Here is a 72,089-nt window from a genome sequence, read left to right as displayed (position 1 = left end):
AGAACAATTATGTATGAGCATAATCAGAGTAGATATCAGCTTCTGACTGGACTTAACCAAATTCACCTCTCTTACCCTCTAGTTAATGAGCATTCAGCTGGTTAAATGCTAAGGAATACTATCAGAAATCCCACGACTGTAGGCAAAGAAGGATAATAGCAAAAACTTCCACTTGCTGTCAAGGGAACTATATGACTGTGTCCAATTCCTAACAATGGAACTCAGGAAAATAATTTTAAAAAATTCTGGAAAAATTTATATAGTTGTAAATAATATGAAAACTAAACTGCTTGATGACTCAGACATAAATATATTTTGTACTACCACATAGATTTTAAAGATTGATTTTATTATAATAAACTGAAATATGAAGTACATACAGAGTGTGTGTGTGTGTGTGTGTGTGTGTGTGTAAGTATGTGTGTGTGTATGTATGTGTATATATATATGTGTGTGTGTGTGTGTATGTATGTATGTGTGTGTGTATATATATATGTATGTGATGTGTGGTGAGGTTTATGCCTGGTGAGGCTTAGCTGGGCATCTCTTCAAAGACTCTCCAGCTCCAGCGGAGTTCCTTCCCAGCCTTTGGCGAAGCAGCTCAGCGGGGCAGTGGTCGGCCTCGGTGGCGGGGGGGAAATTTGCATCGCGGGAGCTGCCAAGCGCCCGGGTCTGCAGCAAAGGCGCTTGGCAGCTCCCACGATGCAAAGTGCCACACCGCCCCTGATGCCGCTGCCTGCCCGCTGCCTCGGCCTGCGGCCGCTGCTTCTCCAGGCTCTGCTGCTGGAAGTCCCGGATCGCCTCTGGGGGAAGGCTGAGTGAGAAGCGGAGTGAAGCTTTTCCGCGGCCTCCTGGCGCTGTGCAGAGGCTCTTGCAGGAGCACATGCCAGCGGCCGGCGGCCCGGAGCGGCCCCGGCTGCAAGACAAGGCAGCACTTAAAGCAGCTGCCGCCACCACCCCTCCTTCACCCGCGGGGCGTTCCTGCCACCGTGGGCCGCTCTGCCGTGCGGCAGCTGCTTCTGCAAGGAGGTGCTGGACCAGGAACTGGAGATGCCGGCGGATTGCTTGGAAGCCACGCTGCAGGCCTCATTGGAAGGGCAAATGTAAGGAATGGCATCAAGGTAGTAAACAAAAATATAAACAAAAGATGGAGAACCATCTAGCATACAACAACCTGAAGCAGGTGTGGCAGGGACTGTAGCACCTAACCACCTATAAGGGCAATATGATGAAGACAGTCAACTCTGGTGTCCCGTTGGTGGAGGAGTTGAACACCTTCTTTGCCCGCTATGAGGTCAAGAGATCTGACTCTGTAGCTCCAGTCCACAGGCCCTCCAAGTCCCAGCCACTCACCCTGCATGAAAACCAAGTGAGAACTGTATTGAAGGCCGTGAATTCCAATAAAGCTGCAGGTCCAGATGGGGTGTTGGGGAAAGTGGTAAAAATGTTTGTGACCAACTATCAGAGTTCCTAACAATGATTAACAAGGATAATATCTCCCTGCAAACAGCCAGTGTTCCATCCTGTTTGAAAGCAGCCACTATCATTCTAGCCCCGAAGATAACAGCAATAAACAGCCTGAATGACTACAGACCCATTGCACTGACATCTGTAGTGATGAAGTGCTTTAAGACTGGTTCTTCAACATCTCAGGTCATGCCTTCCATCAAACTTCAACCAACATCAGTTTCCCTACAGAGGAAATAGATCGATAGGTGATGTCATTGCTACTGCTCTACATTCTGTAGTGAGAAATCTAAAGAAACCTGGGAACTACGTCAGAATGCTCTTCATAGACTACAGCTCAGCCTTCAACACCATTCTGCTGGGCATCCACACTGAAATGTTGACTGACTTGAATTTTCCCTCTCTCATGTGCGATTGGATTAAAGACTTTCTTTTCTCCAGAATTTTTTTATTTTTTGTTCTCTTACATAGCATTTTAAGTATACATTCACATAATTATTCTTCTTCTTTACATTTATCATTCTTATACATTTATTATTTCGTTTAATTGGTTATAATATACAGTTTGGGTTGCTTTATTTACCATCCCTTCCTCCTATTGCAACACTACCTTATTTTCCCTTTTTTTTCTCCCTCCCTCCTTCTCTACTTCCTTCTTCCTCTCCTTCCTTCTTCTCTTACATTTCTCCCACTCCTCCTCTTCCTCTTCCCCTTCCTATCCTCTCTCCTTCTCTTCCTCTCCCTTCCATCCTCCTCTCCTCTTTCTTCTTTCCCCCATATTCCTTTTATTTTCTCCTCCTTTCTCTCTTTTTTATTATTGAAGGTGTCTCTTTCAGATCTCAATTTATGTTTCTTTGGGATGATATTTCTGCAAACCCAAATATAATTTGATATCATTTCTTATTCCCTTACCTTAACTAATCTATCCTAACTATATTTCCCCTCCCCTTTTATATCTCGCTTTTGGATATACATTTATATATTTAATATTTTCTTTTCTGTTTTCCCCTTCTTCACCAACCCTTTTCCATTTAACAGTGCCTCATCTGGATTCTATAACTTCTCCCTACTTTCTAGTTTCCTTTCTCTAGACAATCATAAAATCTTTCCCATGTCTTGAAGTACTCGATTCCTCTTTATCCTTTATTTTCATTGAAATTAAAGACTTTCTGAGGGACCGTCACAAACAGTGAGGGCTTGGTCTTTCATATCCTCCTCCATGAAGCTCAGCACTGGCTCTCCTCAGGGCTGTGTGCTCAATCCCTACCTGTACTCATTGTACACACATGACTGCATATCTTCTGATTCATCTAATATGACAATAAAGTTTGCAGATGATACCACTGTGCTGGGTCTTATTACAGGAAGAGATGAAACAGCATGTAGGGAACAAGTCTGGAAGTTATCTACATGGTGCTCAGAAAACAACTTGTATCTAAATACCAGCAAGACAAAGAAGATGGTGCTGGACTTCCGGAAGCAGAAAGAGGAACCTGCCCCACTCTGCATCAAGGGTAGCTGTGTGGAGAGGGTCTCCTCTTTCAAATTCCTGGGAGTGCACCTTAGCCAAGATCTCACCTGGAAAAATAACACATCCCAGGTGGTCAGGAAGGCTGAAAAGAGACTCCATTTCCTTACGGTCTTGTGGGAAAACCAGACTTCCTTTTACCGCACTATGATAGAAAGCATCTTCACATATTCCGTTATGGTGTGGCTTGCTGCCTTGACAGCCATAGAGAGAAAGGCATTACAGAGGGTGATGAGCACAGCACAAAAAATTATGGGCTGCCCCCTGGGTGAAATCGCCAGGACCCGCCGCCTCAACAGAGTGAGGAAAATCCTCAGGCATGATTCACATCCTGGTCAGCACTTCTTTACTCTCCTACCATCGGGCAGGAGATATAGCAGCAGGAGATATAGCCAGCCGAATGAATAGGCTGAAAAATAGCTTTTATCCTTGCCATCAGACTTCTGAACGCAACATAACACTACAATCAGGTTCAATATGATAGACTTGCAGGACCAGCGCAATGTGCAACATGTTTATACCGGTATAATATAATGTTATATACAAATGGATGTATGTGGGAATGTGTGCTAGTTATTACTTACTTGGAACTAGGGATTTCTTTTATTTATTTATTGAGTTATTGAGATGAATTTTGTGTTTTGGGGGGGGGATGCACCAAGGGAAGCTCATTTAATTTCACTGTATACATGTTGTCATTGACAATAAAGGTTTGGTTTGATTTGATTGATTTTCTGAGTAGGTGTGATATGTGGATCCACTCATTAGAGTAGAATCATGTACGAAACATACCACAGAGTTTGTTATGCGAACAGGGGTTTAAAAATCCTAGCTTAACTTTATGCATAAATGCAATCAATGCATGGAAGTGCAGGAAAAGGAAATCCCTATTTTTTGTGTTACATGTTCTGCCATAAATGCCCTACTTAGACATAAGTGATTTGAAGACATAAGTCAAAGATTGTCAAATTATTTGTATTATCAAATCAAATTAAACCTTTATTATGATAATAGACCAGTATATTTTGTGTATTATGAATCTGAAGATTGACATTTAGAATATTATGGACTGTAATAGTACTAAATAAAAGCTTATTGTGCCTTTGAAGGGATGAGTAACAAAGAAAAGCATGCAAGCACTGGGGATGTAATGCAAGATGATGATGGACTAAAAACAATGTTGGCAAAGTTGGAAAAAAAGTATAAGAAAGGTCAGTAAATTGGATAAGATTCATCTAGGGGACCAATGAGTTCATATTGTATGAACATACATAACATTGTTATGGCAAGTTTTTGTACATGTGGACAGTTAGGGATCAAATCCAACTCAATGGCACCTCACTAAGCTAGACATACATTGGAATTTCTCCAACAAAAATACACCTGCAACTGTCAATTCCCAAGTTTAGAAGTTGTTGGGAAAAGGACTCCCTGAAAATCAAATCCCAACCACGCCCTGAAAATTAAGGTCCAAAAGGAGAAATTTATGTCTAACAAAGTGCAGTTTATTTATTTCTTGGTTTGTACAAGGTCAATGGATCAGTGACTTAAGCCAAACTTAAACATGTTTTTAGAATTCCTTCTTCCTTTCTTTACGTAATTAATGGAAAGTCAGAAGGTATAAACATTAGTTTTAAGAAGTGGTTCTAAATATTTCACATTTTGTGTAAACCTGAAGTTGCCCTGGGACACTGTCTCCAGTAACTGATAGTAGAATCAGATTCAAAGTCATTTCCTCTTATTAATGACAATCTCTTCTCTCACATCTCCTTTTAAACATTTAAGATTTACGTATTTGCATTCTCTCTAAATACTCTTGAGACAGAGAGAGTAAGCAGATCATCAGAATCATTACATGAGGGGAAAGGTTCTGCTCATTATAATCATTTTCTAAATAAAATGTTTTTAATCCTTGGTTAAAATGAGCAAGTTAACTGCATATGAATGATCTTCCTTCCAGCTGTGAACCAAGTAGATGCTACTTTTTTACAGAACTCAAGGGTTAGCATAATTATGCTGGAGAGACTCTGGGTCACATCCACCAATTAACTCTGTTAATGTAACCAACATGTCTAAATGAGGCTTCTGGGCAGCCAAAACATTCTCTCCATCTGATTCATGTCCCAGAAATAATGAATTGGTGGCTTGTTACAATGTCTCATTTCCCTTTTGTACTTATCATCATTAAAATAAACAGCCTATTCAGATCCATCTTTGTAAAGAAAAAACATGTAATAAAAAAACATAGATGAAGACAGCCAGATATTAATTTGTCATAGAGCTTTCTAAACCTGTTTAATTCAATTGATTTCAATGGGCTGGTATATCTCACACAAGCTGTAAAAGCTACTAAACTGCTACTTATTCTTTTGTGAATATTAATTTATGCCTAAGATCAAAGAATAATATCAATGCATATCTTAGAATTACCTTTCTCATCAGTTATCTCTTGTGGGAGAAGCCTACAGTTTCTATAATGTTACTCTGTGATAAAGCTGTCTAGTGTCTATATAATGGAATTCTACTGAAATAAGTGAGATGATAAGCCAACCTTCCCAGAACATTGATCATTAAACACCTGATGCTAACATTCTCATCCACTATGAAGACAGGCATGCATGATATATGCTACCCAAGCTCTTCTAAGCAGTGTATTTATTTAGAAATAATATAAATCAAAATGAAATTTAAGTATAATAAACTTGGTATAATAAACATGGTTTGATACCCTTAAGTATAATAAATGTGATTTGGTACACTCTTCAAGTTAAAAGCTTACCGTATATACTCGAGTATAGGCCGACCCGAATATAAGCCGAGGCACCTAATTTTACCACAAAAAACTGGAAAAGTTATTGACTCAAGTATAAGCCTAGGGTGGGAAATGCAGCAGCTACCGGTAAATTTCAAAAATAAAAATAGATACCAATAATGTTTTTGAATATTTATTTCAAAGAAAAACAGTAAACTAGCAGTGTATTCAATGAAATACTTCACTCACCTCATGATGCTGATGTCCCGCTGTGATGATGATGTCCCGTGCAGCCGCGGGAGCGATGTCCCGCCTCCTATGACACACGGCACAGTGATTCCTATCATTGGATCACTGTACCAGAGGAGGTGGGACATCGCTATGTGGCTGCTTGCCATAACAAGGAGGAGGTGGGACATCGTTGCAGAGCGGCAGGAGGGGGAGGAAGGGGAATCGTAAGACAGCCCTGCATTACATTAGAACGTGAGGAGGGGGGATGGTGCGGTGCGCGCTGCGTGGCAAACTGACACAAAGGGAGGGGAAACTCACAGGGGCACTGGGCCATTCACGAGTGTCACCCAGCGGCATGGCCCCGCCCCTTTTTCTCCTCCATTTCGGGCAAATTTTTCACTGACTTGAGTATAAGCCGAGGCGGCTTTTTTCAGCCCAAAAAGTGGGCTGAAAAACTAGGCTTATACTCGAGTATATACAGTAGATCTAATGTATCCACTCAGTTCTGTAGTCAAGAGCTGAGTATAATGAACGTAATATAACAGATTTTCCTGCCTTGAATACTGAAAAGGCATATTCCCCCCTCCCATACTTTACATGGAATCAGATGGTATGTCTGGAATACTGTTTAGCAAATGTGAAACTGCAATTTTTGCACCATATACAAGTATTATCCATAATTTGACTTTATTTACTTTATAAAAGCATAGGTAGCAACAAAGAGGATATCTAAATCACTATAGTTAAATGTTGTTAGATGTTTTGTTGCAACAGCTTATCTTAAGGTATTTTTCTCTTTCATCCTTTCTTGTATCTTATTGTTGCTCAAATAACACTTTCAGGAATACAAAATAGCCTAGCCTTGTTTAAAGTTTGTTTTTGTTTTTGTACTGTAAGTGAATAATCATAGATACTGATATAGCCTTTCTAAAATAATTCATGTTAAGATGGTGTAGAGCAGGACTGTGCTGGCCACACCCCCACCCAGTTTAGCAAAGGAGGGAGGGAAACTCCTAATACATCACATGACACCACTGTAACGTTTGACACCCCTGGTGTAGAGAGCAGAGCCATGAATGGATTGCCTTCTTAGTTTGATTGGTACTAACCTGAATTAAAACTGTATTTGATTGGTCTGAAGTCATCCATCACCATGGCATAAGGTATCACCAGTATGCTCATGAGTCCTAATTATATATCTAAGCCTGTGGCAAATTAAGCAAAGCTGACAGCATCTAATCCTGGTGCTTGGGAGTCTGTGAAGGTCTGAATCCTGATAAGACTCAGTAGCTTTGAGTTTGGAACTCTGTTGGTTCTATGATTATGCCATCTTTGGGGCTGGATAGGGCTGTATTTCCCCAAACAGATCTGATGTGCAATCTAGAGGCTCTCCTTGACTCACAACTCCTACTCAACAACAGGGAGAAGCCACGGCTAGAAGAGCTTTTGCTATAACTTCAAATTGAACCAGATCAGGGAGTTCACTCACAGTCATTCATGCCCTAGTCACCTCTGGTTGAACTAGTGAAATATGCTCTACATGGGGCTTCCCTTGAAAACTATCCAGAAACTTCAGATGGTGCAAATGCAGTGGCATAGGTAGCTTATGTGTTTCTAAAACAACACACATTACCCCTTTGCTTTAATACAAACATTAGTTACCAGACAGTTTCTGTGTCAAGTTCAAAATGCTGTTTTTAACCTTTAAAGCCTTACATGACATGGAGTCAGGTTATCTGAGGGACTGCCTCTCTCCATTTATATCTGAGTTAGATCAAGCAGAAAAGACATCCTACGGGTCCCATTGGCTAGGAAACTACATTTGACAGGTCCCAGGTAGCAGGCCATTCATGCTATGATGCCACTGTGTAGAACATCTTCCCTCTTGAATTGAGGATGGCCCTATCCTTGTTGATTTTTTGATGCCATCAGGCCTGAGGATCCCAGGGATCTGGTGAGGGATCCGAGGGATCTTGGTTTGTACAAGGTCAATGGATCAGTGACTTAAGCCAAACTTAAACATGTTTTTAGAATTCCTCCCTCTTTCCTTTACGTAATTAATGGAAAGTCAGAAGGTATAAACATTAGTTTAAAGAAGTGGTTCTAAATATTTCACATTTTGTGTGGTGAGATATTGAGGTGGCTCCATTGTTATTAATTTCTGCTGTTCACCTAATATTTATTCCATTTTTTAGATATGTGTTTTTAAAAAGTTTCCCTAATGTTTTTAATAATAGTAAGATCCTACAATGGTACCTTTTAACACCATCAAACATCAACATTTACCTATTCCAGAACCTTGGAAAGGAGTCGATAGGTGGATAATAATGCCAAATCTAATCTAAACATCTGGCTAACATGGTGATGAACCGTAATGTATTAATATTCTATTATACTAACAGTATATTGTAACATCAATTGTAATAGGCAGATTAGGTGCAATCCCAAAATAATTGAAACACTACTTGAACATACCAGCATTGATAAAATTACTCTAGTCAATTGCAAAAGGCAGATTTACTTGGAACATCTTACATGCTGTGACAATACCTTTAACACTATCACACAACATCTGCTCTCCAAACTCCTTGAGAAGGACTCAATAGGTGGATAAAAATGCCAAATCCAGTCTAAACATCTGGGTGTGAGACCAACCATAATATATTTGTATATATTGTTTTTAGCCTTGTATGTGGGACTCACAGTCCCATGTATTGAGAAATGGACAGTAAGATTGACAATATACAAAAATACACTTGCAAACAGTTTTATTCATTGTGCAGTTGTAGATAGTTCAGAGTAATAATGAATTTAATTAATAGGCTTATTGATTGAAATACAACAGAAATATAAGAAGAAAGAAAGAGGTACTCTAAGGAAAGCTTCCAGAATGATTGAAGATGAATATTTATGTAGGATGTTCCCAACCAACGAGAGCACTGAGAGATTTATGTACAAGCATCACACTGGAGAAGCAGAATTAAAATTATCTTTAATATCTGAAGTTACAAAATCTACTCTAGGCAGCTCAAAGGCAATCTTCTCCCTCCTTTAGAAAAGAGAGAGCTGTTAGCTCTGGGAAAGGGTCACCACTCCCTTAGGGATGTGGTATTTTTGCAAAGTTTTCTCCTGACAATATGCCTCTACCAGGAACATGTTTGAGTTTGGGTGTACGCCAGTCATTGTTCACTTTGGAATAAATTAGTTTTGTGGCATTGAGATAATGGTGGATTCTCTTTTCAAAGAACAACATATAAATGAGAAAATGATTCCATCCTTCTGAAATTATGATTAAATGCAAATGTATTAAGCATCTAAAATTAATCAATAAACTATGTAGCAATACAGAATTTAAGAGCTGATAAAACACATCTATAAAAAGCATATAGCAATAAACAGCATGGTTTTCTATTTCAATCTTAAAGGGACCTTTTTTTCCCCAAGCAGAAAATTTTGGGATCTGTAATCCAACAGAGCAGCATAGATGAAAATGGTTCATTAAATAGAAAAATGGAAAAGTATCTCTGCTGGATCAGGCTAAAGTCTATGTCATCTGTTGGCAATACACAGTCAATAGGCCATTAATGGCTCTAGACCACCCACCCCTGAGATTACACTTTTGAAATTCAATAATAAAATGTAGAAAATCAGTGTTGTGAAGTTTAAAACACTTTTCAAAAGGAGGTTCAACACATTTTCTTCTTTCAAAAAACCCCAACAACCCCATATCAAGCTCATAAAAATATAGGGCTGAAAATGAATGTCACTGCCAGACACACTGCAATTTCTGGAGTAGTTCCTGCCCTCCTCCAAAAGAAAAAAATATGGAAAAAATGCTCTGTGTTTTGCCATAGAAAGCCTGGTTGCCCATTCTTCTTGCACCCAGTGGCCAAACGGATGTCCACAAAAAAAACCAAATGCAGGTCATCTCCAGCTGTCTCAGATCCTAAAAGAACAAGCTGTCATGATTATGTGGCAGTGTTTCTACTTTCTATTGACATATGGCACAATTAATGCCTAAGTGATTATCATGCAGTATACATGTGCTTTCCCCAACATCCATTATTCATTATGTATCAATTTACTCCTGTTTATGTTAATAGTACAGACTAGAATTCAAAAAAGCTGCCTAGCATTTTGAGAACCAAATGATCAGTTCTTCAGAGAGCCAGCTGTACATTGTTTTCACTTACTATTAATTCATGCTAAAAATGCCCAATATGTGGTACTTTCTCTGAAATACAGCCTATATGAAGGTCTATTGATATTGGAATAGAGACTATATTGCAACCAATAGAGCGAGCATTACATCCATTTTCAAGAAAGTTTGAAATAATATTTTGCCGATTTGAATCCTGTAAGAAATTTATATAGTACCTTGCCAGGATGACTAATAATGTCTATTTTTAACTGAGAGTTGAAGAAAACAAAGGCTGGTTAAACAGAGGTCTTCATGAGATCATACATACATACATACATACATACATACATACATACATACATACATACATACATACATACATACACACACACACACACACACACACACAGAGAGAGAGGTGATAAAAGAATATGCAAAACAAATAGATTTATTCCTAAGCATAAATTAGGTTTTTTGCAGTATTACAGCAACCTCTATAATATTTCTGGAATTGAGGAAGGAAGGAAGGAAGGAGGGAGGGAGGGAGGGAAGGAAGGAAGGAAAGAAAACCTTAAGAGTTTGCCAAGATTAGTTTTATGCTATTGTATGCTATTTTAGGATGGTTATTTGAAATCAGGAGTGCTTATTGAGGCAATTGCTTTGAAAAAAAAGAGGATATTTTCAAATCTGAAGCAAGAGCTCCCTCTGTCTTTATTCTGCTGCCTTTTCAAATAATTCTAGGAAAACATGAAGATATAGGTTAATATTCTTTAAAATGTTAATATAAATGTCTTGCATCTAACAAAATGGTCTAAAGAGAAGCATGGTAAAGATATTACACAAAACAGCTCCATTGAACCTGGTGGGAAGTAGACATAGGCGGAAAGAGACAATTCTGAATATTTTTGAATGACAGCTGCCGGCATCCATAGCTGCTTGAAGTTGATGAGAGTTCAGAACGTTCTAGCAAAGTTAAGTTTCTAAGGGATTACATCACTATTTTGCATTATATAAAAATAATGAATATCAAGTAATTGGAGGACATGTATGTAACAAATAATGTTTGGATTTAAATATAGCAAGAACCACTGGCATCAAGTTGAGATTTTGGAAGAAGATCTTATAGGACTTAGAGTCCAACACACAAGCATCTTGAAAGACAATTTAGTGAAGTAAGTTGGACTTACCCAACTGACATTTACTCAGTTTCCTGGTTTCTTTTCCATCAAACTGGGTCACATTTGTTGATAGTTCAAAGTTATCTTCTATATCATGGGTGTCAAACTTGCGACGTTACGCCACCATCTGACATATCAAAATTTTTCTCCCCTTTGCTAAAATAGAGGTGGGTGTGGTCAGCGCATGATGCATTTGGCCCGCAGGCCACAAGTTTGACACCACTGTTCTATACAGTTTACCTAACATGTGAAATAGCAACTTTAAGAATTGTTTATTAATCCTTCAGTCTGGTAATGCTGCTGCAAATCTTGATCTCTAGTTTTCTTTCTGAAATAATGCACCAGAATATCCTTTGGTATATTTGTTAACTTTGCAAATTGCATATTTATTTTATTAACTTTTTCAATTTCTGTCTCCCTATCACTTCACCCCATTCCTGTTCTCAAATTTGATTAACAACATTGAGTGCTATTACATACTTCTGAGATATTCACAGCTAAATATTAACTGCTATCATATTTAAGTCCAAAACATTCAACCATACATACATTATATGCATCACAGTTGGCCTATTAGTTCATAGCTCCACAGAGGTATTTTTCTTTTTTGTGCATTGAAGTCCATGTTGACTCCTGGTTACTATTTGGACTACTCCCTGCAGTTTTTTCAGGAAGGTTTTTCAGGAACTGGCTTGCCATTGCCTCCTTCCCAGGGCTACAAGAGTGTGGCTGGTCCAAAATGACTTTGTGCCTAAGGCAGGGCTTGAACTTGTAGTCTTCCAGTTCATAGCACAATTCCTTAATTACTACACCAAATGGGCTCTCCACAATGGTCAAACTAAATTGCTGAAACCAATGTTTATTGTAACCAAAAGCATTTCAAATTCAACCCTAACACTTGAAAATCAAGAGATTTGATTTGGACTAGTTTGACTTACTAGTTGAAACTTCTTTTCCAGTTGGCCCAACACCACTGACCTTAATAGATGACTGTACTTCTCCATGGGCCTTGCAATAGAAAATTTACCACCACTATATAAAAAAAGCAATCACTACTGGATGCAATCAATATACCGTTGATTGATGAAAATATACCAAATATTGAAAAATGTAGAATTACAAACTGTTTCTTGGATGATTACCAGTATATTACAAGGCTATAAGAATCTATAGTGAAACAAAAGAATGTAAACTAAGCACAGGATATAAACGAAGCTGATGCTTGCCTATAAGGTTTGCTTGGAGAATTGGATGCCAAGGAATTGTCCAAAGTCAATCCAAGGTTTTAGAGTAGGTCAAGATTGTCAGTCAGTCCAAAGGAAGAATCTACATTTGAAGCTCCTGCATGTCAAATGTTTCCAGCAAAAAGAAAAGTCACAGAGCAGATTCTTATATAAATTGCAACCAGCTGTCACTAAACCAGGTTTATTCCTTTGCTTGGCGAGAAGCCTAATAGATCTTTCCTGTTTTGTTTTCCTTTCTACTCATGTGGGTTGAAGGTCTTACATCATGTTCTTCTGACTTTTACAGCTGCTCAGGTGTTGCCTGCATTATTAATCATCCTATGATTTCTCCTGAGGCTGACGTTCCACAGGTTCAGTTGGATCTTCTTTTTCAGCATCAGATTCAGACTCAGAATTTAAGGTCTGAGCCTTGGCCATAACAATTACCCTAAGCACCTGGAAACACCTTCTCCCCTTTCTTAATGGAAGATATACTAAAACACATATAAATGAAAGATTATATATGTGATTCTGGAGAAATACAAATTTAGAGGTTTTTATTATTAGAGGTTTTATTAACATTTATAGGCTGCCCTTTTCCCTGAGGGGACTCAGGGCGGCTTACATAAAATCAAGGGAGGGATATACAAACAATAACGCAGACAAAACATAGAATAAAATAATGAGCAACATTCATTCATCATTCGGGAGGGGGCAATTATCTTTGTCCCCAGGCCTGACGGGCTAGCCAGGTCTTAAGGGCTATGCGGAAAGCCTGGACGGTGGTGAGGGTACGAATCTCCACGGGGAGATCGTTCCAAAGGGTCGGAGCTACTACTGAGAAGGCTCTCCTCCTTGTAATTGCCAGCCGGCACTGGCTGGCAGATGGAACTCGGAGGAGGCCTAGTCTATGAGATCTAATTGGTCGCAGGGAGGTAATTGGCAGAAGGCGGTCTCTCAAGTACGCAGACCCACTACCATGGAGGGCTTTATGGGTGACAAGTAGCACCTTGAAGCGCACCCGGAGATTGACAGGTAGCCAGCGCAGCTCGCGGAGGATAGGTGTTATGTGGGTGAACCGAGGTGCACCCACGATCACTCGCACGGCTGCGTTCTGGACTAGCTGAAGTCGCCGGATGCTCTTCAAGGGCAGCCCCATGTAGAGCACATTGCAGTATTCCAGCCTAGAGGTCACAAGGGCCCGAGTGACTGTTGTGAGAGCCTCCCGATTCAGGTAGGGTCGCAACTGGTGCACCAGGCGAACCTGGGCAAATGCCCCCCTGGTCACAGCCGTCAAATGATGGTATTTAACAAATAGTTAAACATGTCCTCCTTTAATGTATTTGCTATAGAGATTTCCAAAAGTACATATAGCATTGATCTTCGAGTAATTCCCAGGTGACACAAACAACATATTAGAAGATTCTACTTGTTGGGTGGTGGTAAAGACAACATTATCAGATGACTGCTTCAACTAATTTTAATTTTAGTCTATTATTTATATTTTAAACTTTAATTTTCTGATCTCTGATCATAGTAAACATATTTATTGGTTTGGTTACTTCAAGAAGAAATATACCTAATGGAATAATTATTCCATTAGTTGTATTAGATATATTAATTATATTCTAAAAAACAAACTTTCAAAGGAAAGCTCCTTATAGATGAAATAACATAAAGACTGCTTATCAACTCAACTGTTCCTTTTTTATTTTTAACTGTACAATAAAAAAACTCCTTCCAATTAATCTCAGCTTCTTAAAAGCAACATGGAAGCTACCACTGACATATTTTCTTCCATGCAGTCTACTTTTGACTGCAATATATCCATAGTTCTTATGACTTGGACTTCTTTGCTTTTGAACTCAACAGACTCCAAATGTCTGCTTTTAAAGAAGGCAAGAAATGTTTGATATTTAATAGGGCTTTTTGTAGATATTTGTATTTTAAAAATTATTTGTGATTCTTTTAAACTTTATAATTTTAGGGCTGGGGAGTGATATTGAAGTCCTGAAAAAACTATATTTAAGTCCTGAAAGAATAAGATGTCAAAACAAAACAAAATAATTCCCTATAGATGGCAGTCCAGCCTCTCCAGAGAACAGGAGCTGATTCTACTGTCAGCCTGTTCTAATACGGAGAATCTGCCTTTCTATAATTTAAGACCAGTATTCCTTGGTGTCCCAATTGTCTGAATGATTGGATCACATAAAATGGACTTTATTATATCTGCTAACGTCATGGATTCAGACTACAATTTTCTGAAAATAAACTCTGACTTTAGCCATGATCTTAATACAACTTCAGAACTGTATTACATCACAAATGCCAATAATCTCTTCAAACTAAAAGATGCCCAGTAGGTGAGCCTTCTCTCTCTGGGTTACATTGGAATTAGAAAGAGTCAGTATCATAAGTTTTGGAGGAGTTGAGCTTATTGCCACATGGGATCTAGAAATAGTAGTAACATTTATATTCATATTATGATCAAGAAAGAGATTCTCAATCATTCAGGTCATTTTGTCCCAAAAGTGCTTTTCCAAAAAGCAACTGGATTTTCTTGTTTTTTTCTTTGAAAACGTTTCACTGTGAGATATGCAGTGCAATGCAGTGAGACATGTACAGATCTGTACATTGGGAAAGCAAAAAACCGCTTCATAAATGCATGGCACAACACAGGAGACTCATCACAACAAACTCATCAGGACAGGATTCAGCAGTCCATCTGCATCTGAAAGACAAAGACCACTCTTATGAAGACAACACATTCTGTACAGAGAGGACCACTGTTTGAAAGAGGGGTCAAATAGGCCATCTATGTTAAAATTGGGATGGAAACACCACCTATTTCCTATTTATAACACATCCTTTCAGCAGTCCCAAGAAGGTTCCATGCCACTCTGAATCAGAGTGGAACCTGAATCAGAATCTAAACCTCCAAGTGGCCTCAATGATTCTCTGAGAACTGATGATCGACCTTTAGAGTGATAACGACCAGATGATTGCTAAGAAATATAAACCCTTTCATTCCCCACCAGTCCATTACAGCTGAAGAAGGTTCTTGGATGAGTAGCAAAATATTTTCAAAGAAAAGAAACCAAGGAAGTCAAGTTGTCTTTTGGAAAAGCACCTTTGGGACAGGTAAATTGAACACTGTGGCAACACTTTCTTGTATAGGGGTCTGTAGTGGCCAACAGCTGTAAGCAAATGAGCAAAAATAAATTACTATAATTGACTGATATTTTCTTTCATCTATCAATTTCCATTTCATTTCTACATAATGAAGACTTTATAGAGTACGACAAATCTGTTTTCCCACTGTTTTCATAATCTTTTGTGCCTATATCTATTAGCATATTTTCAGACTATACACCTGTTTGCCACATTAAAGATTCCCTGATAATGTAATTGTAAATGCTTATCTGCACTTTCTGTCATTAAATCAATATTACTGTATATTAAGCCATTTATTACTTTGTGAATCAGATTATAGTATTTAAAGTTTAAATAAATATGAATTCAAAGGTTGCTACAGTTGTCCTATGTGATTTTATTTAGTATGTATCTCTAGAAACACAGGGATTAGATGCTCATTGCCAGTTTTCACACCAAATCATCATTTAAAAATAATGATAATTACTTCAAACTCCTAGCGTCACCCAGTTTTCATTTTAATCCATTGTAGCACATGAAAAAATGACTAGGCAAAAGTTCATGTTTGTAATAGGCAGAGAAAAATTAAGCCTGCAGCTTTTATTAAATCACATGCCAATTAGATTAATAAACCAGATAGTTTGCTTCACACATTTCTTTCTTCAGAAAATGTGTAAATCACCAACTATCTCAGGCTATGTTCCCGTCCCTGGGATTCTTTGAAAAACAGTTTTACGTTCATTAAATTACTGACTTTACTGAGTTGGCTCTAGTGGAGACGTTTATAAAGCCTATAAACAAATATATGAAAAAATAAAACTTCAATGAATTCTGCTAATCTGTGATTATATTATATTATATTATATCATACATAAATGTGCCTGATATAGAAAATAAGTTAAATGTATTTGCATGAATTAAATATAAAGCTAAAATCTCAATCAGTTAAAATAGCAAATGCCCACAATTGTTCAGATAAAAATACTTACCTAAATACTGTGGGTTTAAGATACAGATAATTATAACAGTTGGTCAGAGAAGGAAGTTATTAGGAAAAATAAGCATATCCCAAAATATACCTGTGTGCACTATTTTTCAGTAATGACAAATATCTCATTCATGTCATATCTAATGCATATTTTTCTGTTCTGTGTCTTGGGGTGAATAACAATGTTATTGACATATTTATTGCTGTTACATTGACTGGTGACTACAACAAACAAACAAAGCAGAATATTCTGTATTACATTTATAATGGTTTGGAATTTATACTTCTAGTATTTTGGAATCCTATTGCTTGGACTCAGCTGCCTGAATGGCCCCTTTCAAAAAAATGACTATTTTCAATTTCATATAATTATTAAATTAAAAAAAAAACATTTCAACACATTGTCTTTATTCAGTTAAAATCATTAACATAAGAACTTATGACAGTACAAGTATTGCACACATCAGCTCTTATTGATTTCAGTGAGGCTTAAGCAACTTGGATCACGGCCTGTGTATCCTACAATGGTTTAGTTTTTTGCTGGGTTTTTATTGTAATTCATAGAATTCCGATATTTGGGGGGCTGCCAAGTTTTCTAAAGAATGAGCTGACATAAAATTTATTGAGCAATTGCACTGATTAACAAGGCAGTTGTGTTTCTTAATTGTTGCTTTCCTATTTAAATGCATTTATTAACCAGATCTATTTTGCTCATAACTGTCTCACATATATATGCACTGAACAGTTTCAGCAGATACCCAACTATATGATTTGAAATGAAAAAGAACAGTTTTATCATTGTTTAGGAATACACGGCCACTGATGTAAAATTCCTAGCTGCCCTGAAGGAATACCACAGAATTATAATGTTGGAAAAAGCAGTTAGGCTAATTCTCCACTCAGTGAACAAATCTAAAGTGTCTCAGACAGATGGCTCTGTAGCCTTCACTTGAATGCATCAAATGAAAGGATCCCATTATCTCTCTGAATAACACCTGTCCATATGTCAGGTCTCTTATAATACATACTCAAGTAACACTAGTTATAAAAGACTAGTATTAATGGATTTTTTTAAAACTCTGGATCACATATACAATCCCATAGAAATTTTGAGAATATAGGATTCCCCCATGTACAGCCTCATCCAACTAATACCATTTTGTCAGGTTCACCTACATAGGAAGTTTAAGCTTAATAAAAAAAAGGCCCTACTTGAACAATGGTTGTGTACTGCTATTAATGATATAAAATTGTTCACTTGAAAAATTAATATAAGTGATGGTATAACACTATGGATAAAATTCTAATAAATAAGTTTGAAAAGTTTTAGTCTTGCAATTCAGATATGGATCAAGATGTGATTACGGTTTCAGACGTTTTTAGCCACTGAAGACAGCATAAATATCAGAATATTGTAAATATTAATAGTAGGTTATAAAGCTTATTTTAATCAGGTCGTAAGTAATAATGAACACTTATAATGCAACCAATATAAATTTTCCACTCAAGAAATTTCATAAGGAAGCTTTCTTTTATAAAACATGGATCAGACAGAATCAGTTCAAATGTGCATCTATAAATTCATACATAAAAAATTAATTGCACCAGATCTTTTCTCTCAGTCATGTTATTCCTTCAGTTCTATAGATCATCTCTAAAAGTAATGCCATTTCCCCTCTAAAATTATATCTGTCTGCCATGCCTTCAGCAGAATACTCATTTGTAAACAAAATGGTGATTCATTATTGAAGCTGAAGGGCATCGTTTACCTAGATGTAAATTTATCATTTTTAATGCCTCACAGCTTGATGCCTGAAAATCTCATCAAGTACTCGGAAAGCTTCCTTGACACAGATTAATGACCCAAACAATTAACTTAATAAAGGAAATGAACCAGCAAGTGCAGGTTGGAATCAGATATAGGAAATTGTGGGCCAAAAGTGATCCTTAATGCAAATAAAAATTTGAAAGAGTTATATGCAAGATGTCATTTCATTTGCTTTGTAGAAAATCACTTAGAGACTACTATGCTGATGTTTATAAATATTTTCCTTAATATATTCATATTTTGGAGGCAACCAACTCATACCTAAGGTTGCTAGAAATATTGCACAAGCCCAGCAGTTCTGCAGCATTTAAAATGGAAACATAATTTCAGTTATTATTCACCTGAGTCAGAAGTAAATTCACTCTGATACCAAACCATACAACTCCAGAACTGATTATGGGGTACCACAAAGTTCCAGCGTGGAAGGACCCCAAGAGCCAGTCCTATCCCCCCCCCAACAACCCTATAAAGTGGGTTGGGCTGAGAGACTCATTGGCCCAAAGTCATCCAGTTGGCTTTCATGGCTAAGGCAGGATTTGAACTCACAGTCTCCTGGTTTCTAGCCTGGTGTTTTAACCACTAGATATTATAATATCTTCTACCTTCAAGAGACAGAAAATTACTTTAAATTAGTAAAAATGAAGCTCACAAGTCTTTTGTTGGATAAACTTGATCATGAAATTTTAATAATAATGGGAATGAGACACATTTCTTTTCAATTTAGCAAAAATTGTTTGTTATGGTGTGGGAGGCAGCTGAAGCAAATCTAAAAAGGTTACAACTTCTTTATAGACTTAGGATAGCTAAAATATGCATTGGATTAAATAGAGCAAAACTAATGGTTGGATATAGCAACATAGGTTGATTGGATAATTTTGAGAAGATAGTAATTAAGGTGGAACTACAAAGAAATATTGACAAAGATAGTGGCTTTTAAAATAAAAAATACTATTTTAGATAGTATTTAGAGCTTCAATTTCAAACTGTCTACCATGGACCTCACCCCATTGTTAAGAGGTCCATAAAGGGGACATGCATAAGCGCACCAGCATGCCTACCATCCCTGTCTTACTGTCCCTATCTATCTGTATTTACTTCCTTTGTTCATGTTTATGTTCATACCTATACTTGTTATCTTGTACATGTTTGACAAACAAACAAACAAATATTGGTTTCTGTATTAACTCCCAGTGGCTTTCCTTCCCAGGGTTCTCATCTCCTGGTATCCCTAATCAACATCCATGTGTTTAAAAGAGCTGACAACTTATTGGGGGGGGTGAATTTGGAATGGTGTAATTTATTTGATTAATTACATTAATTAATGCCATTTTCCCCATCACTTCCAAATGATTAGGAAGAAGATGCAATCTCTATTATTTTCAATATCTTGTAAACCTGCACATCGAAGCAGCTGGAATCATTCTTCCTTTTTAAACCACTTTCTCCCCAAGACAGGTGCCTAGTATTATTGTGTTTGCAGGAATACCATATTTACACTAACTATGAAGAAGTCAAGATCTCCCCCCCCCCTGCCACATTCCAAGCAAAATCAACCTTCAAGCTAACCAAAGCCAGATTTGAAGCTGTACTGAAACAGATATTAAAATATCTGCATCATTTAAAAACTCCTGGAGCTAAGATGCTGTCAGTTGTTCCCTTATTATTACTTCCCAATAATGAAGTCTGGACATTGATTAACAGTATGCTGATGTTCAGTAAAGATACATTCATAATTGTTCTTATGCATTCTTCCACTCCTTTTGTGTTGACATTTAGAAGCCAGAAAGGGCAAATATAAAGATATAGCAGGTCTCACCAAGAGGCTATCCATTTTCAGATTATGAAAACAAGTAAATATAGACACCAAAGTTACATCTACTGAAACTATCCATTTTGGAATTCAGATTGGCATGTATATTAAGCAATGTAAGCATTTCTTTCATTCAGAAATTATTGGCCTCCAATAGACATTTAAGATATAAGACACACTAGAATTGGCAGAAATCCATTAGGCATACAGTATATTATCATTCAACAAACATTTGAACTGTCCATCATCATAAAGGATACTAAATTATAGCATAATTAGTATACAACTAGGCTATTACACTTTTTGGAAATTGAGAATCAAAGTGAAATAATGTAGAATGTCACATACTTTCATCTAGAAAGAAAATATGGATAAATACTTGGCACCTAATTGATGGCACTCAAGAGAGATTCTTCAACATATGTTTCTGCAAGCAAATATATACTTTGTCTAGTCCAATTATACTGATCTTGAGAATTTCTGATTAAATTTGATAGTGACTGTTACATTAAAAAGAATGCAATCGTTCTGAATTTTTCTTTATAAATAGTTGAAATTTGCCCATATTGTAGATCTTTTAGTGAAACTACATTGCAGAATTCTTGTATTCAGACACTAAACTGTAATTAAGTGGATGATGATATCTCTGTAATTGCTTCAGAGATACTATCACATTTTTTTCTGTCACTAAGAAAGCCAATTTTGTTGAAGTGGCCAAAAGCCATTGTAAATAATTTTCTATATATCCAGTTGCAATGATTTATGACAAATGACTTTCACACTTATTTTATTAGACCTGAAGTGGAATTGTATTTATTAGTTTTGGATACTTTAATATGAGATACTCTTGATAGATGAGTACATCTATGTGAAGATAGTATTAATCAATATGTTCTAATATAGACTTTCTCATTTTGCACTTTTAGCAAAGATGCAAATCCAATGGAGAGTATTGGATAAAAGTTTATTATATATAAGAAGTTCTTTCACTGATATTCTCCATATTGGAAAGTTCCATTCAATATTAATAAAGGACCAACAAATCTCCTCTCAACTTCTGCATGCCATAAAGATTTCCTGCAGTACCTGAGCTAACAATTTCTCGGTTGAGCAATAGTAAGGATTGAATTACAAATAACAACATTGAGGCTATATTTTTGTTTTGTTTGACTGATGAATAAGTTGGATGGGAAATGAAAGGGTATGTTGCTCATTCATACTTGGACTCATAGTTCAGATCGCTCAAATTCTTCTCTATTAAAAATATATAACTAGGGAAAATATTATGAATGGCTTAACACTTTTTAAAATTACACAAATGCTTCACATATTTGGATGTGAACTTAGAAATGATTCTCCTATAAAACATGAATTAGGGAAGAGTCCATGGTTAACTGTGTACAACATAGTTACATTTGGTCAATGACCAAATGACAATGACTGTCATTTCATTTGGCTTAATTATTATATTCAGTAGTATGTCACCAAAAGCTCATTATTAATCTACAGGTGAATACAGGTGAAACTCGGAAAATTAGAATATTGTACAAAAGTTCATTTATTTCAGTAATGCAACTTAAAAGGTAAAACTAATATAGACTCATTACATGCAAAGCAAGATAGTTCAAGCCATGATTTGTCATAATTGTGATGATTATGGTTTACAGCTCATGAAAATCCCAAATCCACAATCTCAGAAAACTAGAATATTGTGAAAAGGTGCAATATTCTAAGCTCAAAGTGTCCCACTCTAATCAGCTAATTAAGCCATAACACCTGCAAAGGGTTCCTGAGCCTTTAAATGGTCTCTCAGTCTGGTTCAGTAGAAATCACAATCATAGGAAAGACTGCTGACCTGACAGTTGTGCAGAAAACCATCATTGACACCCTCCATAAGGAGGGAAAGCCTCAAAAGGTAATTGCAAAAGAAGTTGGATGTTCCCAAAGTGCTGTATCAAAGCACATTATTAGAAAGCTATGTGGAAGGGAAACGTGTGGAAGAAAAGGTGCACAAGCAGCAGGATAAGTGCAGCCTGGAGAGGATTGTCAAGGCCATTCAAAAGTGCTGGGGACTTTCACAAGGAGTGGATTGAGGCTGGAGTCAGTGCATCAAGAGCCACCACACATAGACAGATCCTGGACATGGGCTTCAAATGTTGTATTCCTCTTGTCAAGCCGCTCCTGAACAACAAACAATGTCAGAAGCATCTTACCTGGGCTAAAGAAAAACAGACCTGGTCTGTTGCTCAGTGGTCCAAGGTCCTCTTTTCTGAGGAGAGCAACTTTTGCATCTCATTTGGAAACCAAGGACCCAGAGTATGGAGGAAGGATGGAGAGGCACACACTGCAAGATGCTTGAAGTCCAGTGTGAAGTTTCCAGAGTCTGTGTTGATTTGGGGAGCCATGTCATCTGCTGGTGGTGGTCCACTGTGCTTCATTAAGTCCAGGGTCAATGCAGCCGTCTACCACGAGATTTTGGAGCACTTCATGCTTCCTTCCGCAGAGAAGCTTTATGGGGATGCTGACTTCATTTTCCAGCAGGACTTGGCACCGGCCAACACTGCCAAAAGCACCAAAACCTGTTCAATGACTGTGGGATTACTGTGCTTGATTGGCCAGCAAACTTGCCTGATCTGAACCCCTAGAGAATCTATGGGGCATTGCCAAGAGAACAATGAGAGACATGAGACCGAACAATACAGAAGAGCTGAAGGCTGCTATTGAAGCATCCTGGTCTTCCATAACACCTCAGCAGTGGCACAGGCTGATAGCTTCCATGCCATGCCGCATTGAGGCAGTAATTGCTGCAAAAGGGGCCCAAAACAAGTACTGAGTACATATGCATGCTTATACTTTTCAGAGGTCCGATATTGTTCTATGTACAATCCTTGTTTTATTGATTGCATGTAATATTTTAATTTTCTGAGATTGTGGATTTGGGATTTTTATGAGCTGCAAGCCATAATCATTACAATTATGACAAATCACGGCTTGAACTATCTTGCTTTGCATATATTTGCATATATTAGTTTCACCTTTTAAGTTGCATTACTGAAATAAATGAACTTTTGCACGATATTCTAATTTTTCAAGTTTCACCTGTACATGTATCTTATTTTAAATTAGGAAATTATCAAACTTTCCTTGCTTTATACTAGAGCTATGTTTTCACTTTCATAAAGTGAATTTGCATAAAGCAAGACACTGAACTGGAAAAAAAGGAAAGATTATAGAAAATACATTGACAAATGTGCTTGTAAATACCAAAGATTTATGTTCTTCAAATATCTTTCATGTTGTAGGTTCTATGACTGAAATTATTTTATCCATCTTTTCTTCATATCCAACATACATGGTTATCATGACAGATAAGCAGTTAGAATGCATCACAACATTATGAATTTTTGCTCAGCTTTCAATAGCAGCTCATTCTAGGGTGAGGTTTCTTCACCAAAGTCATGATTATAGAGATCCTTTTCCTTTTAAGTATGGGGGTTACACAAAATGTTGATGCCCATTTTGATACCATGGCTATTACAGGTTCAGATATGGAAAAAAGGATATACAATTGGCATAACCACAGTAAATAAGGATAGTGAGGGAAGAAAAGTGATTTTGTAAGAAAAATATTCAACATATTCAAGTGATTTTTTTTCTGGAATAAGTCTTGACATCTTTCCAGGCTGTTTTGCACCTGTGTGCACACACACACAAAAAGAATTATTGAATGAAATAATAAATTGCCATATTGAATTTGCATAAAACAAATTTGCATAAAGTAAAGGGAACCTATATGTCATCTGAAGTCAGTCCACCTTTTCTTTACTTAAAAGACAGTTTCTCTTTGAATGGTTTTTCCTCTAGCATAACTGCAAATTTGGAAAATGTGTGGTGTTCCAAAAAGGCATGAGGAAGAGCAAATTTGGATAGGATGCTGATAACTATCTGAGGCTTGACAGGATCAGATGTGAGTTGGAGTTTAACATTTGAAATATCACAATTACTCTTCCCTTTACAGATATGTATACGACAATTTTCCACTTTTAAATGATTGCTAGTCTCCAAAGTGCTGGAACAGGCAGAAAGATCACTGTAAACAAGGAAAAACTTCTGATGAGGTTGGTTTTCTTCGTGGACTCAACATTGGAGGAAGGAATGTATTTTTGAAGTTCTCAAAGATAAGAATGATATATCATAAATAAATAAAGCAAGCAGACAAGCAATTTTTTACATGTTTCATAACATACTAAAGCACTCTCCCGTCATGCATTCATCAGGATAATATGGTTTTTAGACCTGATATTTCCTTGTTAATATTTTACTTAATATTAATATTGGAAAATGTTCCAAGTATGTTCCAGATCAGTAAGTTTCTAGCTTGAGCATAGAGGAACTAATGATACAACCAACAGATAAAGTAGTCAAAAAGCAAGTACCGGTAGTCTCACAGAAAAAGAGCAAGCAGCCTAAGATTTAAAGAGAAATTAGAGAAGAAAATTCTTAATTCATTATCTATACAACATTTCCCCTTGTGGTCAGTAGACTGTGGAGAAGTGAGACTTTTAAAACTTACTTTTAATTGGATGAAAAGTACTGTTTAGTTAGCATTATAGCTGGCAGCTACAATTAGGAACAGCTATTGGAAAATCATACTGATCATTCTTTACTATTATGAAATCCATCAGTATAATGTAAGTATTTAAGAACTGGAAATTTTAGATTGTGTTATTAAACATGACTCAGTTTAGAAAGCTACAGTTAGATTTACTGCCTGATTCAAGTTAACAGATATGGACTTATCCTAAAATAGAAAACAAAGAACCATGATTTTAAATTTCAGAAAAGCATATTCTGGTGAACTAGCCAGAACAATTGAAAGCAGAATTATTTAGAGCAGAAGGGGCCATTCTTTGGCTAGATGTGTTTAAAGCAGAGGCTGGACAGACATTTCCTAAGGATAACTTAATCTATACCTAAGGATAATTTAATCTGATATCCTTCATGGAGTAAGTAATTTGATTCATTGCATAATAACCTGTTCCAGTTCTATGATTCCATGATTATATTGAATTTGTAGAACGTTCGTGCTGGTAGATTGTGTGAAAGGAATGCATATAATCGTATGGAACCAGTTTTCTGAAAGTATCTGTATAATTTGGATAGACATTAATATAATATTTATAATATTTATAATTTTTGATAAATATCTGGAATTTAAATAAAAAATAAGAAATTAGTGTTTGAAGAAGGTGAAACTAACAGAACTGCTGCACCATCACCATTATCTAGTTTGTGAGCCTCTCACAAAGTCTTAAAACTACACAAATTACAACCAATTCTGTATATAATTCATTTGGTGTCACTCTGATTTAACAATCTATACTTGTTGGCATCATTAACTCAGTTTACATTATGCCATTTCTCTTGGCATGATCACTGACACTTTGGTTTTTTTACAGTTTTCTGCTTTTTGATGGATATCTTGGTTACTAAATATCATAATATTCTCACTTCCCCATAGTTTTTTCCATAGGCCATGCTATAATATTAATTTCCTCTTGAGGGTGCTGCTGCATTATTTTGTGCTTGTGTTTTAAAAAAAATAAAAATAAAAGCCACTGTCTGCTTCCAAGTTTACCAGACATGCATGCTTGAATGTTGGTTCACTCTGGCGAATGTAGATATTTGTTATCTGAACAAAAGACAGACATTATGCATTACTGTATAACAGCAATATACCAGTTTGGTGCCATGATTTTTCCCTTGCAAAGAATCTACTTTAAAAATATGAATATTATATAATGAATGTTAAACACACATATAGATACAGATAGACCAAATCTTCACTGTCGCATTATCAGCCATTGTGAACCTGAGACTTCCATATTTCATATAATTGTGAATATGAAGCAGTCAGGAAGATTTCAATTGTATCTTAAAGAATGCATGAGTCTGAATTTCACAGCTGCCAAAAATTTACAACTCTAGTTGAGGCAAAGGAGTGGAAAAAATAAAAATCCCCACTCCCATGTTTCTTACAAGCTTCCCAATAGAGTTCATATTTAACGCTCTTTGACATTCTGCTTTTTTGACATTAAATAATTAAGGCTATAATTGCACGACCTAGGAATAATCACTTGGCTGAACTGAATGAATAGGGCATTTTCCCTTTAAGTAAAGGGCATTTATAATTAGATAGTTAGGTACAGCTAGCTGTATAGCTAGCTAGCTGGTTAGCTAGCTATAGACAGATGCCAAAAAGGATTTAATGATAGAACATAAATTGTGCATGCCATTATTGTTTCAATAAACATTTTTTGGAGTGGCAGGGGAAGATATAGCAATTCATAGAATCTCACATTCTCTGATGTTCAGCACTTTGCTTGCTTCTGTGCACAAGAAAAATGTTTTTGTCCACAGGTTTATCCCGAATTATTTCACAAGGGGACCTATATATGTTTCTGCTGTGAAATAAAAGGGGGGGGGATCAAAGACTTTGGTGCTCCAAATGTACACAAAAGATAATGCAGGTAGTCCTCATCTTACAACCACAATTGAATCCAAAATTTGTTGCTAAGTGAGAAATTTGTTGTGAATGTTGCCCCATTTTACAACTTTTCTCACATTTGTTAACTGAATCACTGCAGTTCTTAAATTAGTAACACAGTTTTTAAGTGAATCTAGTTTCCCATTTACTTTGTCAGAAGGTTGCGAAAGGGATCACATGACTCATCATAAATGTGAGTCAGCTGTCAAGCATCCAAATGTAAATCACGTTATCCTTGAGATGCTGCAATGGTAATAAGTGTGAAAAATGGTCATGTCACTTTTTTCACTGCCTTTGTAACTTTGAACAGTCATTAAATGAACTACATGACTACTGGTATAGGGTTGGTGCACTAGATCATATACTTTTCTGAATGGCAAATATATTTGAATTACTGGATAGTAGTAATATTTGGACAAACATGATGTTTAAGAGAACGATATTTAATACTATAACACGTATTTTGTATTTATCCTGTTCCTCTGGAATTTTGGCCTTACTTCGGGAAGACTATACCAATTTAACAGATCTTACGAGAACTATTCTCTCTTTTAGACTGTTAGTGGATCTGGTTAAGCAAGATTAATGACACCTCTTGAACTTTACTAGACATCTTTCTGTCAGGAAACAAAGACTAATTTATCATCACTCATTGTTTCAAAATTATTTTTTAGTACAGTTTATACAAGAGCCGAGGTGGCGCAGTAGTTAGGGTGCAGTACTGCAGGCCACTTCAGCTGACTGCTATCTGCAGTCAAATCTCACCGGCTCAAGGTTGACTCAGCCTTCCATCCTTCCGAGGTGGGTGAAATGAGGACCCAGACTGTGGGGGCAATATGCTGACTCTGTAAACCGCTTAGAGAGGGCTGAAAGCCCTATGAAGCAGTATATAAGTCTAACTGCTATTGCTATTGCTATACCCAGCAAGCCAGCCAACTCACCTGCTTAGGTGCAGGTGCCATATCGTACCATTTATTTAAAAATTGCCCCAAATTTTTATTTCTTGAGGGCTACAATTCAGACTACTTGGATTGATAATAATGAATTATAGATCTTTCTCTCCTATTTTAGGGGAGAGAGGAGTTTTATCTCCTATTTATTTAAATGATTAAATGTAGCTTTTTTTGTTAGATAGCAGATTAAATAAGCACCGCTTCTATGTCTAAAAAAGAGCATAAAGTAAGTTTTGGAACATAAAACATTTCTGTGAACCAAAAATAGAAGTATTTTCTAAAAGATAGACAAGCTAGACATATGCTTATATGAAATGTAACAAAACAAAACTGCTTATTGTTAATCCATATTTAGAACACTTTAGTCTTGTCCAGACAAGAAGTTCATCCAGAAGAACTAGCTCTACCTTAAAAGAATCTTGCAGGTCTGAAAGATTCCCCCTTTGTAGCCCAAGAAACTATGAGACTTTGCACCTTCCATTCTTTCTGCACTCAGCTGCCTCTTATCTGACTGTTGTCCAATCTGCAGTTCTTCCTCCTGTCTTCCAAGGTCATTCCCACATATCATAATTTTCTTCAGATTTAACAGTCACACATGTAGCCTTGGGTCTTGCTACAATTATTTACACATATTTATACAAGGGAGTTCCCACACTGAGCAGAGGTTGGGTTTGATTATCTCAATGAACCTTTCCAATTATATGATTCAGTGATTCTGTCCTATGCCACATCTTTGCTATAGCATTAATGTCCCTCCTAAAGCATTTCTAGAACACTACTAGATGGATTTGTTATCCTTCAACTGCCAGAATTCTTAGTGGGGCCATTGCTGAGAAATCTAGGACTGAAAGTCCACACAACTGCAGGTGCCATGTGGATGAAAACTAGAGTTTCAATAACTGTTCTGAGCAGTGCGAGATGGAATGTCAGGCATTACTGAAAGAAAAATAAAAACTGAACGCTTTAATTCTAGCAACTTTGAATTATCTTATATTAGGCGACAAGAGTAATAAGTCATGTGGCTTCTCTCTGTCTTTGGCAGTCCTTGCAATTTCCTATCATGCTTTGTTTAGCAATACTTCTCACTTCATCTAAAAACTGAAGGTTGCTGAGAAAAATGGATGGAAATAGTCTTAAAAATTTATTTTGCTCCATTAAAAAGGAAGAGGTGATGATTTTAAAATACAGGTAATCCTCAACTTACAATTCATTTAGTGACCGTTCAAAGTAACAATGGCACTGAAAAAAGTTACTTATGACCATTTTTCACATTTATGACCATTGCAGCACCTCTACAATCATGTTATCAAAATGCAGATGATTGGCAACTGATTTATGACGGTTGCACTGTCCCAGGGTCATGTGTTCAATGTTTGTGACCTGACAAGCAAAGTCAATGGGGAAGCCAGATTCACTTAACAACCATGTTACTAACTTAACATCTGCAGTGGTTCACTTAACAACTGTGGCAAGAAAGGTCGTAAAGTGGGGCTAAACTCAATAAAACTTTCACTTAGCAACATACATTTTTGGCTGAATTTTGGTTGAAACTCGAGTACTAACTGTGTACTGTACCCAGGAATCTCATACAATGAAAAGCAATACAAAAATGAGAAGAAAGAGAAAGAAGTAAAGAAAGAGAAAGAGAGAGAGAGAGAGAAAGAAAAAGAAAGAAAGAGAAGGAAGGAAGGCAGAGATCTCCTTAATTAATTCTGTGCATTTGATACCATTGTCTTTTATGGCAGCACATGGACAAAAGGCTTGAATTACAGTTTCAGATAAGCTTCAGCTGGACTAATCAGAATGCATGACTTGAATACAAACCAGGCTACTCATTATTCTTATTGTTAGAGGGCTACATATCTTAATGGAGGGATTCTTGAAAACTTACTATTAAATATTGATATTCAACACATGCTTTCTAACAGGCAATCTATTACAAATGTTTCTATCAGTCAATGTATGATCCCTATGTACAGAGTATTAGCTTCTTTTCCTATTACTCATAGATTCAGAGGAGAGAAAGTATTCATTTAGCAGAGTAAGGCAGGATAAATGGATGTAGTGATATTTTAGTATCAAAGCAAATAAAATACAATACAAGAGAAGGCTGATGTTCTGGAAGATAAGATAGAAGCACCAGTCAGATAAAGTTTTGCAAAGTTGGATAAAAGCGACAAAAAAGGGAAGTTGAAGAAGCAAAATTCTGAGAAAAGCGCACTAATGAAAATAGAATGGAAGGAAGCAGAGGTCGAAGGAAAGAATATTGGTTTTGTCATGTCTACGATCCGTCAATAATGTATGGCCAAGAATCCTAGAATTTAGATTTTAGATTTAGATTTAGAAGGTTTATTTATATGCCGCCCTTTTCCCTGGGGGGACTCAGGGCAGCTCACAATCCAAAAGGAAAGGGGGGAAAACAGACTTTTTACATATAAGACAATACATAATTAAAACACAACATTCATACCATTCGGGCGGGTTACAATCTTAGCCCCAGGCCTGACGGGATAGCCAGAATTCTCCAGATACTCCTGAATTACTAATCTAGCAATCCTATGGCTATGGACTATAGTGTTGTCAATCAGGCAGTTTATATGGAAGTCTTATCGGACAGGCACTCACACTCCATCTCAGTGCAATGGGGATTTAGATGTAAACACAATCCCGAAGTCAAATATTCAAAAGCTGAGTTCATCTTGACGTTTTTCTATATAATGAGGATATATGGGCTGTGATCAATTAAATAGAAGACTGCATATGATACCACCAGTACTGATTAGATTATTAGCAAACCTTGTTTCCTCCATTTACACAATGTATATTCATATCCTGTTTAATTTTATGTATTTATGGCCCAGTAAATATTTTCGCTATGGTGTACCTGTTGGCAATATGGCTACTAGATAATACTAACATCATTCATGCTGCTTTACATTTTAGATTGCTAATAAAAATGAAGATAAATTAAAATTACCTATAGAAATGTGCTTCAATAGTTTCTTTTACAACGACTACATATAGTTTCAGAAATAATACAATATTTCCAGATCTCTGACTGACATGTTTCTTATGAAAATCTGGGCCTAAACAGTTTTTAAAATATTTTAAATGCAATGGGATTGCATTTACTGTAATCCCATTAATTATATGATGGGATTACATTTGACTTTCCCATCATAATAGAAATGGATTAAAGTGACAGGACAACCACATTTGACCAAATATGGATACACTGCTTTACATAATCAGATATTCCTGAAATAAGTTAGATGGGATTAAAATCAGATATTTTCCACAAAGTATAGGAATAAGGAAAGATTAGCACTCAGATCTTCATTACTATTCACACTTGCAAGTTTTAAGACCTACAGAGGACTTTTCTTCAAAGTATTAACAATGGCTAACAGTTTAGAGATTCATTATCAATTACATCACTTCAATTCTTATTTGCTTCCAAGATCTTTCAAGACCCTGTGTCAAGTCCAGTCTTTGCATCTATAATTAAAATTATGTCATGTCCTTTATTTGAAAATGTGATCTACTTATAATGAACCGCTATCACATGGGCAGGAGCTTTAATACTCAATTTCTCAAAGCTTTGAAAAATAATTAATTTTTTACTGTTTAATTTAGCCACAATTCTCTCTCACTGGCACACTTGCTAAAAGAATGGATGAGTTTATTTCCTTACCAGGCCACTAAAAGTAGAAAAATGGATTGCTCTTTCATTTATGTCATTTTAAGTACTTTTAACTTATGGGGAAAATAGATACTATGTTTGTAACCAGGTTGGCATATGTAGTTTAAGATATAGACTTTCAGGTACACTTACCCAGAATAAATCCTAGTGATTCCAATGAGATTTACTTCCAGGTAAGAATGTTGAAGATTGAGCTATCACCATAAAATATCCTAAAAGAAGAAGAAAAAGTTCTTTTGTGTACTCCTATGTCATGTTTTTCATAATGATCACATATTTCATTTTAGCTTGCGATTCTCACAAAAATACTCTTGGCTTCCATGCTTCCCTAGATTAGAAAATATTAGCAATGTATAAGGAGCAAACTAAACAGTTTATATGAAGTTCTACATAATCCACGGACACTGGTTCTAAAACAGAGATTTGTAAAAAGATAAAATATTTACAGATATTGATATAGACATTCTGCCATATTAGCAAGATGGAAAACATTGCCTCTCCAATTTTCAACCACAGGTAAAAGTTCACAAGTGAAAAGTAAGGACTCGGGAAAGCTTACTTATAGCATCTGAAGCCAAAATGTGCACATTCCATACTTATGTTCTTTCAATGAGACATTCCTGTCAGAGAGTAACAGACCACATATTAGAAGAGTTACGCCAACTGGAAGTGGACAGTGAAGATGTCTTCACACTGCAACACTGTTGGGGAGGTTGCTGATATGTGATTGGCTACATGGTCATAATGTATTGAGTATTACAAACATCATGACAGATTGTCAGCTATGTTGGTAGACTACTGAGGCAGGAAGGTTGTAAGCTATTCTCCTGCCCATTGCAGTCCAGCTTGTAAAGATAGATAATATCTCCATCTTTTGAACCCATTACACAACTAGGCAACACTTTTAAAAATTACTGATGTCTCATGATTAATAAACTTGTTTCATAAATATTCTTATAATTCTAATATATATGTTACATGTATGGTATCAAATATATCTTTGAAAGACAGAGTAGACTTACAGTGTGAAAAATCAGTCAAAATGTTTTATAAACACAAACCACTAAAACTAATTTGAGATCTGGCTGAAGTTTTTTTTTTAAAAAAACCACGATTTCCTTATCTTTTACTTTCTCAGCTATTCTTCTTAATTGTACCATTGGCCTCTGACAGCTTAATGCCTTATGCATTCCTCATTTTCTGGGCAGATCACTAATTTGTGATGATAATTAGGGACCCCTGCTATTCCATCTGAGACTTAGATCTTGAGGCTAATTAAAATGAAGTGTTGCACATATGCAAGCAGCTGATAAAATGTTGCAACCAGGCACCTGGAATCTAGGCATTTGGATGGCATCAGAAAACAAAAAGAGAGACAAAATATATTGCGGAGCAACAATATAAAAAGAACAGGCAGTAAGCCAGTCATCAATGGAAGGTTTCTATCACTGGTTTCAGACTGGGAATTCTTAACTACGCTTAATGATTGCTTTTCTGGTAATGGTTTGCCTCTGATTTTTATAAGAATATATATATCCTAGTATAGGCAGTCCTCATTTAGAAGCCACAATTGGGACCAGTGGTCATTAAGTGAAGTGGTTGCTAGATGAAACCACAACTGTGCTTCTGATCATATTTTAGCTTTTCTTTGCTTTACAGACCTGTGAATATTGATTGCAGTGTTTTTTTCATTACTGTTGTAACTGCATATGCTTGGTCTATAAGGTATGTCCTAAACACATTTACAGACAGTGGATAGGGAATTCTAATTTCCCTGAGCAATCATCTGAAGTTAACATATTTACTCTAATTTCAATTGCAGACACATTTTTATAATCAATGTCTTTTTAAAAGTTGTAATATAGTAGAATATCTCTGGGGTGTACCATGTGTCTGTCAGTATTCAGTTTAATTGACTTACATCAGAACCACAGTTCTAGGTTTCGAATAGAGAAAGCCAGTCAAAGTCTAGAAAAGGTCATTATTTGGGATGTCACAAAAGAGCGGCAGTACAGTTAACTGTATTTGTACAGTATGTACAAATTGTACTGTACATGTACAATAATTGTTGTAGATACCTTTGGGATTCGCAACCTCAAGTGTGCTAAGAGAGGGCTGAATGGTATACACTTCTGGGTGAGGACTAGGGGTACAATTTTTTACTGTGAAATTATCTCTGTTGCATCAAATCTGAAATAAGAAATGCTTCGTTGACCTTTTAGTGTCCAAAAGATCACACAATGGACAGATTCACTATTCCAGTTATATATGAATACCATGGGGATTACAATTATTTTGCTATTAGCAAAAGTAAATTCAGTTAAGGAATATCAGCTCAACTTATTATACAATTTTTTTTTACATATTTGTGCAGAATAATGCATATTTGTAAACCAAAGTAAGAACAGGCACCTAAGTGATATATATAAAACAGTGACATCAGTAAAAGATAATAATAGTGCTATAAAGTGACCTTTGTCCTTCTGGGATATTTATTAATACAAAAATATTTATTGCAGCAATTTTGGAGGGCAGTTTTGTTCATCTCCTGCAGCAAAACAATGGATGACTGACATCCTAAATATTGTTTCATTTTATTGTGCAAAATGCCTCACATCATTCATGAAATGTGAAAGAGACACAGGCAACATTATCTTCTGTCTGTAAGCTTTTCATGTTATCCTACCTTTTCCATTTCACATGCATGTGGGTTGTGAAGCACATTTTAACTGATAGCACTACACGCTATCAATTTGGAAGCAACAATAAGTTTTTTTGTAAGTTCTGGAAAAGCAGAGGCACTTTTTCTTTGTCCATGTAGCAACTATTTGTTGTGAGGAAGCATACAGTCTAAATTTTCTTGAAGAGCATCATGACAGGCATGCAGAGAAGGACAGCTCTTCAATTATTCTAAGACTAGATTTAGTGCACATTTGACCAAAGTAGAGTCACATTTGATGGGATGAGATTACAGTACTATTTCTACAAATGCTACTTCTCACACCCAAGGCATATTGGAATATTGCTGGTGACAGCCAAGTTTCTAATAATCTTTGTGGCAACTTGAGATCTCTTTGCTTCAAACATTCCAGTATAATAAATCTTCTGTAAAAAATAGAATACTTTGATTTTCCACAATATATGAATATCTAGGAAAGTATTTTATGATCTTATTTCAGAAACAAGAAACGTGATCAAAACAATACAACATAAACTATACTTACATATACAATGAATTGCATTATGACACATATTAAAACTATCAAATACAGATAGTCCTCCATTTATGACCACAACTGAGCCCACAATTTCTGTTGCTAAGCAAGAGTTTTATGCCCCACTTTAGGTACCTTCTTGCCAAGTTAAGTGAATCACTGCAGATTTTTAGTAACATGGTTAATTGAATCTGGCTTCTCCATTGGCTTTGCTTGTAAAAAAAAATCCAGAAAGGTGATCACATGACTGAAGACACTGAAATAATCAGAAATATGAGTGAAGTGTCTGAATTCTGATCATGTAAATCATGGGGATGCTGCAACAATTCTGTTGAGAGTTTATCTGGAAACTCTCCCATTTTTTGTCCCTCCTAGGGCCTTGAGCTAGGACAGTGTTTTTCAACCACTGTGCCGTGGCACACTAGTGTGTCGTGACATAGTGTAAGGTGTGCCGTGGGAAAATTACTTTATATATAGTCAATATAGGCACAGAGTTAATTTTTTTTAACATTTTCTAATGGTGGTGTGCCTTGTGATTTTTTTCATGGAAAAAGTGTGCCTTTGCACAAAAAAGGTTGAAAAACACTGAGCTAGGAGCATACATCAGAAAGCCTGATGCAAAGTAATTTAAAAGAAGTAGGTTGGGGAGACTGGTCTAACAAATGCAAAGGAGAAATGAGATTGAACATTTTACAAAGTGTAAAGCTTGGACTTCTTTTTCCTACAATGTGATCCCAATTAAAATAGCCAGCTTCAATTGCTCCCCTTTTAAAAGTTTCTTTTTTTCCTTTTTTTTTAATCTTCACCTTTCTTCTGACTATAAGCCACATTCCTTTTTCCTTACAACAATCTTGTTAAGGTAGAATAGACTGAGATGACCTTTACTGGAAAAAAAATTCTCAATATCTTTTACAATACAAAAGAAACGGTGGAAACAGCCTGCAACAAGGTATTTAATTTAAGTTGTAACCTGAAGCAATCCAAAACTTGGATGCAAGGAGAAGTTATTTTCGCTTTCTTACTGGCAGAAAAGGAATTCGACTGCTTGCGCTGCCCATGAACTTCGAATGAGAAGGAGCACGTATTATGCTTCAGAAAGGAAAAAAAACACTCATATCCGGAGCCTGCAGTTCAAAAACTCTTTTCAGGCCGGACTCCCACGCACTCTGTTTGTGAGCTCACCAAAAGCAATTATGAAAAGGGGGGTGGCCTCGGCTTGGGCGGAACAGCCATGCAGGAGCGGCGGCGCGAAATTTGAACAAAACTTCGCCATACGTTTTTCCTTTTTCTTCCAATATGGTGGAAGGTCCCGGTTGCAAGCTGAACGGGGAGAAAATCAGTAATCGAATTGCTCCGGGTCAAACCGTGAGGTGTGTGCGGGGAACTGCAGTGGTCCCTTCTGCGCCGCAAGTTGGAGCCTTGAAGAGAAGAGCCGCTGACGGCGTCTCCATTGGGGTTAGTAGCGGCCGAGCTTCTTCCATGGAGGGGCGGGGAAGAACTTCACATTCCAACCCACGAGCTTCTTGGGTTGCAATTAGGCCCGAGCTGGATGGGACAACTTCCCTTTCTGCGCTCTTCCCTGAGACAAGGGCAGCAAACCACACCGAGTGCCTGTTGAATGATGGAATCTTTCAAAGCATGTTCTTTTTTGTGTTGAATTATAAATATTAAATTAATAGCATTAGCTAGGACTAAGAATCCACGTTGTTTAATTGCCTTAATTAAACTATGAATTAAAGCCTAACTCATTATTTACATGAGGGAATCTGGTTGTGGCAATCATGCTCTGGTATTGGATCTTCCAGAATTTGGGTTCAGGCCTGGGATGAAGTCTGTGGACAGTAGAAAGTATTCATAAGTATCAGGTTGGTTCCCATATCATTCAGATGCAGGTACCTGTTCACAAATATTGTTAATAACTAAAATCCAGAGTAGCAGAAATAGACTGTTAACTGCTAGAATTCCTGCCTGAATCATTTCTGCCAAGACACCAGTGCCATTTAATAGACAGTAGGTAACCCACTTAAATAGCTAGACTAATTCTTAGTATTTGTTTTACGGTTGGATTAAACCTATTAATTATTGAATCCAAGCTACTTTGCCACTTATAAAGTGGAAAAGGAGAATATGCATGGTTCAAGTAACTCTAATTTAGGCATTCCGCTTAGTATTTTCATTAATAATTGCATGGCCAGCCTGGCCTGAATTTCATCTGCATCTGATTGGCAATGTTGTGCAGTACTGTGCAGGCTACTATGGAGTTTGACAGCCTCTATGCCAGTGTCTTGTTCCTAAAGAATATGCAAGCAGCCCAGTTACTAAATAATCCTTTATCACAAGAGTTCTTTGCCTGTTAGAATTGCAAAAGACGTAACTGATTGATACAAGGTTAACAGAAGTGGCACAGCCATCTCATTTTCAGTAATTATACGTTTTGACTATCCAAGTTTTTCTGGCAGGGTTTTTTTTTGTGTGGCTTTTTTCTCTCCTTCCACAAAACACTTAAAAAGAAATAACCAACATCTGTAATATATTCCTGCCATTAACATAATAAATCAACCATAACAAGTCTGATTAATATGAAGAGTTGGAAGAACTCCAGCAAACATTGAACACATGTAAGAAATAATGAGGAAAGTGTCCTCCAGTCACTCAATCTAATTAGAAAGATGGCAATTTTATTATATTTATTTATTATAAAGAAGCCGGTTACACAACATCCACTATAGTTAACTGTCGTTAGCATGCGGAAAGATCACATTCAGAAATTGGCATATATCTATATATTATATATATATATTGGCTGGGTGGACTTGTTTATTTGTTTAAAAATGTGCTAATGAGGAATACTATTGGTATAAATGCTTAGGACAAGAAGATTTTTTTTCTTTGCTTCCGTTGTACACAGCATGCCACTTCTCTGCAAGTTTTGATCACCAGTGTTGCCAGCATAAAATTACCCTGTTGGGGCTTGTGGAATTTTATAGGGGAAAAGATGTTGGAATATAAATGAGCAGCTTGGATTAATGAGCTGTGAACAGCTAAGCCTGAATTCTGGTTGGTGGGATGAATATACCAAGAGAATTGCTGCCTCTGTCTTTGTTTGAATGCAGGCAAAGAAGTGTCATTAGCGGGAGCATGATCCACAAAGTGTTCATGGATTTTTAACTAGGGGAAAATATTTGGTAGATTCTATATTTTGGTTTGTTGATTGTAGCTGAAGGTCATATTTGGCATCCATTTTAAACATCTCAGTGCTACTACTTTGTAGATAATTTACAAATATGTTTACATTAAATGTGTCCTGGTATTGCTATCTTGCCTCACAGATAGTCCTATGACTTGGTCCAATGCTAGATATCAAACTCCTAGAATACTGGATATTTATTTAGATGATTGGGTTTAACCAGAGATCAGTCTGTACATATAGCAGCTTGTCCAGTAAAATTTTTCCTGGTACACTTAAAATTCTTCCTTAATATTCAGTATGAGTACCTATGGTATTCTGGTCATGGTTAAGAGTATGGTTCAACAAAGGGTGGATTATAAACTTTCATTTTTTGTGGATTGGGTGGTTTTTCCTTATTGTAGCAGCAAGAAAGCATGAAATTCTACCATTTCCACTCTGTAGAAATATATAATTCAGGAACATTTTTATATCATCAATTTACTGTTTGTTTAAAAGTAAGCTTCACTCATACGTAACATTCACAGCAAGAAAGCCCTGTCATATTTTTCTAGTCTGCTTTATTGAGTGCCTGAATATTCATTGTTAAGTCAGTTGTGAGATGTGTTCCCACCTGATCACCACTTGCTGGGAAGGGAAGCTCTTATAGGGATCAAAGAAGCTGTGGCAGTGGATGCAACTAAAAAAAAGAAAAAGAAAGCAATGATCTATCATGCCACTTAAGAGGAAAATACTAAGAAACCATTCTTGTGAAATTCCATTGATTTACATCTAGCTATTCACAGCTGATTTTGGAACTGAAAAATTATATTCAAGAAAGCTTAAAATTACCCCTATTCACTTTCTGCTTTCATGAACTCAATGCCAATGTCTAATCGTGTCTGAAATAATCAACTTACACCATGACCTTCAGTTTACAACATGTTTATTTCACAAAAGCATTTAAAAATTCAAAAGGAAATTAGCAACTGCGAAAACAGCAATCTTGAGTCTTTTAATTATTTACTATTGTGTATGTAGCTGGGAAGATACTTCATAAAGAATGTCAGCATATTATAGTAGAATGGCAAATGCTGCTAAAATATTGCTAAATGAGTTGCTAAATATCATGAAATTTGGGTTCAGCTTTTAAAATACATTTTCAAATGTTTTTTCCCCTCTAAATAATTTCTGAAGGATTACAAAAAATATATCTGTATTTTGTATTTATGGAATCTTTTTGCCTAACATTCTTATCTCACAATTGCAATTTTTATATTAGAAAACAAAGTTTCCCTATGTTCCATTAAAATGCACTTAAAACTTAAATAAGCAGTATTATTTAGATATTTGAGTTTTTAGACTTTCTGTCAACAGTGGTAATTGCTCTGAGTGAATGGATAAATTTCCTTTCCTTTCTCCTATGTTTATGAGTTTCATAGGCAATTAGCAAATAAATATTAATATAGTTCACTACCAAGCTATGTTTACATATTTATATAGGTATTCAATTATAAAAATAGATTATGAAATAATAAGGTAGAATCTGTATTGCATCTGAAAATATCCTCAAATTCCATATATTTTTTTCTCCAGTTTTCTGTCTAAATTGTCTCAGATATAGAACTACAACACTTAACAACAGTATTTAAATATGGTTGCTTTAACAATTCCAGAATTGCTTGATTAATTGATATCCAGCTTCTACACTGATACGAGTATAGCTGCATATAGCATTTATATTACACAGTAGTCAAATATAAAATAATAGCCAGTCTTGTTCTTAGAGCACATGAAAATAACATATCGGACAGTCCTGCCATAGGAGGGCCTCAGCTGATGAACATAAAAGACAGACTAATCAGTATTATAGGACAGTGATGGTAAACCTTGTTAAGTGTATCTCCTTTTGGAGACTAGAGTTGAGTAACAGAAGGTAGCAAGGAATGTGCCGCTGAATAGTCACACTATCAATCACACCCGCCGAAGTTAAAACAAGGATAACTTTACTTGCGTTAACAAAAATAAAGTAGGATTAACATTCTCCAAAACAAGCAATAAGTAGTCTTGAATTATATACATAGTTATGCTACAACACGCTGGTTTACAGATGCTCAACTCACAATTCACCATGTAGACAGGTAACTAACATACAGAGTAGCCACCATCCAATATATAGTATTCAACTCCAATAAGAAGAACGGAGAACATACAGGAACAACCAGTACTAAACAGTAGTAGTTCCTACTCCCTCTTGTAGCTGATTAAAGCAACAGCATCCAATCATATCTCACTTGAGCATTTAAAGTGACAGATACATTATTTCAATCATGGCATACATACATACATACATACATACATACATACATACATACATACATACATATATATATGTATATATGTATATACCGTATTTATCGGCGTATAACACGCAGTTTTAAAACTAAAATTGGAAGCTTAAACCCTGCCTGCGTGTTATACGCCGATCTCAGCCTGGCGGCAGCGTCACACAGACTGTGGAAGGAGGGGGAGGAGGAGGGAACCAAAGAGAGCTTTTACCGAGTCTGCGCCCCACAGCCAGGACCGTCCTGGCGCCTCCAGCCGCGTTTCTTCCTGCAAAGCCCTTCGGGCAACCCGAGAGTTCCGCTTGACGCCAGAAGGGCTTTGCAGGAAGAAACGCGGCGTTTCTTCCTGCAAAGCCCTTCTGGCGTCAAGCGGAACTCTCGGGTTGCCCGAAGGGCTTTGCGGGGAAGAAACGCGGCTGGAGGCGCAAGGACGGTCCTGGCTGTGGGGCGCAGACTCGGTAAAAGCCTCTCTTTGGTTCCCTCCTCCTCCTCCTCCTCCTTCTTTCTGGAGCCCCTTCCTCAAAGATTTGGTACCAAAGCAATGGCGGTGAGGAAGTTGTGTCTTTTGGATTTTGCACTGTTGTCTTTTCAATGGTTCTCAGACTGGTTGAACCTTTAGCAGCTGGGGTGATATTCTTTACTGTTAAGGTTACAATTGGATGTGTTGGACAAATCTTAAAAGATGAAACTTTTATTAAAACGTTTGACTTAACTAAAAACGTCTTCCTTTTTCTTCTTCTTCTTAAATATGATTTATTTATTTATTTTTACTTCAGAAGTTTGATGACTGTTGTACAAACTAATCCAACCTAAATGTAGAGGAGGAGAAGAAGGGGGGGGGATTTAAAAAGAGCAGAGGAAAAAGAAAAGAAAGCATGAAGAAAACATAAAGAAAGGGATGGGAGGGAGGGAAGGAAGGAAGGCACTTTATGTTGAAACAGAAAATATTATATAAGGAAGAAAATGGAAATAACTTTTTGCTCAAAGAGGTGTTTTTTCATTTCATATTTGCCTTTTAAGAGGAGTTAATGTTATAATTCATGTTCTAATGTTATAAATTTTAATCCAACATTAAGTTCCGAGCTTCCAAGTCATTTATTTTTAATGAAAAAAATTTTTACTCAAATTTTTGTGTTAAAATGGGGGATGCGTGTTATACGCCGGTGCGTGTTATACGCCGATAAATACGGTATATATATCCAACCTATATTAGATATATATCCAACCTAAGACTAGGATTAACAAACCTTTTTCGACTCGGGTGCCAAAAGCACACACATGTTCGCATGCCCATCCCATAATTTAATGCCCCCCTGTGCCATTACCCCTGTGCATGTGTGTGTGACCCTACCTGTGCATGCACGCACGGCTATCTTGGAGTCTGGAGAGGGTGAAAACGACCTCCCCTGCCCCCAGGAAGTCCTCTGGAGGCCAGAAATGGCCCATTTTCTGACTTCTGGTGGGCCTGGTAGGTCTGTTTTTCACCCTCCCCAGGCTCCAGATACTTTCTAGGACCCTGGAAAGGGCGAAAAATGGCCCAACAACAAACCGGAAGTTCAGGAACAGAATTCCGGGTTGCCCATTGGGCCGTTTTTCTCCTTCTGGAGGGGAAAAAGGGGCGAAAATCAAGACTGAAAATAAGCTGGCAGGGCAATGCCTCGCGTGCCTTCAGAAATGGCTCTATGTGCCATCTTTGTCACGTATGCCGTAGGTTCACCATCATGGTTATAAGATCTATATTGAATGATATGGATACTGTAGCTCTTTCATTACTTGCACTTACCTACGACACAATCATGCTTTGACCTCAGCAATTCCTATGATGATATAATATTGATGTCAACATGTTTCTAGGCTAGGTAGATAAAAGGTCAGCAGACCCCTAATTCTTTTTGAAGAAAAAGAAGGGACAAATTTGCACTTGTTGGCCAAGTCTCTATATTCAGTCACTGCCTCTCTTGCCAAGCATGAAATCCTATTCCTCAAAAGCTAGCCAGCTTCAGTTATTCCTGCTTTCCTGGACAGAAATAATTATACAGCCGTAATGAGGTCTGTTTTTAGCTCCATTGGGCCTATTCTGCCCTGAAGTCTTTCCATATGTTTTGTAGTTCTTAATTATTATAATGTTAATTATTTCAACTTGGGTGATACCCAAATGGGATATGGAAGAAGGGATACATGCCAGCCAAGCGGAGCTTAAGCAGAATTTCAGTGAGATCTTTTGGATTCCTGCTGTAAAGCACTGGATGGCGTTTTCCATGATGGCTGTGATGTATTGAAAAGTAATGGCAGCCAAACCAGACAAGCAAACCAATCATTTTGGCAATGATTTAGCACAGATGCGGCCAAGGTGGAATACAAATTGACAAAGAAAACATCAATTATTTTGTCAGCATTGTTTTGTACTGACTCTGATGAGTAAATAATACTTAAACTCAGTGGTGAGGAAACTAGACTTAGGCAACCATTCAGTGACCGTTCAAAGTTACAATACCACTGAAAAAAGTTACTTATGACCATTTTTTCACGCAACTGTTGCAGCATCCCCATAGTCATGTGATCAAAATTCGGGTGCTTGGCAACTGGTATGTATAGGACAGTTGCACTGTCCTGAGTTCATGGGATCACTATTTCTAACCTTCCAGTCAACCTCTGCCAAGAAAAATCAAAGGGGGAAGCCAGATTCACTTAGTGACCATATGATTCACTTAACTGCCGTGATTTACTTAACAATTGTGATGAAAAGGGTCATGAAATAAGGCACAACTCATTTAACAACTGCCTTGCTTAGCAACAAAATTTTTAGGCTCGATTATTGTCGTGTATTGAGAACTATATGTAATGAATTATGTCTCATAAATGTGAAACCAAAGTTTAAATTTCTTTCCTAACATTTAGTTTGTTAATATTTTCAAACTGTTTAGATTACCGGAAATAAGAATTTGTGCCAAAGTTTCTTAAAGGTAGTTAATGGATCTGTGTACTGTGGCGTGAAAACTTTGGGGAAGGAACTTTTCATGTACTTTGGAGAGAAAGCCTTAAGGTGAGAAAGATATATTCTTAACTTTCATAATTCAAAGGAATTATCGTGACTTATTTATCTTTCTCAGAAAATTATTTTCTTCTTGCCCAGATACAAAGTAAACATTTGATTATACCAGCTATACTAAAGACTATGAACTTCATAAGTATGAACATGACTTAGCATAAAATTGTAGTTCTACAGTAAGCAAATAGATGCCTTCTCCACCATTTTGTGGATCATGAGCCAAACAAATCCATAGTATTTTAGACCCCACTAAAATCATATGTGAATGTTTAAATCTTGCAGTAAATAAATGTTTAGTTTAGTTGTCCCACATTTAGATATTTATACGAATTTGCTTAAACCAAACAAACAATTTCTAGAACTAAGATGAGGTTGACATTAAGCACAGTTATATTCTTTTTAAATTTATGTCTCAAATTTATAGGGTCACACATGTCACACGAAGTGACTTTTCAGACACATTCTTGCAGGCATGGTTTGTTGAATCACATGCCAATATTGAGTATTAGGTCCCAAACACTAAAGTACAGTACTTTAGTGTTTGGGACCTAATGAGCACATTCTTTTCCCTACTATCACTCTCTTAGTACTTTATGTTTTCCTCAGTTAATAGCACACAGCTGAGAAGACAAGAGGTCTTTTTTTTTTAGACTCTGGCTTTATCATTTGTAAAAAGCTTTGATCAGTTTGATGGAATGGTTAACACCTGAAACTAGAAACCAGGAGACCCTGGACTCTAGTTCTGCCTTAGACATGAAGCCAAGGCTTGGCCTGATCAATTCGTCAGCCAAAGGAAGAATACAAGAACAAACTATTTCTGAAATCTTGGCAAGTAAGGTAGTTCAGGCAGTTACTGGGATTCTTTTTGTTTTGTTTTGGAGGGAGGGAGGGAGGGAGGGGGAAAGAGAGAGAGAAAGAAAGGAAAGAAAGAAAAAGAAAGAAAGAAAGGCTAGTGGCTCTGGTGGTATTAGGCTGAAAGCCACATAAAATTAGAGCAACAATTATAGCATGCTATTAATCACAACCTGATAATTTATGATTATCATTGTATTGGAATAGTCATAAAGCTAGAAGTAGTTCTGAATAAAATATATTTTAAAATACATTTCTCTTCTAGGATCCACTTTGGCATGAATGGTTCTTTGCGTATAAATCCAGATGCAAGCCAAAACAGAAGTGTAGCACTAACAGCCTTAGAAATACAATTTACTACTGATTTGATTTGTTTCTACGCTGCAACTGTAGAGCTTAGGTAAGGCAACATATGTTTTACTGGAATATCTTTCATGCAGGAAGGAAAATATTGCCATTCAACAGTGGGGAGCTTGCTTAAATCTACTGAAAATATGCTTAATTCTAGTAGTTCACTTTATTTGCTTTATATAGATTGATAGTGACTGTATGGAGAAAAGAGGTTTTTAAAATCCCAGTGCATGCTTAAATTGTATATTTAATGACAAAAAGCCACTCCCTTGATTCATACTTGGCAATCTCTATCATAAGTTACAATCCCCTTTTACTCATAAATGTTTGTATGTATTAAGCTCTAGTGTTGTATTCATAAAAAAGTTGGAATAATTGATTTTTAAAACATGTTTGATTAAAAATGCACCTAAAAATCAGCCAGCAGAGATTTTGTTTAAGCTATTAATATTTAGCGTGAGTATTATAAAAATGAGCAGGTGGCAAACATTCTTTATAGAGGTATGCCTTAGTTCTGTGTCTCTCTAAATCCCCTATATGTTGATTAACAGCTTGCTCTTGATCATGCTTGTTAAGAAATCATTCCTACTGAGTTCTTTGCAAGCATACTTGGGAGTAAGTCCCACTCACTTATATCCTGTTATGTTTTATGGGGTTAATTATTTTTAATTTACCACAGCTTATATATTTACATATGACATGATTTCTGCTTTATGCATTATGGTTAATTGAAAACAAGGGCTAAAACTTATTTCTCTGTGGTTCCAACAAAGGAGGAAAAATAGGAAAGCTGTAAGAATCCAAGACTCAGAAAATGGTATTATTACTGATCAACCATTGTTTGTTGAATTATCTTTGAACTTAGCTATTCTATGATTGAGAGATCTGCTGTTCTGAGAACACCTAAGCCTTTGCTAAATCTTGCCCTCTTGACCCATTTTTCATTTTCTGGTACAGAAAGTAAACACTAAAACAAACAAAAAATAATCATTCCCTGCCACCCACCTCCTATTTTAGTTCAAGGCCCTTGCTGTTTTAGCCTCAATTCAGCTTGGTTTTGATAGTTTAAATCATTTTTACAATTTCCATACCTACTTCCTAATTCTTTAACATTTTCATAAAACCACAAAGGGATGTTATCTGTCAATGCTGAGTGGCTGTAGCAATTGGTGCCCATGTTTCCAGGGACTTTCTTTAATCTTGAATTAGTTTATACTTCACTCGGATCTGGTATTAACCCCATGGAGTCATTTTGGATTCATATCTCCAGCTTGATATTGTGGCTGAAATACCACAGAAACCATATATAGTCTACCTGTTAAGATTCTTCAGACATACACTTATTCACCTCACAATGGGCTCTTGCGATGTGCTTTGCATTGATTGCCCATGAAGACTTCTTGGAAGCTACAGCTAGTCCAGAATGCAGTGCTGCAGGAGCAATTGAGCAACCACTGTTTATGCCTGGCCAGTGAAGTTGGGCAGAATAAGTATGCTTCAGGTCCTTTAAAACAGAATCATTTATTAGCATTCAGGAAGCCTGTCTTCACTGTTGCAATCCTGACTTTGGAATGGCATCCATCCAAAGTCCCATGCAGGTATTATCTGATAACATCAAGAAAATCAGTGAAAATTTGGCTGTTCTCTCAGACCATGAGGAAAAGTGGTGGTTAGTCCCCATAGGATATTTTATTTTAGGCAGAGTTTCTGTCTTCTGGGCGGTTATGATCTGACAATCATTTTTATTTTTAATCCTACAGAAACACAGTTGAATGTGAAGAAAAAATTAGAATTTTGGGAGATTTAGATGTCTGCAGTTCAAAATTTAGCTTCCAAAGAGCAGAAAGTGAGATTAAGAAGCAAAAGGGCCGTATGTTATGTGATGTACTGCTTGATCAGGCAATCCTACCTGGAGTGGGAAATATCATAAAGAATGAAGCACTTTATGACAGTGGTCTGCACCCAATTGTTAAAGTATGTAAAATATTTCTAGCTGCTTTCAGTTGTATTTTATATTTTTCTTATGATGATTTAGGTCTTGAGCTTCTAAAAGAAAATTGTAAAGTACACAATGGCTGTTCTGTTACATTGTATATAAAATGTTTCCATAAGGAATTAATTGAAACCTTGCCTTCCATAGATAATCCTAATAGATCATTTATATTCAGAATCAAAATCATATGGTCTTTGACTGGTATTTACTAATTTCATAACAAAATGTTAAAATGCAAACAAATGTGAGTGTCATATGAGAAAGTCAGTTATATTTTCCATAACCATGAGTCCTTTGTGGATGTCTAGTACTGCATAGCTGCAAAAATGTCTTTTATTAATCATATTAATAGATAAATTCTATACATAGTGGTTCAAAAGTTAGCTTCATGCATAGGATTGCTGTATTAAAATCCAAGTAGTCTTGTTATTGTCAGTGTTAGCTGTATTGTTAAGTTAGGTTCATGTATCAGAATACAGAATAACAGTTGGAAGGGACCTCGGAGGTCTTCTAGTCCAACCCCCTGCCTAGGCCAGAAACCCCACACCACACCACAAATGATTATCCAATCTCTTCTTAAAAATTCCAGTGTTGGAGCATTCACAACTTCTGGAGGCAAGTTGTTCCACTGATTAATTGTTCTGTCAGGAAATTTATCCTTTGTTCTAGGTCATCATCTGGTCATCAAAATCTCTTTAATGAAAGACACTGTTGTATAGCAAAGAACTCAGGCTTTACTGTACTTTTTAAAACCAGTGTTCCAAATTACAGGTTTGTCAATTAACAGATGAGCAAATACGCCATTTGGTGAAAATGACTCGGGATTTCTCACTTCTCTTTTATAAGGTAGGGGAAAAAATCTTTTCTAAGAGTTTGGCAAAAAAAAAAATACAAGCTGAATATACCACCTTAAAGTAACTGTTACTTAATTTTTTTAGTATTATTCCACCAACTGATAAAAGGATTTTTTGTCCTTGTACATTGTTAAACAATGCTGTTTAAAAAATATATGAACTTATACATTAAAACTAGAGAAAGTAGCCTTTTTTGAACTATGTCTTTGGATACCAGAGAGAAGAATCCTATGATGTAATATTCCAAATTATCAAAAAATAACTTTATGAATAAAGTTTGCACTTTCAGATGAAGGATTTTAACCTAGTCTAAAATATGATGTTTCATGTTTGAACTTTTATTAGAGCAGAGATATGTAATTTTGAAAAACCTTTGCAGGCTGCACATGTTGTACTCTATTAAATTTGGTGTTTGGAGAAATGCTCCTTAACCCATCATCTCCTGGACAATGTTTGCAGCTGAGAGATATCACTAGAGAACCTCTTCCCCTGAAAGAGGAAAAGGAAAGAATAAATAATTTATTTATTTTGTCCTATACACCTAAAAATAAAAGAAAGTTTCTCAATTTATTTGTAAGTTCCTTCCAGTTTTTACAAGATAAATATGATTTGAGGTGAAGTGCATCTTTGGCTTTTGAAGACATACACATCATAATTGTCTGTTCCAGTGTTGCAAGATGGGATGGGCAATAAGTAAACACTTCAAAGTGTATAAACGCCCTACTTGCCACCAATGCAGCGGAAAGATCACAATATGTCGATTAGGAGAGAACAACAGAATGACCTATTTCTGCTCACAGTGCCAAACTGACAAACCTCAGCCTGGGGATTTGTGGTAAGTCTTTACAGGTAGTTCATTTAGTAACAGTTCGAAGTTACAATGGCACTGAAAAAAATGTCTTACGACTGTTTTTCACACTTATGGCTGTTGCAGCATCCCCATGTTCACATGATCAAAAATCAAACTCTTGGCAACGGACTCATATTTATGATGGTTCCAGTGTTCCTGGGTCATGTGATCACCTTTTGCGACCTTCTGACAAGTCACTGTGGAAAACAGAATCACTTAACTGTGTTACTAACTTACTAACTGCAGTGATTCACCTAACAACCATGGCATGAAAATTTGTAAAATAAAAAAAAATAGCAACAGAAATTTGGGGTTTCAATTGTGGTCCTTTCATTGAATATCCAAGCTGGTGAACTTAGCAGCAGTTCATTTTTCTTACAAATTGCCAACTTAAACATAGAGCAAAATCTAATGGTATTTATTGGGAAAGACCTGTTGTTCAAGGCTATCAAAATCCTTCCGAACCTTGAGTCTTTCCTTGCGATAAAAATGCTGACCATCACCAGGCTCAGGACAGAACCTCAAGTACATTGCATATTTCTTTCCATTAAACCATTAAGGACCATTCACTGAATATGATTGTTCAACCAACTGTATCTATCTGGCAGTAAATTTCTCCTTCCTTCATCCCACAGCAGACAGCCAAGAAGAAATAGTTTAAGTGGCTGGCCATTCAGCAGGCAGTCTTGTTCTAGAGAAGTTGCTCAGAAGTCAGAAGAGGAGTGGGCCTGCACACTCTGTACTCTAATAAACAAGTCTTCTGTGACAATATGTGATGCATGTCTGGCAACACGGCCTGAAGGTATTATGGGCTTTATGACTGCCTGTTTGTGTCCATGTAATGTAACACCAATAACCTGAATATTATTTTTATTCTCACATGTGATGTGTGTAATGTGAATTAACACATTAGGATTTCAGTTCTACATTGTGATTGTGTTGTTTTATCTGATAGTTCAGTCTGAAATCTTACATCATGGACACATATATCATTAATTTGCTGTGTTTGCAGCTCCGTATAATTTATTGTTGATATATATTGTGTTTCTTTTTGCTGCAAATGCTGTTTAATATGTATATACTGCAGTTTGTATTTTTATTACAACAAACTTTGGCCCAGTATTACTGCTATTCTACATGCCATTAGCAACATGAAGTTCTTATTGTTAATTTTAATTAACAATAAAACAGCAAATGTCTGCTTATGAATCTTGTAAAAGAACAGCATAGGAGTATAATCTGTTTCTTAATGAAGAAAATTTAGAAGAAATTCTCTTCAAAACAAACCATGATGGGTAAAAATAAGGTATCTTGAGCAGAGACTTGTGATTAAAGTCTGAATTATAAACCAGATACAAGTCACTTTAGGGAACAATTGTTTGCGTTAAAATGGAATGTTCTTTTTGTAACTGAAATCTCTACTTCCACAGCTGTTCTATGATCCTCTGCTGAATGAATTATTCACTTGAACCTTCTGTACTTTTTGTGTGTCTCAGCACTTTCTGAATTGCCAAACCAAATGTTTCATACATTTGAAAAGGAATACATTTACAGGAAGGGAGAAAATCTTTCCTTTTAGCTAGAAAGGGCCATAACTGTATTTCACTTTATTGATATTTCTGGGATACTGGAATCTGCACACCAAGAAGTCTTTAATCCTCGCAATAAAATATTTGAGATTTTAAATTTCAATCCACAAAATGCTTAAGATTCTGGAGCACTGAGATTCTGAAGCATTGAGATTCTGAGTAGAGATAAGTTCAGACTCTTTGCCATTTGTAGTATATCCCACTCTCTTTGCAATAGCTGTGTCCAATATTGACTTCTACTACCTGGGGCAGTATTCAGCAGTAGTCTTAAGCTTCTAATCTTCAAAGCACACTCCTTTTTTACCCTGATTTTGCTTCGTCTACTTTCTTCTAATAGTTTTCTCCATTTGCTTTTATTTAGTTTGTTCTTCTCTTTCCAAAGTTTTAAATGCCAAGTCATTTTTTAAAGATCTTTTGTTTAAAACATGTTGCCCTTTTTACTTGTGTATTTCCAATTACATTATTTCCAGCTTTTTTTTACTACTGCAGGTGCCTTTCTTTCTGCCTTAGTGGTGCTGAAATAGTCTGTGGACTTCTAGAAGAATGCCTCTAATGGGAAAGCATTTGATAAATAAGAAACTTTGTGTTTGTGGTCATCAATCCATTACAAATACCTCATTAGAAATATCGGCAAAGAAACCCCTAAGTTAATTTTAAAAATTATTAAAAAATTATAAATAGGAAGTTGGCATGCTGTGAAGCACAAGCAGTCTGTCATGTTTATCTTAAAGAACAACTCTTGAGCTCATAACTGTATTGGCATTTTTTGAATATAATAATGGATAATCAAAAGCAGGTCCTGTTGGATGTTATAGGTAACGTACCCCTAGAATGGAAAAGATCTTTGGAAGTGCTGTGGGCACACTTGATGTACTTGTCAATTTTTCTTTCGAAGAAGGTGTGTCTTTTCCTGGGCTTGCAAAGCAGCCAGATAGTCCCATGGAAATATGTGTTGGAGATAAGGAGACATTAAGGAAATGATCTCAGGGTACAATTATTTTCTTCTCTCCTGTTTCTGTCTCCTTTAACTCAAACATGTATTTTTCCATGTCTACAAAATAAAGCTGCTGTGGAGGCAGGGAAAAAAAATGCAGATTCTTTCTAAATGGTGTTTACGTATATGGCATGTGCAAGCCAAACACCTAAGTATTTTTTTTCTACTCTGGATTCATATTCCTAGATAATGTGAAGCATTGGGAGTCAATCATGAGAAATGGCTTCACAATTTGCCCAAAGGTGTTTGTGACTAGTAAGGTGTCTGATGAAGGAGCTACCTTATGACATACTCTCCTTATTCTAAATGTGCCCCAGAAGCCCATCCAATTATCCCTGATTTAAGCCGTTGCATCAATAACAACAATGTTATTACCGGTTAAATTATTACATTGAAATTATTTCATAGAATCCGTTGTTTGAAAATGTAATAAAATGCTCCTGGTTTACATATATAATATTTAAAGATATTACAGAAGGCATTCACAACTGAATTTATAAAATCCAATGACTGGCATAAGAAAAAATGCTGATATAGTCTTTCTGTAGTCAATACAGTGTTGGGCCTAAGGCGTGAAGGACTTATCAACTCTATATTTGTATCAGCTGCAAAGTATGTTCATGATTATCTTTTCTTAGTTGATTCTTTAGCCAGCCTCAGTAATCTATAAAGATTGTAATCCCTTCAGAAAATCAAATTCATCAATTAAATTATCCCCTGGAATTTATATGCCCAGCTGGTGATCTAGAAGCTGAAGTAAATACTGTGCAACGAAGACAGTACATCTTAGGGCTTTAGAACAAAATCACAATAATGCTTTTTTCATCATTGCAGAAATTACAACTAAGAAGTTGTAATCTCAATACTTCTTTACAGTGTTTCAATAAAGCAACGTTATCCCCTTCTTCACTCCCAAATAGCATTCAGTATTTTGGGGGGTATTGCATGTCAAACACGATGCTTATTGCTTATAATTAACACTATCTTATTTTTATTCTTACAAATATTTCTCTTGCTTTGCCTTTGTTTCTTAGTTGGTTAGACGTTGTTAAAATCAGCTTTGTACAAGAAAAGACCAAAAAAATCTGCCACTAAGATTAATATCATTTCTCATGTCTTCAGTTCAATTAATGTCTATGGGGATGTTCATGACCATAATAGTGGAGTGCTCTTCTGAGACCCATTGTACTACTTTAATGCATATCTTTATATAAATGGGAATAAGCATTTCTATGCAGAATTATGACTATAACTATTTCTGTATTGCTACAGTAGATTACTTGGACTATCAGGATCATAAATTGAAGCACTATGTAGCGTGTTATTGCTGGAGCTACACAATTTAGAGAGACATGGAAACAGTTGATTCATTAACACTAACCAGGATATTTTTTTATCTATTTCAACTTTAAAAAATAGAAAAAAATGGAGGTTTAACAACAGATAAAAGCTCCTTAGTCAAATATCCATGTAACAACTTTGGAAAATCAAGAATGGAAATTAAGATAAATAGGAACACGGCATTTGGGACAGCAACTCTAGTATTGACAGATTTTGCTGGTAAAGACATTCTACTGAAACATAACAGAAGTGAAAGTCGAACTCCAGATGGAGGCTCTCTGCATGATCCTTCAAGAAATGATTTTAACAGTACCAGCAGCTATGAAGTAAATTCATCAATACCTTTCCCCCATCAACGTAATTCTTTAAAGCCAGCATCAAAGAAACAGAAAATTGATTGTTCAACTTCATCTGTTGGAAACCTTACTGAGAAATTTGTAAACAGGTTTGTTAATTTCAACTACATATTGAGGAGTAAAATTGTTCATATGAAAAACTGTTTGTATTATATTTTTGCTTTGAAATGTGCAATGTTACTTATATTTTGGCAGATACTGGTCCATGAAACAACTTAGTCTGCAGCTGTGTCCTAAAGTGCTGTAGGCTTGTGGCCGAGGCAGCTTACTAGATCCAAAGAAAAAGTTAGAAATGGTTGTTTGCCAGGTGCAGAAAGATTAAAATATATACAGTATATATCTGGAATGTACTTTTAGAATGGAAACATTTGAAAAATATTTGAGATCTGCAGTGCCCAATCACACAATAAAGAAGCAGTAAGGGAGAGCAGAGTTGGTTGGCGAGGTGGAAGGAGAATAGGAGTTGCAACCTCACTTCCTCCTTAAAATGTAGAATAGTTCTGGCAAACTGACAGGAAATGCCACACAAGAACCCTTGGAATAAAATAGTATTTTTTAAAATGCATTTCTATAACCTGTTTAAACAAATTGAAATTTTCAGGCTTCCAATAATAACAACCCTCATATGGCATAATACATTTTTATATCTGCATTCTGTTGGCCAGAAGCTTTATTTAAGGTAATTTGGTCCCTCTTGCACAAAGAGAAACTAGAGGAATCTCTATATAGCTCCATAGAGGAATATTCTAGACAGCTGGTGGATCTGTTCACAGCTGAACTCCAGCTGTGCAATTTCCCCTCAGATCCCTGAATGTCAGAGAAAGCAGGGACACTTTACACAGGCAACATCAATAGAATTCTTGTAATTCGTTATGCAAAATTAAGAGTCTGGGTGAAGAGGGCCAGCGTTGCTTGCACTGTTGTAGTTTTCACAAGCTATCTAAAGAAGGTTCCAAATTCCGTCCAAGTTTTATAGTGTACAATTTGCTCATGTTTTGGTTCAGTAGTGGAGTACAAAGAGGTTGCTTCTGAAATATTATTTGTTTAAGTATGGTGACCTTTAGATCTTATACAGAACATTAGGTTAGGATTGGAGTATTTGATTTCTGAATAGGATCATTTTTAATCTGTGATTTGTGTCCATTACTTGTGAAGTCTCATTGACCTATCTGGCCATATGTAAATGGCAGAAGGACAATGCTGCCTGGCAGCATAAATCATGTTGGGAAATGGGCAGATGATTCAGTCTTAATGATATCACTGCAGATGAAAGATGGGAGAATGTCAGATTCAACTGTTTAGTATGAGCTTCAGTTTCCTAAGAATAATGAAAAATAAAAAAGATACTGTAAAAAAAAAGTACTTCATACTACTGCAATGATTAGAGGCAGTCTTATAAGACAGTGTTTTTCAACCTTTTTTGTGCAAAGGCACACTTTTTTCACGAAAAAAATCACGAGGCACACCACCATTAGAAAATGTTAAAAATATTTAACTCTGTGCCTATATTGACTATATCTTCTCAATTTACAATTATCTCAATTTGCAATTGTCTTTTGTGAAGTATAAACCAATTTATCAATTTAAAATCCACTCTCTTGAGATTATACTTCCTAGAATGCTAGCATCCATCCAAGGGTATGAGGTAGGTATTATTACCTAGTTCCTCACTCATTATTCCAAAACTGAAAGCTAACAACAGCATCATTGAAGTATAGGAACAGTATTGGGAGAGGACCAATTGAGGGCATTCAAAATCTTGGAACTGTTTTGCATGAGTATAGCCTGTGCTTTAGCTTCGGAGCTATCCTACAGGAGCGAGTCCAGTGAATTTGACGGGGGGGAGAGCAAAGCTGCTCCCCGAGGCGCCGCAGGGAAGAGGCGGCAGAGGTGGGTGATCGCGGGAGAATCTGCGCTTGGGGCGGCGGGGCTTGGGCTCCCTTTCCGAGGCAGCGCAGGGAAGAGAGCAGCGTCTGCGCTGCTTTTGCTGGAGGTGGGGGAGCGCATGGGAGTCCTGCGGTCTTCTGCCTTTCAGGGTTCAGGGCGAGGCTCGTGCGCGGAGTTACCCCTTTGGGCTCGTGTTCATCGCGGAAGGTCTCCCGATTTCCCCCTTCCCGAGTTTGCCTTGAACCTTGCCCCTTCCTCCCTTCCTGGGACGAGAAGAGCCCCGTCGGCTTGTCTGGGCCAAAATCTGCCTGCGGGAGGGTGACGGGAACGGGGAGGAGGAGGAGACATTGCTAGGAAAGCGGGGATGCTGGCTTCGTTCCTCTTGCTTTGCGTTCAATCTCCTTGTCCTGATTTCTTTGCTGGAAAATAAGCCCGGAGGAGCCAGGTGCAAGTCAGCGGGCATTTGCGTGGTGCCGCGAACGCGATCCCGGAATCCCCAGCTGGGGTTGTCAAGCAGACCAATCTGCAGCGCTCCCGAAACTGCGGGCTTATTGGGGGAAGCAGTGGGTTTTTTTGGAAGTGAATGGCCTCAAAACCTGCGGAATTCAACAAGTCTTGTTTTGAAGAGCTCCACTGAAAACACCCGGCGGGTGTTTTTCCCACGGCACACCTTACACTATGTCACGGCACACTAGTGTGCCACGGCACAGTGGTTGAAAAACACTGTTATAAGAGACAGCTGCTAGATGCCATAGTATAATGATGGGGGCTGTATTTTATTGCATTTGTTAACAGTGTATACTGTAGGCCTTCTAATAGGATATAGGCTGTATTCAAGAAGCTTCTGCCAAGCTTGGTCTAGAGAGGAAGCTACATAAAAAGCCACCGGGCCACGGTAATACTGGGGAGAAATGCTGCTTATATACGAATGTACCCTAGAGTGGAATTACCGAATGCCTTTTGAGCTTCATTAGTAACATGTTTGCCAAAAACCCTGGCTGCTAAACCTAAGAAACAAGAAGCAATCTAACCTTGTTTAAACATTAACAGTCAAGGCAGATGCCCTTGTGCATTGTAAACAGACACTATCTAGCTATTCTGGTGATGCTAACATCAGAGGAGAGCAAAGCTTTCCTATCACCTTCATGAAATACACTTTTCTGCTCTGCCAGTCAGACTTCCTCCTCTCTGGTATATGATGGGGATCATTAAAGTAGCTTTGATCAAAGAGCATGGAAAATTGTCTTGAAGCGGACAAGTAGATAGATATCCCCATGGTCTGGTCTAAGACACGTGTAATAACTTTCCAGAGGGGAAGAATATAATTGGAAGGAATTGGTTTTCTAGTACATCTTGCTGTTGCCAATTCAGGATGCCTTTTAAACTACATGAAAGTACGAAATTTATGCTAGCAATGCCAGAATGATAGTTTACTTATTTTAAAAAAGCAGCAAGAGAACTTTTTAAAAATTTGCTGCTTCCATTTCATTTCAATAGAATGGATTTTTGACATGGAGTCCTTCAATTTCATTTTAAAGAGAAAGTAAAGCAGATAAAATTGCTAAGTGCTCTGTTTGATCAGATGTATTGTTGAAGCAGAAGAGTTTATATGGACTTAGGAGCTGTGGTATTGAGACTGAGGATGCTCGTTTTGCTGTAACTAATCTTCTTAACTTTATGCAGGTTTTTATCTTGTTACCTGTCATTACAGAGCACCTCCAGATAATATGACAGATGGCTCTTGCACATTAAATACTGGCAATCCTCGCTGCAGTAAACACAGTCGCTTCTGTGTTCTTCGCATCGTGAGGAAGGACGGAGAAAACAAGGGCAGGCAATTTTATGCTTGTCCTTTGCCAAGAGAAGCCCGGTGTAACTATTTTAAAGTATGTGAGCTCGTATAGTACCATACATCCTTGAAAAATATAAATTGGTTTCTCAAACAACTGTGATTACTTGTGGATTTCACTCATTCTTTAATTTTAGCATAGTGGAAAATGAATTGCTGTGATGATAGCTTTGGCTAAAGAGGTTCTCAGTGCATTTTGGGAAGAATAAATGGGTTCTCTGGTCTCTACAAAATTATTTTACAGTATTCTTTATAACAATATTGTTTTATTAATCCATTTCTATCTTGGATTTCTTTCTTACTGATGTACCTCCCCAGCTGTATTTGAGTGATTAAAAGGGGATTTGGGGAAATAATTATTGTGTTTCATTTTCATATTCTTTTAAAAATAACAGAAGTTCTAAAAACAAGTGACTTTATGACTTTATTCTATTGATGCATACTATCCTCTAAGCAAACTTAACTTTCTTTCTTGCCTAGCTAGTTTATTCTGAATATTTCATCTAAATCATATTGTTATGTTTTCTTCCTTCTTTTTAGGTGCTTTTTAGATTACTGTTGTCAGGTAGTAACTTAACAATAGTACAGTAGGCAAAGACAAGGAGGAAAAAGAACAATGAAAATTGCAGCATTAGCCAAACACTATGAATACATTTACCATAATCAAAATGATTCAAACTCGGTGTGAGTGAATCAAACTCATATGTTCATACTTCCTTTAATCTTCTCTCAGCTAGAAGGAATAACACTGTTAGGTAACATAAAGCAAGAACCTTCAAAGGAGACACAATTCTAGTGTAAGAATGTTTAATCAAGTGTGCAAAGATTCTGGGGCAAAATTAATGTAATAAAAACAGCACAACTGAATCTGAGTTCATATTTTCTCTAATGACCTTGACAACATAAAATGAGTGCTGGTGTTTTTTCTTGTATTTGTTCTCTTCAGCTCAGCTTTGATAATAGATTCTGTTCCACCATATGGTAACTAATGCAATGCAGTGTCATTTTGACCTTCAGATTTTCCAAGGGAGAGAGACATTAGAGCTTGGGGAAGTGAGATCTATTGCTTTGAAGCCATAAGCTATCAAGAGTTTTACTTGGATAAATTAAATCTATGTTTCCTCCAAAAGTCAGATAAGGCTTTTTACAACTGTCCTCCTACAAAGTCAAAATGGTAGAGTTCAGGTAGTGGAGCAAACTGAATTTTAGAGAAAGTTGCTTAGCTTGATTACCGTTAGTCGCCACCTACCTTGCAGAATTAACGGGGAGTTTGTTGCTTCCCATCTAAAACAGGAGTTTGGCTTCAGCATCTGGTGTTAACAGAAAATGATTTCTCTCTGCAGTGGGCAGACCTGCATTTTCCTTTCTGCAATCATGGGAATCGCTGCATTATGAGGACAGTGCTGAAGATTGGCCCTAATAATGGAAAGCATTTCTTTGTGTGTCCTCTTGGGAAGGATAAACAGTGTGACTTCTTTCAATGGGCTGAAAATGGTCTAGGAATGAAGATTATCCCAGGATGCTGAGCTATTCATCTGTACTGGACTATCTGGTGCTAATCTTCTCAAACTGTGTGTGCTATACTGCTCTTCTGTAGGAGATATTTTAGGAGGGTTATGATCAAATGGCATTTTGTGATTACAAATCCATTTCTGTTATATATTTGAACATTCCTTCTCATACCCCCCTTTGTATTTCAGCTATTTTCTGTTCATTATTTGTTGCATTTTATCTAATACTAGAAAATTTCAGACTTAATATCTGAACAACAGGTAGTCTTTTTCTTATCTTAGTTGTTCCCTCCCTCCCCCACGCGTACGCACACACTTGGATATCATTGTTTGTTCATGCCATTTGCCCTTCAATGTTTTCCTCTTTGTCTTTATATAAAATTTTTATTTCAGTGCATTTAATATGAATAGATTGTATTACATTTTTTTAATCAGTTATGAAAGATTAATATTTTAATAAGATGTTTCAAGCAGTGATGAGTGTTTGTTTTTAAGAATAAACAGTATGAGATTGTTGTCAGAACAGAAAAATAGTTTATATCTATTTATTTACATAGCAGCCCATGCCACAGTTGTGATTATATGGTATACAGACATTTAAACAAAAAAAAAAAAGCAATTTCATATGCAACATAAACATCCTGAGAACTAATAAGAAATAACAGTAATACTAGTATAACATATATTCTGAGTCTAAAAATCAACTCATTTTCAAACAGTATAGACCAAAAACTGGGTGAGAGGACCACTAAAAGGGCTAGTTTAACCTTCTGGTCCAAATATCTGAGGGAACAGCGGGATCTTTAATATCTTATGAAAGCCCAAATGTTTGTGGGATACCCAGATTCTGGGAGGACTGATTCATCAGTGGGTGAATTTATGCTGATGGTTCTTATAAAATCGATTTGAAAATAATAGAGATTAATGCGTAGCATTAAAAATAAATTGGCATCTACTAAAAGTAATACAACTGAAATCCATTTTAGATCATGTCAAATCAAATTCGGTTTTAAGCAAGTTAAATTTGGTGCATAATTAGAAAATATTATTAATTTCAGTATGATTACATCATCTAAATTGTCATACAGCTGATTTTTTAAAAATGAGATAGATTTATCTAAATTACCTCAAAATCATCATTTCACTGGTGTACTAATTAATATTGGACTTCAAATCCATCATCTCATTCTTGGGGAAAAAAACAACTAGGCTTAGTAACTGTGCCACCTATGGATACTACTCTTGACATTCTGCAGCTCCTGCCTTACCTTTTCATTCCTACTGAATATGTCTAATTAAAAGCAAAATAAAACCTGGAATACTAATAAACCAAGGATGAACTTTCTCTCCTCCTCATCCTTTTACAAAAATGTGTTTGAGCTTTGTGTGCTACCTTCACAAATAACTGATAAGACATTGTGACCTGGCTCATAGCTTATTACAGTGACTAATCATTTAATTTTATTGTGTATAGAAATGCAAAATTCATTGTTCAAGGATGGGATATTCTGAAATTATCCTCCGTGAGTTTTATATGCAACTATAGCGAGGGTATATTATATCTGACCCTGGAATATCTACTACTTTTTTGCTGCTGACCAAGGAGGGACAAAATGTGATTTTCAACTTTTCGTTTTTTTGATCCTCTTCTCTGCAGTTTGTTAGCATGAACTTCTTTTGCCATACTTAAATTACAAGTAATCCTTACGGTTGCTTGTTTATTGGTGGTTTGAAATTATGACTGCTTCAGGAAAAGATTTATGAACCATTTTTGAAGTTATGACTGTTGTACTTCCCCCATGGTCACGTGATTGCAAATCAGGTGCTTGGCAATTGACTCACATATACAATAGTTGCAATCTCACAGATTCGAGATCATAATTTGAGACCTTCCCAGATGGCTTCCAACATATAATCAATGGGAGAAACCAGATTTCCTTAACTAATCTCTGACTTATGACTGCAGGACTAACTTTGTTGCTTATATCCTTACAATTTATATTGATGTTGATTGTTCCCTGATTGCTTATTTGTATCCCATGACTATCATTAAGTGCTGTACCTTATGATTCTTGACGAACGTATCGTGTCTTTATGTACACTGAGAGCATATGCATCAAATTTCTTGTGTGTCCAATCATACTTGGCCAATAAAGAATTCTATTCTTTATAATAATAATCATGGAAAAAATGGTCATCAAGTCAGGTCTGGTCACATGATGATACTTAATGATTGTATTGCTTAGCAACCCCAATTCTGGTTGCAATTGTCATTTGTTGAGTACTGCTTATATAACTTTAATTTTTTATTGTAAGCTCACTTCACTGTTTACAGCACTTAATGGGTTCAAGTTCTTGAATATCCTTGAAGTGTTACATCTGCATTCATTGTTTTAAGTGCATTTTATGCAATTTGAATCAAGGTTCAAGATGTTCTAAGCAATTCTAAGCATGCTGCTCTCAAAATAGGTGATACGGCTTTTACCAAAAAAAATCTACATGTTTCACTAACAATTACATTTGTTTTATCTTTAAAAAATTGTTTTCTTGATTTCTTTTTAAAGGACAAGAGAAATTAAGTGAATTTTCCAAGTTAAAGTGTGATGTTCTCATGCTGTTACAATGCGGTCATCTGCTGTATATGAATACCTATCTTTGAACATTAATATCTTCAGCTTCCTGGAATCTCACATTTCAATCAACTCCTGTGGGAACTCTTCCCATGTATTTCTTTAGACAAGAAGCATGTCAGCAGAAAGCATTGATGGAAAGAGGTATAACAGGAAACAATAAGTAGGAATAGCTCTCTCTGCACCATCTCAAACAGAGATGTTTGAGATGGTTCGGCCTGAAGAAAATTTTGAAATTCTTAGATATCCTGAAAATTAGAAATATAGAATCTTCTTTTGCATAGAGAGACTACTTTTGAAAAACTGCAAGCCCTGTTTTGGCACAGCATTACATTAAATATATATCTAAATATATATCTAAAGACAGAAGCTTTGGGAAACCCGCATTATCTGCTCTCTGTATTTATTTTTTCCTTATAATTTGTGCTAAAGATTTTGGTTATAGAATCAAAAGATTCATTTTGTCACTAGCAAAATGAAGATAATACTGAAGATTATTATGCTGATAAGCAGTCAATTACTATAGAAATTTCTGTTTTCAAAAGCCTCTATATAATACTGATAAGGTGTTTCCATATATAGGTAGCCCTTGTTTTATCAGTCACAATTGGGACTACCAAGTCAATTGTTAAGTGAAATGGTCACTAAGTGAAACCACCACTGTACTTTTGATCTTATTTCAAGCTTTGCTTTACAGACCTGCAAAAGCTATAAATGTGACAACTTCTTGTAAAGTTTCTTTTTCATCACCACTGTAACTTCAGACCCTTGCTGAATGAGGAGTACCTGTATAAGATTGCTCATTCAATATCTTCAGGACCACTTTCTTCAATCAGAACTCATCCATTTAGCACAGGGGTGAGGAACTATGGCCCTTTTATGACTTGTGGGTTTCAACTCTTAGAATTTGTGAGCCAGCCAGAGCAAGTCATAAAGGAGTACATGATTGAGTGCAACTAGTACAGTTTAGATTAAGCAATAATTAATCTGGAAAATAGGCTGGATTATTGCTTTATCCAAATTTGCTGAATATTTGTATTTTTCATAGTTTATCTACATTTGCAGGCAAGATGACTGGCTGAGATATGCAGGAACTGTGCTTAAGCAAAAGGGGCTGAAAGATTTTTGAAAGTCCAGAAGAGTGATAACATTCAGAGTAACTCAGACAGTCACCTTCCTGATTGACTGAAGTGTAAGAAGGAAGCAGTACAGAACAATACTCTCAGGATTCTGTTATTAAAGTCAATCTCAATAAAAGTTTTAGCCTTCCTGTAGTTTATTTTTTCTTGTCTAGTACATCTCGTAGACTACATAGTTAGCTGAGATACACCCGAATTAAAATTAATGAGGATTATGTCTGAATAGATAAGTATTGACCTGCAGATTTCTAGAGTTGTTTACATAAGTAAGCTATTGCGACCAAAATTCTCAGATATTATTAACGAAGAAGAGATAAAGTCCATTTTTCATATATGAAGCACAGCAAGCAAAATATACAATAATCAGACTCATTAAACTGAAAAATATAAATGTCCCTTGGCTAACTAGAAAATATGGAAAAGTTATAGATTAAAACAGCTTGTTGACAGCTGTGCTTACCAAAAAATACAATGGTCTATGCTTTTACATTATATCTAAAACAGAACTTTTTTATTTTTCTTTTAAAACTTTTACATTATATCTATGCTAAAAAATTTACTGTATCTTAGCACAGAATGACTCAAAATCATAATGCCTTTGTAGATTTAGTAAGGATATCAGAGCATCAAAAGACTGGGAACATTAGGTTATCTAGAGGACATACGGTATTTGAAAAAGAAAAACAGATTAACAAGCATGCCACATTTAGATTTGTTTTTCTGCAATCAATTTGAAAGGGATAAAGGAAGTAAATATGATAAAACATGACAGAAAGACTTAAAATAGTTATAAAGTGACAAAGACCTATGAATTTTGGATTTACATTGAAGAACTGTTCATTTTAATATTCTCCAAATATGAAATTAGACACAAGTACCAAATACAAACCTCTTCTTTTTCCAAGGTTTCTTCTCTCAGCAATCAATCAGTCAAATATTTATTATGGTCATTGACCAAGATAAGAGGAGCATGCAAATAGTTTTAAAAGCTAAAAAGTATAAAATATTGTCTCTCAGCATTATTTGAACCCTGACAAGTGATGCACTGAGACACAGTTGTAGTAAGGACAATTACATTGTTGGGCATCCTTTCCAAAAGAGTACAGAAGAAAAGCATCCAAGAGGCATTCACACGCATGGCACAAAGTTAATATTTATATAATCAATCATGCTATGATATAAATCTTATTAGGCTTGTTATTTAAAAAGGTGTTTGGGGAAAAAACCCTAGGATTATATAAATATAATCTAGGTTCCAGGGTTTGTTCTAGAGACATTTGTAAAAGGCTGTTAAGAATTATCTATGACAAATGAAAGCCACATTGATATCACTGCCTGCAGTTGCCACATTAACAAATAAAATAATTCAGGTGAACCAAGAACAAACTGCTGAATGGTTTAAAACCAACCAGGGCATCTATAACAATGATCATCGGCTTTGAAATGATTCACATATCTGGGAGATAAAAGCCTCACCTCTCTTTATTGTGTGTTATACACATTCCATGTATGTAAGAAGGGACAGGTTTACAATCAGTTAAAGAGTATTCATCACTATGGACCCTTGTGGAACCAGGGAAAAATATTGCAAAAATACACAAACAATAATAACGAATTCTAATAAAAACAAAAACCATGCTGTTGTTGAAGAATCAACTGTTGAAAATAACACATCTATTTTTTTTTATTGAATTTGGTTGCTTTAGAGTTCTTCTGGTGGCCACTTGGAATCTAAACAGAATATTGTCATCATGTGTCCTTTTTTCTAGTAATATGGTCAGCATCTTTTAATATCTGCTCTCAAAGTATTGACTTATAAAGACCATTATGCTCCACTTCACCAGACAAACTGATAGAAAGTTTTTCTGACTGAGAGTAAGAAAAACTCCCTAACCATAAGAAGAAGAATATAGAAGAACAAATTATCTACTGGTATATAAGTGGTGGATCCTCTTCAGTATGTGATTTGAAGACAATTTATATCAGGGAGTGACTTTGTTTTCTAAATAATTTCTTCCAATTCTAAGGGTCTAAAAGTTGTACCTATAGATTAGAAATGGATATGGAACCTGAAGCCTTGCCTAGCCCAGCAAGATGGTGAGGCCAATGTCAGGAGATTGTGAATTGTAGTTTAATACCTTTATAGAGAATCAAATAGCCTAATCCCTGAGTTAGCAACATATATCAAAAAGTGAGTCTGTCTAAAGGGAAAAGACTTGGGCAGGTAGCCAATTATGTTAATTTTGTCATTAGACCTTAATAGAGCAACAAGAATCTATTTCTAACATTAGCATAATTGTAACAATACATACATAGTACAATTTATATAGCACACAACTCTTAAGTCTTTACACAATCTTTAAATGGGTCTCTGCAAGTAAGTATAAAGGTTACTATATACAGCTATAGCAAACTGAGTTTATGACTTTCTATAATCTCATATGCAGTAAACTCCATGAAGAGCATCTTTAACTTTTAGCTTTTTTGTATTTAAATGAATTTGCTTCTGGTATACAGTTCTGCTAGTCTATCTTCATATTTTTGAACTCTCCAATTCCACTCTAATAAAAACTGGAATTTAAAAAAATCAACAGAAATAAAAAAACAAGCATGCATTGGCAATTTAAAATAGACGATGACCAAGTGTTGGAATGAGAAAGGCATAAGTGCAACTTAGGCAACAATTGTAAGCATTAGATTTCAGGATGTTAACAGTTGAGAGATGGAAGCATTTATGGCTAAAACCACAAAAGCCTTTTAGCTGGATGATATACCCATTCATCTTGTTTGGGCTTCTAGGAGATGATTGGGGGAAAAAAGAGGTGAATATAATGACTATAGTATATTAATAGTCAATTGTGGTTTGCTCTGAAAAAAGAAAAGGCACTTAAGATTGAGGAAAATACGTATTTAAAAAGCTTTTTGCTGTAATTAGCATGCACTACTGCCAGTTTTAAAGGGTTTTGTTACACCTCTTATTCATCTCATTTACTGGAAGGTTACATTATTAGATGTTTTTAGGCCAAACATCTACAAAGTTGCCAAGCTCAAAATAAGTGAGGATCTATTTTAATAGCTCAGTATGAAAGGAGAACTTTGAAAGATTCCTTTGCATACTACTAATCTCTCTCTCTCTCTCTCTCACTCTCACTCTCTCTCATGATCTCTTCCTAAATACTCCTTTCTAAATGACTTCAAACATTGTGTTATATTATCCTGTTGAACTGAACAACTATTACAAGAAAATAGTATACACAGAGTATCCCAGCTTTAAGTCTCCTGGCTGAAAATTTTGCAATACATTTCTAATTAATATGGACATTAAGTTTATAGAGGGTGACATGCAAACTTTATTACTCAGCTTGTTGACCCTGGTACCCTTCCAACCACATTTGCCTAAAGTCAGTGAACAAGTACAGTTTAAAGTGTAGAATACTTGCAATGTAAGCCCTAAAATAGGCCTAACATTGACTTTAAAAAAACAACAACAACCATCCCAGGACTTCTCCATAATAAAAACTCAGCAATTAAGAACTTTGCCACAGGGAGAACAAATACATCATCACATCCATCTATATACTACTGTATTAACACTCCTGACATTATTGTTAGCTGGACAAATAGTGGATCAGAGGGTAAAATGTTTTGAAACAATATATCTCCAATGGTCTAATGTACCTAATGTGTACAAAATTAAGGATCCATGACTTCTGAAGGAATGAAATTGGGGAAGCTATGGCTGCTTCAGGCTGTTGCTATGGTCAGGCTGCTACTATGGACATGTGATAGTTTCCCTGCCACTCTCATAATCCCTTTCTCTGCCACTGATCAGCAAGGAATTGACTCATTATGTGGCTCTTAAAGAAGCAACAACCTTAAGGTGCATGAAGAAATGTTTATTGCTTTATGCGTCCTTCTCTGGCACACAAACATGCACATGTATCTATACCCTATCTTTGTTCAGGAACTCAAAGCAGATACCTAGTGCCTATATTTCTTCACATCAACTCTGTAAAATAAGTTGGACTGAAAGCCACCAAGGGAGTTGCAGTGGCTGAAAATGGAATAAAAACTAGATATCTCTGGAATCAGTCAAATTCATCAGCCACTATACCTTAGTCATTGCTGATCTGTTTCATTTTTCAACTGCTACTCTGAAACTGAGTGTAGATTGGCCTTTCCTTCAGCTACTAGAGATCAGGTGGACTGGTACTTCCCTAGGTCTCAGGAAGTCATGGGATCCACACCAGGAGCCGCAGTGGCTCAGTGGTGAGAATGCAGTATTGCAGGCTAATTCTGCCCACTGTCAGGAGTTTGATCCTGACTGGCTTAAGGTTGACTCAGCCTTCCATCCTTCTGAGTTCGGTAAAATGAGGCCCTAAATTGTGGGGAGCAATATGCTGCCTCTGTAAACTGTTTAGAGTGTACTGTAAAGCACTATGAAACAGTATATAACTCTCAGTGCTATTACTATTTTTAAATTGACAGCATCATAAAACTCAATGGAGAAGTTGACAGAAATTTACCCAGGAAAAAAAATATTTAAATTATCATCAGCATAATTATGTCATATTGAAAGAGACAGGAAAATGTGATAGTCAGGAGATGGCACCAAACATCATCAGAATGTGGCACAAGGAAGAGAAATGAACAAATGGACAATGAAAGATCTGCACATCTCCAGAATCACAAGGAACAGTAGAAAAAGAAGATATAAGAAAAGATGGAAGAAAAAAAGGAACATCAACTTGAGAATATATGGCAAGCACTAATTACTGTGAGAATTTCTCAATACAATCCCTGCCTTCAACAAGACCTCAATAGAGAAAGAGTGACACAAAATGCATGACTTGCATGACATAATATTTCTACTGATGTTGGTACCAGTGTCTAAGTCTGCATTCAAGGACATGCATTACTGTTCCCTGGAGAAACTGTCAATTTCTGCTTTATTAAGGAAAAGGTTAGGACAGGTAATTTGCAATCTCTACTTAATGAACTCAATTTATATAACCATTATGGATCCACTGGAAACAAGTTCAGGATAAACATTAGACACTACAACTGTCTCTTTCAAATGACATCCTTTGGTACCAAAGAAGTCTTTCTGATGAGAGACAGATGGAATCCTTTGGTGTTTATTCAAGATCAAATCCATGATTCAACTAGACATTTAATACCAGATACCAACCAGCATGCCAAATTTATTCAAATTTACTTCATGGGTTCCCAAGACAGAGTAGAAGAGAGAATGGGCATACTCCACAATGATGGAATTCAACATGAGATGAAGGAAGGGAGGGAGGTGGGGAGTGGGAGAGGAATTCATGATGCTTCTTGCCAGCTGCTCACAAGAAAACTGAATGGGAAAGACCAATATAATTAACAAAATTAAAACAAATATCCTTAAAGTCAGTAACAGCTAAAGGCTGGTGAAAAAGATACATTTTTGCTATTCTTTTAATGAAGGAGAGTAGGTCAAACCCAGGTTTGCAAGAAAAGTATTTTACAGAGAAGTACATAAGAGAAGCTATCTTTCTAGCCTTGAATAGCTAAGGTAATAATAGCAAACCTTTTCAGCACCAAGTGCCCAAACAGGAACGTTCATGCACACACTGGAGCACCATAAACCCAAAGACCAGCTGGCACGCGCATGCACACAGAGAGGTCTCTGCGTGCCACCTGTGGCATGCGTGCCATAGGTTCGCCATCACAGACATAAGGTCTCCTTTTCCTGCTCATCTAAGTTAACAGATGCAAAACAGCAAAAGTGGTCTTAGAGAGAATCAAGCTCTAAGTTGTTTAAAGCTTAAAGTTTAATACCACCACCTGCATGTTATGCAGGAAGCCTACATTGGAATTATAAAAAACTTCAATGTCTGCCAAAGAGAAATTTATTTCTTTTTATGTATGTCATCTATAATATTGTGAGAGAACAGGGTGCCCAGAAAATGCCCAGCATCTGTGCTGTTGCCCTGTCTCTTTAAGACCTCTTAAAGCCATGACAATGTTAGCTATAAAAGCTGTGCTGAGAGAGCTGGGTGTGGTGGTGGGTGAAAATAAAGCAGCTAGAGATAATTTTCTATAGCAATACTTACAAGGAATAGAACTAGTAGGATCCACCAGGAGTAGCAGCAGTAGGAGTGGCAGTGGGGAAGTGTAGAATAGTGGTGAGTAATAGTTTGTGAATACTTGTGTTGGCTCTATTGCATCTTGAGCCTACTGAATTGGGTAATTCATAGGTAAAAGAACCTGTGACAATAGAATCTGGCAATAGTGGGACATCCAATATAGGGTGGCAATTGCACAAGCCTTAAACTCAAGGAGTTCATTAAACACTCCATGAAAGAAAACAAACCCTAGTTGCAAAGGAACAGAGTTTGGCCCTCAGAGCTCAGACTTTGCAGGAAATAGCCAGCACCTGGCTGCAAAAACCAGATCTCAAGAGTCTCTACACCAATCAGACATGAAAAAGGCAGATGAGACATTCTCCATTAAAAGAGACTACTACTTTGGTAGACCCAGCTATCTACCCTAAGCCTCTGGTTAAACCAAAGAAAATAACAGACCAGCCAGAAAAGGGGCTAGATTCAGATATTGGGGCCAATAACATTACCAAAAAAAGATTTAAAGTGGGAGAAAAGACTTCAAATAAAGAAGAAAAAGAATGGCTTTGGAGGGTGCCAGAAAGGAAACATAGGACTTGAATGGAAAAAGAGTGAAAAAGAGGCAAAAAGAGAAGGGCTGATAGACCACTTAAGGGGCTCCAGTCACCAGAAGGCACAGTCTAAAATTACAGACTATCTAGAGAGGGAAGGTGGCTCCAGAGACATAAAAATCCTTAAATTGTCAGAGACATAGAATTATGTTTGAAATAATTGCTACCACTTGTAAATTGCATGAAAGAGTGTGAGTAGCTGGAATAACCCCATGTTTAATGTAGAAGGCTTTGAGAGCTTTTAGGCTGAGGAACTTACATATATGATAAACATGGAGGGATTTGTGAATTGTGGAAAGAGAAGTACTTAAGAAATAGTTGAAGCCAGATAAAACGAGGAAAGAAAAATTAGTAAGAGGAAATAATTTTAGAGCAGCTTCTACATATACTCTACAAGTTATTCTAATTACTGGAAGAGAAGGCCACCCATAGCTCCCCAGGAAAAAGTATTCCTTACAGAGAAATATATAAGATAAACCATCTTCCTAGCATAGAAAATCCCTGAGCTCTCCTTTTCCTGCTATCTTTAGCATATTCAAAACAGCAAAAGTGGTCCTTGAGACAGTCAACTATTTAAAGCTGGATGTCCAATAGCATCAACTGCACATTATAGGAAACTATATTGGGATAAAAAAAGGTTCAATGTCTGCCAGAGAACTTTATTTCTTTTTATGCACTTCATACAGAATATTGTGAGACAGGTCTGCTTAGAAGATGGCCAGCACCTGTGCAATTGTCCTGTTTTTTAAGTCCTTTCTTCAGCCAGCATGACAATGTTAGCTATAAAAGTTGTGCAACTGGGCGTGGTGTTGTTGTAACTGACATATTTGATCCTTCTCCTGCTTTTGGCTTATTCCTCAGCATAGTAGGATGTGGAAATGTAAGGGTCCCAATGAGTTTGTCTCTCCTTGTCTGATGGCTGGTTGATGTTCTTGCAGTCTGGTGGTTAGCGTCCATCTGTCCTACATAGTCACAGGGACAGTCCATGCAGGAGATCTGGTAGATTACATTGGAAGTATCTTCCACATCTAAGTGATCTTTACAGTACATTATTTGTCATTGTATGGTTGCTGTACATAAATGCATTTGAAGGAATTCTTTTTAATACTTGGAGGCATTTGCACAATATTTTCGGGTGAACATCCTCTTTTGCAATCTAGTGGCCTGCCAAAAACTATGTAAAATAAACTTATGATTTAGACTGAATAAACTTAATAAAACAAATATGATTATGTTCCATGAATTCATTATTTTTATATTATTAAAATAAATTTTATAACAATTTTTAGAAGGATTGGGAGCAAATTTCAAAGTTTTTCAAGACTCATGGACTCCTGGTGATATTTTGAGTATGTATTGTGGCTTAAAAGCAGAAAAATGCATGTTGGCCATTTTTAAACTCTATTGGTAGAAAAGCAGGTTGCAAGCAAGAGTATTTATTTATATTCAAATTTTTTAGACACATCATTTTCTTTTAGGAAGGAAAATCTAAGAAGGCTAATAATACATATACAGCACACCTTGAAGCCAAATCAGTTTGCTTTAACAACTTTTTCTCCAGGGTAAAATGCACATTCATTTTACTATTTGTTTTATGCAGAGCTCAAATGCTTACAGACCAAATTTGCAAAAATGCTTGACATTATTGTAAATCATGTTTGTCAGTTCACAAAAGAATTTAAAACAAACATAAGTATTGTCTTTGTATCAAACAAACTTCAGAAATTGTTAGAGAATCTTAAATGCTCATATTTGTCTATGTGCAGATGATCATCTATTTACAACCACAATTGGTATTGGAATTTCCATCATAATTTGTTGCAGTTGTAAGTTAAGTCAGGTCTGATTTTACAAAATTGATAGTGGCAATTAAGCAAACCACCTTTGTCATTAAGCCAATCCAGTTTCTTTTCAATGAGTGGTTTGTGCTGTTTTTTTGTCAGAAAAAGGCAAAATAGGTTACAAATCATCTGATAGCAGGATGTTGCAGCTTGTTGTAAATCAAGTTGGTTGCTAAGCACCCAAATTGCAATCATGTGACCACAGGTGGTACAGTGGTGCAAGTATAGTGCATAAGTCACTTTTTCCAAGGCATCATCATTTTAAACTGTTAAATGGCCATAAATTGAGGACTATCGTACTTAAATTTCCAGATTACAGCCTTGAGGTTTTTTAAGTTCAATTACTATAAATGACTTGAATTTAAAACAAATATCAGAATTTTACAAATATATATATTTTAGGTGGAGCTATTTTAGTTTTAAGGAGAGCAGTATTGTATTTTTGTACCATCAACCTGTGCATTCTGTCCACAATGGAGCATCTTAAAATACCTGTATGATTTTAACCATGGCCACCCAAATAATAGGAATCACTGCTAGAAATGAAATCCTTGGCTTGAAATATAACCATTCTCTTTTGTGCTTAAAATGCCTGTTCAGCTATGCAAAATGATTGATTCAATTATAGTTTAGGGTATGTCTAGCCTTTTCCTTCATTTTTTCCCTCTGAAGGAAACTATTGCCAAGAAAATTAAGCTTGTCTCCCTAAATTGCTATTTTAAATGTGATAAAACTATTGTAAATGAAAAACACTCAAGTGTTATTAAAAATGTGAATAAGACATGTTACTAAGCATGTCTTATTCCATCCATAAGTGCAGTTTATACTAACCAGGAAACAACTGTGAAGTCCCTTCCAATTTTCTAGAACAAGTTGAATTTAAGCTCCTATAGTCTGTACTATAGGTCTATATTATGCCTAATAAAGGACAACCATGCCAGTAAAAGTTGTATTAATTTCAAGTTCATTTTGGAGCTAAATAATTTAGAGAAGCTATCCAAAACTAGAGATAGGAAGCAGTACAGATTTTATCCAGTGATGTAACATATTTTTTAATGAATCATAGCTTATAGAGACTGCCTGTTAAAACACTTTTTTCAATTTTAAGGGCCACATAGAATAGAATCACTGGCAAAGACATAGAAGTTACAGTTGACAAAACATCTATTTTGTTTCAATATTGAAAGCTACAAGGGAATTAAAATACATACTGGTTCTTGCATCCCAAGACTATGCCTTTAAATTGAAGAGAGATCTGAGATAATGATGTCATGCCTTCAATAGCATACATACAATTGCATTTCATAATATCTAGCCATTCAGGGTCTCCAGAAATGAGACAGTTTGGTGGAGTTGTTAAAATACATTAGTCAGGACAGTGTGAGTCCTGCTTTGGAACAAAACCAGCTGGGTGAACTTGGGCTGGTCTCTCTGAGCCCCAAGGAGGCGGCAATAGCAAGAAACTTCCAAAATCTTCCTTAAAAAACCCTGCAAGGACTTAGCCAAGCTGTTGTCCGGAATTAACACTGATTTAAAGGTTCAATGAAACAAACAAAAAATCTAAGAAAGCATGGGTTCTCTCTAGGATCTGAGGCAGCTGGAATTATATTTGTTGGAATTCAATGATACGTTTGCTTGGTTTACAGAGGCTTTATAAAGAGTACTGTCTAGAAGATAGTAGTGGGATTTTAGGGTTTAAAATAGGAATTACCGGTATATATTTTTTTCCAATCTTACCCCCCCCCCTCAATTCTTCAAATAGCAATGAAAAGTAATTTACAAATGTCAAGTTTCAGAAAAAAACCAGTCTAAGGAAGATTTTTTTTTTGAAGAAACGTTATCTCAACTGAAGAAAAATCTTGTCTTTCTCTCATATTAATGATTTTACCTGCAGTCAATATATGAAAGGATTCTCCAAATCTCCATTAATTCTCAGGTTTAACATAAACCTTGGACAGCCGCCATGAGTACAATCTCATTTTATTATGGTGGATAGTGTTGAAGTACTATGCACATTTGAAGAACATGTTAAACATGTATTTATAAATTAACTATAT

At 36.4% G+C, this 72,089-nt stretch overlaps 1 protein-coding gene and 1 long non-coding RNA gene across 2 annotated transcripts; one reads left to right on the top strand and one right to left on the bottom strand.

The window, feature by feature from the left end:
- Positions 1-14,598: 14,598 nt before the first annotated feature.
- LOC106541250 (uncharacterized) lies at positions 14,599-31,714 on the bottom strand. Its single transcript, XR_001312951.2, has 3 exons — positions 31,635-31,714; positions 16,921-16,995; positions 14,599-15,251 (listed from the first exon to the last, which is right to left on the bottom strand). It is a non-coding gene; the product is annotated as an uncharacterized LOC106541250 (long non-coding RNA).
- A 4,269-nt stretch (positions 31,715-35,983) lies between these two features.
- On the top strand, positions 35,984-58,006 carry NEIL3 (nei like DNA glycosylase 3). Its single transcript, XM_014056631.2, has 10 exons — positions 35,984-36,172; positions 43,153-43,271; positions 44,395-44,529; positions 46,241-46,454; positions 47,245-47,319; positions 47,996-48,162; positions 48,813-48,979; positions 52,180-52,546; positions 56,056-56,230; positions 57,537-58,006. The coding sequence occupies exons 1-10, from the start codon at positions 36,014-36,016 to the stop codon at positions 57,717-57,719; spliced, it is 1,761 nt and encodes a 586-aa protein (XP_013912106.2). The 5' UTR covers positions 35,984-36,013; the 3' UTR covers positions 57,720-58,006.
- The last annotated feature ends 14,083 nt before the right edge of the window (positions 58,007-72,089 follow it).

The sequence above is a fragment of the Thamnophis sirtalis genome, unplaced genomic scaffold (assembly GCF_051295495.1).
Source record: "Thamnophis sirtalis isolate CommonGarterSnake01/CBP01778 unplaced genomic scaffold, rThaSir2_p1.2 scaffold_10, whole genome shotgun sequence".
Classification (NCBI taxonomy): Eukaryota; Metazoa; Chordata; class Lepidosauria; order Squamata; family Natricidae; genus Thamnophis; species Thamnophis sirtalis.
Note: the sequence above shows the minus strand (reverse complement) of the source record. Positions and strands in the feature narration are given on the sequence as shown.

Bases quoted from the DNA above. Each gene is read 5' to 3' on its own strand.
- NEIL3 (XM_014056631.2), top strand. From the start codon at position 36,014: ATGGTGGAAGGTCCCGGTTGCAAGCTGAACGGGGAGAAAATCAGTAAT. The intron at 43,272-44,394 runs GTGAGAAAGATA...TTTCTCTTCTAG, and splicing joins TTTGGAGAGAAAGCCTTAAG to GATCCACTTTGGCATGAATG. The intron at 56,231-57,536 runs GTATGTGAGCTC...TTCTCTCTGCAG, and splicing joins CCCGGTGTAACTATTTTAAA to TGGGCAGACCTGCATTTTCC.